Source organism: Caretta caretta, chromosome 2, assembly GCF_965140235.1.
Source record: "Caretta caretta isolate rCarCar2 chromosome 2, rCarCar1.hap1, whole genome shotgun sequence".
In the NCBI taxonomy this organism is placed as follows: Eukaryota; Metazoa; Chordata; order Testudines; family Cheloniidae; genus Caretta; species Caretta caretta.
This window is the reverse complement of record NC_134207.1, coordinates 22,964,483-23,028,439: the sequence shown is the minus strand read 5'-3', so window position 1 is coordinate 23,028,439 and position 63,957 is coordinate 22,964,483. Positions and strand designations below refer to the sequence as shown.

The 63,957-nt window shown below is 41.5% G+C and overlaps 3 protein-coding genes and 1 non-coding gene across 7 annotated transcripts; 2 read left to right on the top strand and 2 right to left on the bottom strand.

The window, feature by feature from the left end:
• Positions 1-4,828: 4,828 nt before the first annotated feature.
• On the top strand, positions 4,829-39,977 carry TBC1D31 (TBC1 domain family member 31). Of its 3 annotated transcripts, XM_048841583.2 has the most exons (22): positions 4,829-5,015; positions 8,704-8,850; positions 9,165-9,280; positions 10,286-10,464; positions 14,488-14,639; positions 15,758-15,917; positions 16,138-16,338; positions 17,590-17,766; positions 20,999-21,078; positions 21,189-21,335; positions 22,229-22,362; positions 23,589-23,722; positions 24,463-24,642; positions 25,653-25,885; positions 27,641-27,793; positions 28,744-28,879; positions 29,291-29,383; positions 33,561-33,701; positions 34,706-34,900; positions 35,335-35,485; positions 38,391-38,522; positions 39,590-39,977. In XM_048841583.2, the coding sequence occupies exons 1-22, from the start codon at positions 4,939-4,941 to the stop codon at positions 39,733-39,735; spliced, it is 3,264 nt and encodes a 1,087-aa protein (XP_048697540.1). In that variant the 5' UTR covers positions 4,829-4,938; the 3' UTR covers positions 39,736-39,977. The 3 variants fall into 3 exon arrangements, with proteins under 3 accessions (XP_048697540.1, XP_074981053.1, XP_048697542.1); XM_075124952.1 differs by lacking the exons at positions 4,829-5,015; positions 8,704-8,850; positions 9,165-9,280; positions 10,286-10,464 and adding exons at positions 12,290-12,371; positions 15,599-15,679; XM_048841585.2 differs by lacking the exons at positions 4,829-5,015; positions 8,704-8,850; positions 9,165-9,280; positions 10,286-10,464; positions 14,488-14,639 and adding an exon at positions 14,656-15,679.
• Positions 39,978-40,058: 81 nt separating this feature from the next.
• On the bottom strand, positions 40,059-49,130 carry LOC125632808 (uncharacterized). Its single transcript, XM_075124649.1, has 7 exons — positions 49,122-49,130; positions 48,484-48,557; positions 47,610-48,194; positions 45,734-45,828; positions 45,555-45,608; positions 44,993-45,075; positions 40,059-40,618 (listed from the first exon to the last, which is right to left on the bottom strand). Exons 1-7 carry the CDS (start codon positions 49,128-49,130, stop codon positions 40,565-40,567), a joined length of 954 nt encoding a protein of 317 aa, XP_074980750.1. The 3' UTR covers positions 40,059-40,564.
• TRNAM-CAU (transfer RNA methionine (anticodon CAU)) lies at positions 47,551-47,623 on the bottom strand. Its single transcript has one exon. It is a non-coding gene; the product is annotated as a tRNA-Met (tRNA).
• On the top strand, positions 47,934-63,448 carry FAM83A (family with sequence similarity 83 member A). 2 transcript variants are annotated; one of them, XM_048841587.2, is made up of 5 exons: positions 47,934-48,388; positions 49,969-51,107; positions 54,444-54,611; positions 56,883-57,007; positions 62,511-63,448. In XM_048841587.2, exons 2-5 carry the CDS (start codon positions 50,631-50,633, stop codon positions 63,058-63,060), a joined length of 1,320 nt encoding a protein of 439 aa, XP_048697544.1. In that variant the 5' UTR covers positions 47,934-48,388; positions 49,969-50,630; the 3' UTR covers positions 63,061-63,448. The 2 variants fall into 2 exon arrangements, with proteins under 2 accessions (XP_048697544.1, XP_048697543.1); XM_048841586.2 differs by having other exon boundaries at positions 47,934-48,430.
• Positions 63,449-63,957: the final 509 nt, after the last annotated feature.

Below are 63,957 nucleotides of genomic sequence, written 5' to 3'. Positions count from 1 at the left end.
AGCCTAAATTAATAGTATCCAATTTGCAAATGAATTCCAATTCAGAAGTTTCTCGCTGGAGTCTGGATTTGAAGTTTTTTTGTTTTAAGATAGCGACCTTCATGTCTGTGATTGCGTGACCAGAGAGATTGAAGTGTTCTCCGACTGGTTTATGAATGTTATAATTCTTGACATCTGATTTGTGTCCATTTATTCTTTTACGTAGAGACTGTCCAGTTTGACCAATGTACATGGCAGAGGGGCATTGCTGGCACATGATGGCATATATCACATTGGTGGATGTGCAGGTGAACGAGCCTCTGATAGTGTGGCTGATGTGATTAGGCCCTGTGATGGTGTCCCCTGAATAGATATGTGGGCACAATTGGCAACGGGCTTTGTTGCAAGGATAAGTTCCTGGGTTAGTGGTTCTGTTGTGTGGTATGTGGTTGTTGGTGAGTATTTGCTTCAGGTTGCGGGGCTGTCTGTAGGCAAGGACTGGCCTGTCTCCCAAGACTTGTGAGAGTGTTGGGTCATCCTTTAGGATAGGTTGTAGATCCTTAATAATGCGTTGGAGGGGTTTTAGTTGGGGGCTAAAGGTGACCGCTAGTGGCGTTCTGTTATTTTCTTTGTTAGGCCTGTCCTGTAGTAGGTAACTTCTGGGAACTCTTCTGGCTCTATCAATCTGTTTCTTTACTTCTGCAGGTGGGTATTGTAGTTGTAAGAAAGCTTGACAGAGATCTTGTAGGTGTTTGTCTCTGTCTGAGGGGTTGGAGCAAATGCGGTTGTATCGCAGAGCTTGGCTGTAGACGATGGATCATGTGGTGTGGTCAGGGTGAAAGCTGGAGGCATGCAGGTAGGAATAGCGGTCAGTAGGTTTCCGGTATAGGGTGGTGTTTATGTGGCCATTGTTTATTAGCACTGTAGTGTCCAGGAAGTGGATCTCTTGTGTGGACTGGACCAGGCTGAGGTTGGTGGTGGGATGGAAATTGTTGAAATCATGGTGGAATTCCTCAAGGGCTTCTTTTCCATGGGTCCAGATGATGAAGATGTCATCAATATAGCGCAAGTAGAGTAGGGGCTTTAGGGGACGAGAGCTGAGGAAGCGTTGTTCTAAATCAGCCATAAAAATGTTGGCATACTGTGGGGCCATGCGGGTACCCATAGCAGTGCCGCTGATCTGAAGGTATACATTGTCCCCAAATGTGAAATAGTTATGGGTAAGGACAAAGTCACAAAGTTCAGCCACCAGGTTAGCCGTGACATTATCGGGGATAGTGTTCTTGACGGCTTGTAGTCCATCTTTGTGTGGAATGTTGGTGTAGAGGGCTTCTTCATCCATAGTAGCCAGGATGGTGTTATCAGGAAGATCACCGATGGATTGAAGTTTCCTCAGGAAGTCAGTGGTGTCTCGAAGGTAGCTGGGAGTGCTGGTAGCGTAGGGCCTGAGGAGGGAGTCTACATAGCCAGACAATCCTGCTGTCAGGGTGCCAATGCCTGAGATGATGGGGCGCCCAGGATTTCCAGGTTTATGGATCTTGGGTAGTACAGTAATGGTTCCCTCAACCCACCTAGCAATATTGTTAACCTATCCAACTATACTCTCAGCCCAGCAGAAGCAGCTGTTCTATCTCGAGGCCTCTCCTTCTGCCCCTCCACCCCCATGAACATGATACAGTTCTGTGGTGACCTAGAATCCTATTTTTGACGTCTCCGACTCAAGGAATATTTCCAAAATACCTCTGAACAACATACTAATCCACAGAGGTCTCCCTACCAACACTACAGAAAGAGGGATTCTAGATGGACTCCTCCTGAAGGTCAAAACAGCAGACTGGACTTCTACATAGAGTGCTTCCGCCGACATGCACGGGCTGAAATTGTGGAAAAGCAGCATCACTTGCCCCATAACCTCAGCCATGCGGAACGCAATGCCATCCACAGCCTCAGAAACAACTCTGACATCATAATCAAAAAGGCTGACAAAGGAGGTGCTGTTGTCATCATGAATAGGTCGGAATATGAACAAGAGGCTGCTCGGCAGCTCTCCAACACGAGTTTCTACAAGCCATTACCCTATGATCCCACTGAGAGTTACCAAAAGCAACTACAGCATTTGCTCAAGAAACTTCCTGAAAAAGCACAAGATCAAATCCGCACAGACACACCCCTGGAACCCCGACCTGGGATATTCTATCTACTACCCAAGATCCATAAACCTGGAAATCCTGGGCGCCCCATCATCTCAGGCATTGGCACCCTGACAGCAGGATTGTCTGGCTATGTAGACTCCCTCCTCAGGCCCTACGCTACCAGCACTCCCAGCTACCTTCGAGACACCACTGACTTCCTGAGGAAACTTCAATCCATCGGTGATCTTCCTGATAACACCATCCTGGCTACTATGGATGTAGAAGCCCTCTACACCAACATTCCACACAAAGATGGACTACAAGCCGTCAAGAACACTATCCCCGATAATGTCACGGCTAACCTGGTGGCTGAACTTTGTGACTTTGTCCTTACCCATAACTATTTCACATTTGGGGACAATGTATACCTTCAGATCAGCGGCACTGCTATGGGTACCCGCATGGCCCCACAGTATGCCAACATTTTTATGGCTGATTTAGAACAACGCTTCCTCAGCTCTCGTCCCCTAAAGCCCCTACTCTACTTGCGCTATATTGATGACATCTTCATCATCTGGACCCATGGAAAAGAAGCCCTTGAGGAATTCCACCATGATTTCAACAATTTCCATCCCACCACCAACCTCAGCCTGGTCCAGTCCACACAAGAGATCCACTTCCTGGACACTACCGTGCTAATAAACAATGGCCACATAAACACCACCCTATACCGGAAACCTACTGACCGCTATTCCTACCTGCATGCCTCCAGCTTTCACCCTGACCACACCACACGATCCATCGTCTACAGCCAAGCTCTGCGATACAACCGCATTTGCTCCAAACCCTCAAACAGAGACAAACACCTACAAGATCTCTGTCAAGCTTTCTTACAACTACAATACCCACCTGCAGAAGTAAAGAAACAGATTGATAGAGCCAGAAGAGTTCCCAGAAGTTACCTACTACAGGACAGGCCTAACAAAGAAAATAACAGAACGCCACTAGCGGTCACCTTCAGCCCCCAACTAAAACCCCTCCAACGCATTATTAAGGATCTACAACCTATCCTAAAGGATGACCCAACACTCTCACAAGTCTTGGGAGACAGGCCAGTCCTTGCCTACAGACAGCCCCGCAACCTGAAGCAAATACTCACCAACAACCACATACCACACAACAGAACCACTAACCCAGGAACTTATCCTTGCAACAAAGCCCGTTGCCAATTGTGCCCACATATCTATTCAGGGGACACCATCACAGGGCCTAATCACATCAGCCACACTATCAGAGGCTCGTTCACCTGCACATCCACCAATGTGATATATGCCATCATGTGCCAGCAATGCCCCTCTGCCATGTACATTGGTCAAACTGGACAGTCTCTACGTAAAAGAATAAATGGACACAAATCAGATGTCAAGAATTATAACATTCATAAACCAGTCGGAGAACACTTCAATCTCTCTGGTCACGCAATCACAGACATGAAGGTCGCTATCTTAAAACAAAAAAACTTCAAATCCAGACTCCAGCGAGAAACTGCTGAATTGGAATTCATTTGCAAATTGGATACTATTAATTTAGGCTTAAATAGAGACTGGGAGTGGGTAAGTCATTATGCAAGGTAGCCTGTTTCCTCTTGTTTTTTCCTACCCCCCCCCCCAGATGTTCTGGTTTAACTTGGATTTAAACTTGGAGAGTGGTCAGTTTAGATGAGCTATTACCAGCAGGAGAGTGAGTTTGTGTGTGTATGGGGGTGGGGGGGATGTGAGAAAACCTGGATTTATGCAGGAAATAGCCCGACTTGATTATGTAAAGAGTTGTCACTTTGGATGGGCTAGCACCAGCAGGAGAGTGAATTTGTGTGGGGGGGTGGAGGGTGAGAAAACCTGGATTTGTGCTGGAAATGGCCCACCTGATGATCACTTTAGATAAGCTATTACCAGCAGGACAGTGGGGTGGGAGGAGGTATTGTTTCATGATCTCTGTGTGTATATAAAGTCTGCTGCAGTTTCCACGGTATACATCTGATGAAGTGAGCTGTAGCTCACGAAAGCTCATGCTCAAATAAATTGGTTAGTCTCTAAGGTGCTACAAGTACTCCTTTTCTTTTTTTAAAAAAGAGAGCATCCAGGCCCCAATCTCATTGGCCTCAGCCAATCCCTTGAGTCCAACTTCACTGAAAAATGGGAGAGATAATAGGCAAGTGGTGGAAGATGAGATTTGGGCTTTGCAGGCCACTACTGTTTTATTATTCAGCAGGCTTGGAGTCCTGTATGCATCCGATGAAGTGAGCTGCAGCTCACGAAAGCTCATGCTCAAATAAATTGGTTAGTCTCCAAGGTGCCACAAGTACTCCTTTTATTTTTGTGTATTCAAAGAGTTATTTTTTGGAGGAAGTAAAGAAAACACAGGGACGGAGTCTCCCCTGGGGGAAGCTATTCCCTTGGGTGCCTTCCTGACCTGCTCACGCTCCCCTCTTGCCCCGCCCACTCAGCTCAGACCGGAGCCGCTGGCCCTTTTGTCTGTCAAACACGCACAGCCTCCCCAACCCACAAAGGGAACTACAGTTCCCGGCAGGCGCCAGTGCTTCCGGGATGCGTGGCCTGTTCCATTACCCCTGGGGTGGGGGCGGGGGCTAACTCCCCCGTCACCGCGCTGCATTCATCAGGTCCAACGGACTGTACCATGGTTCGGACACCCCCTATTCTCCTTTTCCCGCGCCGCGGCCGGCGGGAGAAGTGGCGGTTGGTGCGGAGCCGCCTCGGGGTCCGTGCAGCTGTGAAGCAGGGAAGCGCCTCCCGCCCCTCGCTGCGTGAGGATGCAGAGCTCCGACCTGGGCAACAGGGCGCAGGGCAAGATCTGGCACCGCAAGCCGGCCCCGGCCGCGCCGCAGGGGTAACGGGGCTGGTGGCGGGGGAGGACTCGGAGGGAGGGGGCAGGTGGGAAGAGGAGGCCGCCGGAGGGCGGTCATACTTGTATTACTCATTTTAGGCTGGCACTTAGTGGCCTGGCTCACGGATCCGCTTGTGTAAGGCGCTGTACAAACCGAACGCAGCCAGGCTCGGCCCCGGGGAGTTTCTAGTCTAAGCGTAAAACCAAAGACCTCAGACGGGCACCGACAGAGGGGAGAGGACGGAGAAACAATGAGGCCGTAGGGGTCAGCGTGATAGGCCTTGGTCTCAGCCCACCCCCTATCCTAACTCAGGGGTTTTCAAACTGGAGGTCAGGACCCCTCAGGGGGTCGCAAGGTTATTACATGGGGGCTTGCGAGCGGTCAGCCTTCACCCCAAACTCCCTTTGCCTCCAGCATTTATAATGGTGTTAAATATATTAAAAAGCGTTTTTCATCTATGGGGGAGGGGTCACACTCAGAGGCTTGGTATGTGAAAGGGGTCACCAGTACAAAAGTTTGAGAACCACTGTCTAACTGTTACGAAGTATTTTGTAGGCTTCATGGCCAAGAAGAGTTATAAAGCGGGATTTGAAGGTAGATAATGAGCTAGACTTGCAGATGTTTACAAGGACACCACCTCCTGCCTTGTGGGGCAGCATGGGAGAAAGTACAGAGGTGCTTTTCTGGAAATTTAACATACTCAGTGGAGGCTGGTGCTTTGGGCTGATCAGAGGTGAGCTGAGAGAGTGCTTGAGAGATGTTAGCGAGGGTGGAGACTGAAAACAAGCATCTTATGTTTGATGCAACAGAGAGGAAGGAGACAGTGGAAGGACTCAGAGAGGGGTGACATGGTCGAAGTTATGGGCTAGGAAAATAATATTAGCGGTAGCATTCTGAGTGGCTGTGAGTGGGACAAGATTGCATTTAATGTCAGGTCTAGAGAGAAGGATGTTGTGGTAATCAAGATGAGAGATGAGAGCCTGGACCAGATTTTTAACTGTTGATGGCTAGGAAATGCCATATTTTAGAGATCTTATGCAGAAAGAGAGAGTTCTCAGTTGAACGGTTTCAGAGTAACAGCCGTGTTAGTCTGTATTCGCAAAAAGAAAAGGAGTGAGTGAAGTGAGCTGTAGCTCACGAAAGATTATGCTCAAATAAATTGGTTAGTCTCTAAGGTGCCACAAGTACTCCTTTTCTTTTCTCAGTTGAAGATGAGACACAGGTTACGGTCCAGGTGACACGCAGGATGATGGTATTGTTCATAGTGATCAAGAAAGGAGATGGTGGAGAGATTTTGGGGGAGGAAAGTTAGAAGCTCTGTTTCAATCATGTTCAGCTTAAGATGGACATCAGCAAGGAGACGTCAGAAGGACAGTAGCATTCGCTTATAATTTCCAAGCAAACATATTTTCAACACCCCAGCCTACAAGGATGTTTGTTACTAATCAAAGCAATATCGCCTACAAAGAATAAAAAACAATATCGAACATAGCTGCTGAATTATGTTCTCTCTGTGGAATTGTTACTGCAGCCCTTATCCTTGCTCCTTCCTACATCTCTCCTGCTGACTGCTATCCCATTGTCCAGTGTTATCTCTTATTGTGCTGTATGTAAACTTAGGATGAGGTCCTGCAAGTACTTTTAGGTGGGCAGCACTGAATCTGTGCAGAGCCATTTCCAAGATCTAGCCCCTAGTCTGTAATCTCTTTCAGCAGAGAATTATCAAGCACAGTACTGTATAAATAATACATGTCCTCCACAATTAGAGATTTTTCAAAATCAGGTACTACTTTAGGATACTATTTGTTTATCCCTCATGCACATCACACCATGCCCTGAGCAGTCAGGAGTTTGAACAACATAAGCCATTCTGTGATCTTGCAGACTGTGGAGTAAAGATTATGAAGAAAAGCACAAGACCCTGTGAAATGGGAATGATTAGAAAAAAAAGAGAAGGAGACCCATTGGCAGGCTAAGTAAGAAAAGACCCTGAATCCTCAAGATTGGAGCTGTTTAAGGCTATGGCTTGGAGAGAAATCCCCTCCTATGGGCCTTCTGATCTGCCACCAAGGAGAGATAGGGCCTGTGTGTTTATATCCCCACAGGACATCTCTTAAACAGGGATTTGCTTTCAACAGGATGACACAGGATTGGTGTTTAAAAATGACAAACTTCCTGAAGAAAATTAAACAATTCTAATAGTATTGCAGTAAATTTATGTGTGAATTATTTTGAGGCATCATCAGTGTGAATAGCAAAAATATGCATAATCTCATTTTTAAAAATTGCATTAGACAAAATTGCTTGAAAGTTCCCAAGAAAGTTTATTAGAAATATAGGCATGTGATGGTAGAGAACAAGTGCAAAAGATGAACTGGTATAACTAGCATGTATATTGTATTCAAAAGTTGAGAAACTTTTTGTGTAATAGTTAGGTAGAGAGGTTCTGATTGTGACTCCATAAATTGAGTTTATTATCAGTTTTCTTTTTATTCCATTTAGAATGTAGCTGGGTTACTTTATTTTTAGAAAAGAGTTTGGGTGGAGAGGTGAGTTAAAGAATTAATCTTCTGTAAATATTGCAGACTGACACAACCACTCCTGTGAAAAGTTGGCTTTTAATTTTTGATGTTGGGGTAATTTTCCCATTGTGCTTTTTTAATGGTGTTCCTGATATTCTCCCATGATGAAAATATTACCAGTTACCATTATAATAAGAAACCTAAAATAAATAAGCTTAAAGTCCATCTGGACTCATTCTTATTGACCCTCACTTCTTTTCTAAAAATAATAATATAAATAATAAATTTAGCAGGCAGTTTACAGTAAAGCCAGCCCTCGCCTCCTCCTGCCAGCTGGCCCATTTCTTTTGCCCTCTTGAAGACCACCTTATCTGGAGAAGAGAGGAGCCTGGGCCTGGGCCTCTCCTTTCCCCTTCTATTGATTCCACTTCAAGCTGTAGTGGGTGAATCCCTTTTGAGAGATGCCCTGTGGGGTATAATCACACAAGAGGCTCTGTCTCCCCTTTCCACTTGGTGGTCAATCAGAGGGCCCCTCAAAAGGGATTTTCTTCCAGGCAATTGCCCCGATTCTTGAAGGGAGGGTCAGACCCATGTGCTCTTCGCTCTCCTACCCCAATCTTTTGGTGCTAGCTACTGCTTTTTAGACTACCAGTATCTCCTTGGCTGCTGCTACTACTCCCATCCCCTGCTAATATACAAACCCAAAGGATAGATACCCGTGAAAGACAGAAATGGAAGAGAGCCAGTTTGGGCTCATAACATCTTAAGTTATTAGTGTGACATGATAGAGATTGGGCTGACCTTAATTTTTAAGAACACAGATAAAAGCTGTCTTCAGTGATTTCCCTCCACCCCCCAGCATATAGTTCCTCACTCCACCTAATTTAAATGAATTTTTCTCATGAATCATAGCTACTTTTCAGTTTTTCATTAGATTTCTTTACAGAAGGTCTGTTTACTGCTTGTCAAGACAGCAGATAATCTCTTGTGTAATATGCTTTTAAAAACTTTTACAAGTGTATGTTCTTCCTCAAAAGTCAATGTCTAATCAGAATTGCAAGTACATAACCTACGAATATTTTTATATTGGATATATTTTAATGATTGTAGAGAAAAGTATGCTAAAGATGGTGTAATAAACAAAGTGATTTGTTTGCTTTCCTCATAGAATCATAGTAAACATTATTCACAGTGCCACAGGATATCATTCAAAGACGATACGTTTTCTGAATGTGGCCTTTGACAGTTCTGGAGATTCTTTACTTGCTGGAGACCACCAAGGGAATATCTATGTTTTTGACTTGACTGGAAACAGGTAAACATTTCTCTTGCTGTGTGGCTCTCAGTTACTCTTTTTGTTAATCTATATTGTTGTCTTAGGTTTCTTGACATACGTAACAGTCAGTTTTTTGCAACAGTCCTCCCCCTTAAGACACCCATTTCTGTTCGTTAAACGGGGTTTGTTTGGACTGGGACTGGTTGGGAGGGGAAGGGAAGACTGCATGAAATTTTCTTTCACAAGGTAAATTATGTTCAAACTGATTAGCATATTTAGTTCATTGGACACTGAGTTGAAGTGTTTCTGACATTATTGAGCTTTTGTTGGTTTTTGTTTTTCTTTTTAAATAGATTCCGTCTTGTTCAGCGAACGATGCAGGCTTGCACTGCTTTGGCGTTTAATCTTCGCAGGAGGACTGAATACCTTGTGGCTTTGGCAGATTATTCCATTAAATGCTTTGATACAGGTAAGACATATTTAAAAATCTGACTAGAAAAATAAGAATAGCTATATTTTCATAGCAAATCCATATCAGAATTAATCAAGCACAATAATTAGTTATTTCTGATCTGACTAGCAGTTGAATGGCTAACAATATTGGCAATTCGTTGTTCAGAAGTTAATCTTCAGAGATGATGTTACTTCCCTTCCCCACCCCCCATTTAGGAAGTGCATTCTTACTGCTACTGTTTCAGACAATCTGGATTTAGACTCTTTTAATTAAGTAGTGGAAACCAACCAGATATAGTTCTGTACTCTGGTATTCTTCCACCAGTATAATTGCTGAGAATTGTAACCAACGATAGAATTAAATAGCTACTAATCAGGTTATAAAGAAGTATATTCATCAAAAAACTAGCTTGCAAAATGGTGAAATAGAAATATGAAAATGTGTTAAACTCCCAGGCCTAAAAAATTAATTAGGATGTTGCATCTGAATATAGAGGTTCCTGTGATTGTAGCCTGCTATTCATTAAACCAACCTTCCTTGTATGTATAAATAGGAACTTCAGTACTCACTCATTTCACCCACAAGTTAAAACAGGTGTATAATCCTGACTTAAGCCTGCAAACTATGTTGTTTTTTGAAGGAGGGCGGGTAGTTTAATATTGATGTTCCCACTGGCAAAGTCTGCCTAGGAGACATATCCAGCTTGTTTGGTGGGCCCCGTTCACAACTTTTAAGACTGATCGCTGAAGACAGATTAAACAAGTCTATGCAAGATAGCTGTAGAAAATAACTTACGAAATCCATTACTTCCCACTGATCAGCAGGATGGTTTTTTCCATAATGTATAGGATTACATGAAGGAGAACTCACTTGTTCCTCATTTGTTGGATAGTGATGATAAATAAAGGTACATTAGGCATTCTCAAGAGACCACACCCTTCATATTGTTTGTACTGAAAAATACTAGCACTTGTTGCTTCACTTTGCTTAACTTTTTAATCAATTTCATATACACCATAGACACCAAGGAGCTGGTTAGTTGGATGAGGGGACATGATTCTTCAGTATCTTCAATCTCCATCCATGGTTCAGGCAGATATGCCATTACTACATCCACTGACACAGCACAACTCTGGGATCTCGATACCTTCCAAAGAAAAAGAAAGTTGAACGTCCGCCAATCTGTGGGTATTCAAAAGGTCAGTAAAGAGTCATTGTTAAACAAATGGTATATAAACATACCAGAGAATACAACTACATACTAAAATCAGGAGTACTTTAAAAATATTCTTTAAAAAAAAATAGATCAATCTTTTCTTTGTCCTCTAACCATCTCACCTTTGCCATCAGATCTCACAAGATAAGGTTATGGGATAGTAGTTGTGGAGATCTGCAGGGAACACCTAAGCACTGCATAAAGTAGTAATGTTTCGTCAATATTGAAGCAACGTTAGAGGGCACTATGCTGCAGGAGATTCATTTGAAAGACTGTGCCTTAAGACGGAGGTCTTCACCACTTGTGGCCACTGAAAATCCATTACACTTTTTCTAAGAGTAGAGCTATTAACTCCGGTTTCTTTACTGGATTCTAGCTAGTGCTATTATATTCAGGAAGTCACCCTGTAGCTTCAATTAGAGATACATCTTTCACTTCCTGTCCTAAAATTGTTGTGTAGTGAGCACTGTTCAAATAATTGTCATGTTTATCCCTGAGGTGTCTGCACTTCATTAGGGGATGAATTTGATATATCCCTTATCAATCAGCAAGTGATTGTAGTGTATTCCACATTTAGCATATGTGAGTGGGTAAAGTTTTCTGCCAATAGCCTTTGGAATGTGGTAGAATCCATGAGTTATACTGGCATTAGATAAGATTCAGAGAAGGGCAACTAAAATGATTAGGGGTTTGGAACGGGTCCCATATGAGGAGAGATTAAATAGGCTAGGCCTTTTCAGCTTGGAAAAGAGGTGACTAAGGGGGGATATGATAGAGGTTTATAAAATCATGAGTGGGGTGGAGAAAGTGAATAAGGAAAAGTTATTTACTTGTTCCAATAATATAAGAACTGGGGCCACCAAATGAAATTAATGGACACCAGGTTTAAAACAAATAAAAGGAAGTTCTTCTTCACACAGTGCACAGTCAACGTGTGGAGCTCCTTGCCTGAGGAGGTTGTGAAGGCTAGGACTATAACAGGGTTTAAAAGAGAACTGGATAAATTCATGGAGGCTAAATCCATTAATGGCTATTAGCCAGGATGGGTAAGGTATGGTGTCCATAGCCCCTGTTTGTCAGAGGGTGGAGATGGATGGCAGGAGAGAGATCACTGATCTTTACCTGTTAGGTTCACTCCCTCTGGGGCACCTGGCATTGGCCACTGTCGGTAGACAGGATACTGGGCTGGATGGTCCTTTGGTCTGACCCAGTATGGCCTTTCTTATGTTCTTATGAGTTTGTTTCCATGTTGAAATAAACCATTAAACCAACAAAATAAAAAATAATTATGTAAACTTTGAATGAAAATTTACCATGTTGGATGCTGATATATAATAAAATAATGTAACGATGCAGTACAAAGATAATAGGGCTAAGCCGAAAGCCCTTGAAGTCAATGGATACCTTCCCGTTGATTTCAGTAGGACTTGAATCGGACTCAGCATAAGGAAATTCTCTGAAGAATAGGTCTTAGGTCTCTTGTGGGTTATGCTATCACTTCAGTAGAATTATTTCCCTGTATTTGATTATCTGTTATTGTTGTATTACAAATTGTCAACCATGTAGTATTAGGTATATACAAATTTTGAGAATGCTGAATGAAGCTTCTATTTTAAAATGCCAGCTCAGCCGAAGTTCAGGAATTTGTCTTTGTAGTCTGTGTATGTATTGTGGAAACTTTAGATGACTATTATTTTTACCTACGTAGTGGCCATTGTAATATGAGTGTATTACAGAAATTAACATGAATTGTTTCATTGAAATGGCACAGATCAGACCCACCTCACCATCTGCCATTCCTTTCCATGAATGAGATAATTGCCTTCAGTCTGTGGTCCAAATTAAGGAAAAGCCAGGGTGATTAATGTTGCACTGCATCCTCAACATAAGGTAAACTTGGACTTCAGCTGGCTGAACCTGGTCACTGACAGAACGAATACTATGTGTGCTGAGAGGATTTTACTAAAATCCCAAACTAGTGCCTCTCCTTTCTAAAGGTGATAAATTCATACAGCCCCTAATGTAAAGAATCTTCTCATCAGGAAGCTGTGTGATTCAGTGGATAGGGCACTGAATTGGGAGTCAGGAGATCTTGGTTCTGTTCTTGGCTCTGCCATTCATTTGCTGTGTGTCCTTAGGTTAAGTGATTTGTCTATCTGAGCTTCAGTTTCCCATCTTTAAAGTAGGGATAATGATTCTTACCCACATTTAGTGCGTTAAGAGGTATGGCTAAGAAGTGCTAATATTATTATTAGAGTATGACTGGGGACACTGACTGTAAAGTTACATTCCGTTTACTTCCTGAACCATCTTGATGGTTTTGCACCAGCCCCAGCAGTGCACAGCTGGGATCCTATCAGTTAAACACAACTAGTAAGATCTATACCACCTATGCTCAAAAAGTGCAGGAGCAAAAGCTAACGAATGAAACAAAAAGCCCCTCGTGAGGTTGGTAGGTGAAGAGAGGCAGTTTTGATTGGGAGGGGAAGAAAAGAGATGAAAAAGGGACATTTTGTTCTGTCCCTTCTCCCAGAGTGCCAAACTGCCATTTCAACATCACTTTCTGGCCCTTTTTAACACACTTTTTAGAGTAAAACAAAAACCAGGAAACGAACAGAATACCCCAATTTATTAAAATAAAAGAACAGCAACTTTCAACTTGCTTTAGGGCAGAAACTGCTGCTGGAAGGGTAGCTGGGTTTCTGAGGAGCAAGGAGTAGGGAAGGGCCCAAAATCATATATTTTAAAGGCCAGAAAGGATCATTACGATCATCAAGGTCTGACCTACATGGCACAGGCCAAAAATTTCATCCAATAATTATTGTATCTAGGCCAATAACTTGTGGATGAACAGAAGTATAACTTTAAGAAAGACATCCAATCATGGTTTTACAATGCAGGTGATTTTATACAAAAGACTTCATGTAAACAATAAATATATTCAAAAGAGTTGAGAAAAGGTGTTTATTACATTTTTCCTATTTTTCATTTATCATAATAGGAACTACTTTGACAGTGGAACAATAGTTTTCATAACTTCTGACAGCTGTGTTTATACTTTTTTTTTTTTTTTAAATAATGATACATGAAATTAATGAGCTATACACTAAAAATAATAAACCACTTCAGGGACTGAAGGCAATTGGTACACTTCTCAAGCTCTTTGCAAGTCTTCAGGAAGACTTCTGATATGTGCACTGATAGTACACTAATGTGCACACTACCATGTCTTATTGCTAGGGCCTATCAAATTCATGGTCTGTTTTGGTCAATTTCACAGTCATAGGATTTGAAAAATTGTAAATTTCATGATTTCAAATATTTAAATCTGAATGTCATGTTGTTGTAACTGTAAGGGTCCTGACCCAAAAGGGGGATGTGGTAGGGTTGCAAGTTTATTGTAGGGGGGGTTTTGGTATTGCCACCCTACTTCTGCACTACTGCTGGAGATGGTGCTGCCTTCAGAGCTAGATGACCAGAGAGCTGCGTCCGCTGGCCAGGAGCCCAGCTCTGAAGGCAGTGCCGCCACCAGCATCAGTGCAGAAGTAAGGATGGCCTGGTATGGTATTGGCACCCTTACTTCTGTGCTGCTGCCTTCAGAGCTGGGCCCTGGGCCAGCAGCCACCACTCTCCGGCCACCCAGCTCTGAAGGCACCGCAGAAGTAGGGGTGGCAGTACTATAACCCCCTTACAATAACCTTGTGACCCCCCACCCCCGCAGCCCTCTTTTGGGTCAGGACTCCAGTTTGAGAAACGCTGGTCTCCCCCATGAAATCTGGTCTTTTGTGTACTTTTATTCTATACTACATAGATTTCATGGAGGAGACCAGATTTCACGGTCTGTGACGTGATTTTCATAGCCGTGAATTTGGTAGGTCCCTATTTATTGCTATATTATTCTGACGTTTCTGAAGTTCAAATGTAATCTTTCTTTTTTTATAGTATGTAAGGCAACTAGCCTGAAAATTATTCAATTTTTTTTCCTTTTCCATATGAACTCTTTCAGGTTTTCTTTCTTCCACTAAGCAACACCATCCTCAGCTGTTTCAAAGATAATTCTATCTTTGCATGGGAATGTGATACTCTTCAGTGTAAATACCAGTTGCCAACTCCAATAGAAGGCTCTACGTTGCATTATAAAGTCTTTGCCATTACCAGGTAAATTGCTACTTTAAATACTCGGAAAGAAAATATTACAAAATTCTTAGCAGACAATACAAATTTTTCTCTCCTTTTTCTAAAATATTTTGCACAAGTGTTGAGCTGTAGGTTTTCACCTCTAAACTAGATACCAAAGTTATTTTTAACAGAAGTCAAAATGTTAGTGTGAGATGTTTTTTTTTCCCCCCTCAAAAAAGTATTTAGGTTTTCATACAGAAAAGAAAAGCAGACTAATCACTCTCTCCAGCAATCTCTATGCAGGGCTGCACAGTCCAATAAAGGTGAGGAGTTAACAGAAAACACTTTTGGTACCAGCTCTAAGTGTATTCAATACAAAGAAGAAAAATGAACTCAGAATTGTGTGAGTCAATCATGTCCGCTTTAGGCCATCTCAATTTGCATGCCAGCAAAGAAAATATAATTGCTGCCAAAATTACTTATGAAGATAAGCAATTACAGCAATATTGCTATTGCTGAGAATAGTGACGTAGCTGGACAGCGATCCAAACTTACTACTATCAATAGGAAGTCTTTTATTTTAGAAAGGTGCACAACAGTAGTAGTCCATCGATAACGCTTGTTTGTTTTTAGTTTTTACTAAATGAGTTAATGTTTCCCCATACTTATCCAGCAACTTACTTAAGCTATTTTATAAACTCATAAAGGATATCCCTCTCTACCACTTGAACATATTATTTTGTCTGAACAATCTAAAGATTTTTAACTGAAGATGAATCAAAGCCCACAACTTTGGAATCTCAACTTAAAGTTCTGTGGTGATCAGTGGTAGCATTTTGAACCCATCTATAGATTGCACCATTCCTTGCTGAGAACAGCAGCACCACTGTGTACTGCAAATCCATGACCACTGGGGGAAAAAGACCTCTTTTTTAATTTACACTGAAAATGAAGTTTATAAATGTCCACTACAAAACCTGCTTTTTATTTCATTTGAGAGCTGTTTCCACATTATATGCTTGCAACACAATACAACAGAAATGATGATCTTCAGCAGTGATGATTTGTGAGCATGGAAGGTAATATATGTCCCTACAATTGTAACTAGCAGTAGATTAGATTGGTCTAATTCAAACTTAGTCCTGTTTCTGATGCAGAGATGGCCGGGTGCTTGTAACAGGAGGAAAATCGAATCATCTTCATTTGTGGTGTCTGGAATCAAAACAGCTGTTAAGAATAATCCAGATGCCTACAAAAGTACGAGCTGTTCGCCATCTGGAATTCCTTCCTGATAGTTTTGATGGTGGTTCTAATCAGGTCAGTTGTATAGGAAGTTTAAGAACGAAATCACTTGGTTTCTTAACTGAAATCACACACTTTCTGAGATTTACTTTCCTTATTCTATACTATATGCAGGAAAGTTACTACATTAAATATTTGCTCTGTTGCTGCTTCAATTTTTTTATTTCAGAATTTTGAATTCATTCTTTTCTATTTTGCATTAGGACTAATTTATAGAAGTCTCCTTTATTTCTAGGTTCTTGGAGTGCTAAGTCAAGATAATATTATGAGATTTATCAATATACAGACGTGCAAACATCTGTTTGACATTGGGAATCATGAGGAGGGAATCAACACAGCAGCTATTAGCCCAAATGGACGGTATATTGCATCAGTAATGCAAAATGGTAGCCTCAACATATACAGTGTCCAGGCTTTAACGCAGGAAGTAAATAAGGTAGAATTATAAGTAAAGTAAATCACAAAAACAGCATTAAGATACCAATAAAAGTCAGTCTCCCGCACCCAAAAATTCAGTACTGAAAATACAATTTGTCATTGACATATACGTTGTAGCTATGTAATATAGGATGCAAAATAAACAACATAGGGATTATAGACCTCACTTTGTGGTTACTCCAGTCTGTTAGGCAAATTTTGTTTTAAAAATATTTAATCATGTTCTATCTTCCAGTTTTTCTGTTCTTCTCACAACAATTTAGTCTGTGCACACCTTTTTCTCAGCTTGGTTTGGATCATACAGCTTTTTGTCCATTTCCTTCTTGGAAATACCATGAAACAGATCTTGCCTTATCTGCAGACACAAATGAGTTTTGTGATGCTGTGTTTGTCAAGAAGTATTCCCAGTTTATTCATCAGGCCTTGGAAGCCATGATTATAAAACAATCATATAGCTAGTCCCTTATGTAAATAATACATATTATAAAGACTAGCTTTTATTTTACTAAGAAAATAACTTCTGTAGGTAGACATAGGGGGGGAGACACTCTTCTAAATCCAGAATTCCGTATATCGTAAATCATCACACACTAAAAGTAAGCATATAAGGCTTACTGTGTAATAAGGGAGTTGAGCACAGGCCTTCAAGTCATGTGACCTGATTTCCATTCCCAGCTTTAATGCTGAGTTTGAGTAGGGCTTTTGGGCAATTTACTTAACTACTTTATTACTCACTTTTCCTCATATTTAACATGGAATATTACACATTCTACATGGGTCTTGTGAGAATTTGCTAATGTTTGTATAGCACTCTGAAGTGCAAAGTAGTATAGTAACATTCAAGCACACACTGAAGTAATTTATTTTAAACACAGAACAATACTTATATGTTGGTCAAACTACATACTAGTGTGCATCCTTGTACATCTGATACAGAAGATACATTGTTTCTGGTTGAGTCAACATTTGAAAATCATGATTAAGATAGAACCTACGTAAATTTGCTTGTAACATACCTCGTTAAGTGTGTTTGACTTTCATTCACTTATCACATCTGTTTGGGTTTTGATTTACACTGTGTGTCTCATCAAGTCATGTTTTATAACACAAACATCTTTCAACATTGGTCATCAAGTTAAAGAACACTGTATGTAAACTAAAGTGTGCTCATTATAAAGGTGGGCATTGTAAAATGTTCTTTCCTACAGTGTCATAAGATGTTAACTGTATCATTCTTATTTGATGCTAGCCACCACCACCCTTGGTTAAAGTAGTTGAAGATTTGTCAAAAGGCAAGTTGGGAGCAAGTAAACTTACAATGAGAGTAATATCAGGAAGGTCAGAGAGGCCTTGGAAATCGAGAGGAAGTAAAACTCAGACCAGAGTGCTAAAACCACAAGTGAACACATCACTTGAAAATAAAGAGGTAAGAGCAAATTGTAAATACTTTCTCTTCTCTAATCTGTAGCATTTGATTTTCATTGCCAGAACAACTCTCCATTGACTGTTTCCCCAACAACTTACTTTTCTACATCCAAGTGTTTGCTAAATCTTTAATCTGACCAATGCACTGTTTGCACCTTTTACCTTCCTTACATATCTCTGCTGTAGAGCATTACTTCTAAACTGTTTCCCAAGGCTTTCACTTGGTCTATTGTTATCTATATATTTCAGTATTGTTACTCTCTGATACCACGGTTTATTTTCTTCTTCAACTACCTTGCTAATTCTCCTCAATTCTTATCTTAAATCACATGTGTATCCTCCTTACAATAATATGCCTGACTAATCTAATCGCCTTTTATGATGAGATTACTGGTTCTGTGGATGAAGGGAAAGCAGTGGATGTATTGTTTCTTGACTTTAGCAAAGCTTTTGACACGGTCTCCCACAGTATTCTTGTCAGCAAGCTAAGGAAGTATGGGCTGGATGAATGCACTACAAGGTGGGTAGAAAGCTGGCTAGATTGTCGGGCTCAACGGGTAGTGATCAATGGCTCCATATCTAGTTGGCAGCCGGTATCAAGTGGAGTACCCCAAGGGTCGGTCCTGGGGCCGGTTTTGTTCAATATCTTCATAAATGATCTGGAGGATGGTGTGGATTGCACTCTCAGCAAATTTGCGGATGATACTAAACTGGGAGGAGTGGTAGATACGCTGGAGGGGAGGGATAGGATACAGAAAGACCTAGACAAATTGGAGGATTGGGCCAAAAGAAATCTGATGAGGTTCAATAAGGATAAGTGCAGGGTCCTGCACTTAGGACGGAAGAACCCAATGCACAGCTACAGACTAGGGACCGAATGGCTAGGCAGCAGTTCTGCGGAAAAGGACCTGGGGTGACAGTGGACGAGAAGCTGGATATGAGTCAGCAGTGTGCCCTTGTTGCCAAGAAGGCCAATGGCATTTTGGGATGTATAAGTAGGGGCATAGCGAGCAGATCGAGGGACGTGATCGTTCCCCTCTATTCGACATTGGTGAGGCCTCATCTGGAGTACTGTGTCCAGTTTTGGGCCCCACACTTCAAGAAGGATGTGGATAAATTGGAGAGAGTCCAGCGAAGGGCAACAAAAATGATTAGGGGACTGGAACACATGAGTTATGAGGAGAGGCTGAGGGAGCTGGGATTGTTTAGCCTGCAGAAGAGAAGAATGAGGGGGGATTTGATAGCTGCTTTCAACTACCTGAAAGGGGGTTCCAAAGAGGATGGCTCTAGACTGTTCTCAATGGTAGCAGATGACAGAACGAGGAGTAATGGTCTCAAGTTGCAGTGGGGGAGGTTTAGATTGGATATTAGGAAAAACTTTTTCACTAAGAGGGTGGTGAAACACTGGAATGCGTTACCTAGGGAGGTGGTAGAATCTCCTTCCTTAGAGGTTTTTAAGGTCAGGCTTGACAAAGCCCTGGCTGGGATGATTTAACTGGGAATTGGTCCTGCTTTGAGCAGGGGGTTGGACTAGATGACCTTCTGGGGTCCCTTCCAACCCTGATATTCTATGATTCTATATTAATTACAGCAAAAGGCATTCATTTCTGATTTTTTAATTTATGTGTAAACTTAAAACTTATGGTTATATCCTGACTTTACTGGTAAATTAATCATATATATATTTAGTCATTTAGGGCAGTGGCTCTCAATCTTTCGAGACTACTAGACCCCTTTCAGGAGTCTGATTTGTCTAGCGTACCCCCAAATTTCACCTCACTGAAAAACTATTTGCTTACAAAATCAGACATAAAAATACAAAAGTGTCACAGCACATGATTACTGACAAATTGCTTACATTCTCATTTTTACCATATAATTATAAAATAAATAAATTGGAATATAAATATTGTACTTACGTTTTAGTATATAGAGCAGTATACACAAGTCATTATCTGTAGGAAATTTTAGTTTGAACTGACTTTGCTAGTGGTTTTTATGTAACCTGTTGTAAAACTTGGCAAATTTCTAGATGAGTTGATGGACCCCTGGTTGAGAACCACTGATTTAGGGTCTGATCCAACTCTCACTGAAATGAGTGGGAGTCTTTCCATTGAGTTCTGTAGGTATTGAATCAAGCATTTAATTTGTATTTTGTTGCAAAATGCCTAGAATACTGTGGCAGGTACTACTATAAATAAAATGTTTGCTATAGTAGGTGTTGCTAGTGGATGTACTTAAGGTTGAATTCCGGTTTCTATTAGGGAACTGGACTAGATGACCTCTCAAGGTCCCTTCCAGTTCTATGATTATAGCCTCCCTCTTTCATTTTTTTATAGTTTTCTCAAAACATCATTTTGTACTAAAATTTTCTATGCTTTTTCTCAACCCAAAGTGATACTTTTTTAAAGTCTGAGCAGAGTAGGTTATACCATTTTAAAAATGAACTTGATTATAAGTATCAGAAGGGTAGCTGTGTTAGTCTGGATCTGTAAAAGCAGCAAAGAGTCCAGTGGCACCTTATAGACTAGCACCTTATAGACTGTTTGTTAGTCTATAAGGTGCCACAAGACTCTTTGCCGCTTGATTTATAAGTACTTCCCCATATGGTCTGACTAGAGATTTTACACTCGGTTATACAAACGGTTGAAGCTAGAAACCTGTATTTGGGTTTAGCCCTAGGGAAACTTAAATCAACACGCACACAAAAAAGTCAAGATTAACGGAAATTGATTCAGTATTTTTTAAAGTAATTAATGCTTTTAAGTAATAGTACTTCACGTTTCCTGGCACCTTTGATCTGAAGATCTCAAACCACTTAAACAGCTAAGCTTCACAGCCCCCTGTTTCCCTGGGTAGGTCACTGTTCACCAGATGGGTTTACTGATATACAAAGAGGTCAGACTTACGCATGAAGGATCATTAAGTATGTTGTGAATTTTTGTTTATATTAATTTTATCACAGTGCCTAAAGATTGGTATAGGGCAGTTACTCAACAAATCTAAATAAATACATTACTTGCCAAAAGCCACATGGTGAATCAGTGGCAGAACTGGGATTAGAAGTCAGGGTCCTGAGACTCAGTCCTGGGTTCTGACCATTATAAATACACATTTAAAAACCAAAACCACATGCCCCCGACCAACCATGTCAACCACCTCTATGAATAATAAATAGAGATTATTGGGACAAAACCACTATTTAAAATTACTGTTTGTTTCCTGTTTTGTAGAATGAGTTGCCAGATGGATTAAACAAGAAACGTCTACAAGCCTTACTGAAAGGATTTGGAGAATATCCAGCAAAATACAGGTGAATGTGGGTGTGCCCCGGTGTGCACATGCAAGCAAATTTAAAATCTCTTTTGCTGTACTGATTTAACAAAGGGAATTCTCTTTGCTAAATCTATGTTTTACTTGCAGGATGTTTGTTTGGCGTGCCTTACTACAAGTTCCTGAAAACCACTTAGCATTTAGTAGCCTAATAGATAAAGGTATCCATTCTGCATTTGTGCACCTAAAGGACGAATACCCCATGAAAAGTAAGAAACTGTTGAGAGTCTTACAAAGGTAAATTTATGTGAACGTTCATTTATGTGACTGGGACCATCTCTGGGGAAGATTGGTTTATTTTGCAAAAATTAAGCCCAACATAAAGTAGTACCTTCTTATTGCACCAAAGTCGTTCTTAATTAGCAGTTTTCTGGTTGGTATGTTTTATGACTATAGATGCTTTCAACTTATAAAATATTTCCTGTAACAGCTACAAGAGAGTTAATTGTCCCCTATTCTTCCGCCTAGTTGTTCATAGAAAACCACAGTGTTTCTTGCTATACTTCAGTGCTATTTAACATAATAAACTTCAGATGCCTTATTGCATTTTTGTGCTATGATAACCAAGCAGGCAGAACTGTCATATTCCAGGTGGAGTCAAGGTTTATTTGGTTAGTGGGATCAGTCAGAAGATGCCTTCTGCTTGTGTGTAACATTACAGCTATAAATATACATATAAATATCACCGAAAGTGTTCTGTGCAAGTTTGGCTGTTAATTCTGTACAAAAAAAATGCATGAAGTTAACATAGGGTATCTATTAAACTTACGTGAGCAAAAAAGTAAAATTAAGGATCTTCCTATGCTAAATTCAACCTGTTTTGTGCCAGGGTTTAACAAGATCTGTGATAATAGTGTGTAATATTGCTTATGTGTGCTAAAATTTCTAGGAAATGTAGAGTCTGTCCAGGACAATGACAAGCTAAGCTTGCAATTCCCTACTAATGCAAGTCTACTCTAAACCAAAGTTACTTTAATGCAGCTTTTTAAAATAAAATTAAAAAAAAAAAAAGGTTTGACACCAGTATCTTTCTGTTTTATAATTACTGTTTATATGTTATGGCAAGTTACACATGATTCTCTTCCTCCGTACAGATATTTTTCTAAGTACTTGTTTGTCTTCGTATACAGGACCTTATCTGCTTTAGCTCACTGGTCTGCTATCTTTGGTGAGACACCATACATTCCTCTGCTAGCATTCCCATTTGTAAAATTATTCCAGAACAACCAGCTAATCTGCTTCGAAGTTGTTGCTACTGTAATAGGTAAGCAAGGATTTTTACTACACACTTAACTTATTTAGTTCCCCCAAATTTGCCTTGCTTGAAACAAAGTGGTGTGCGTGGATTCTCTTATAGGTCACTGAGGAGTTCATGTACTGTTTTAAAATGTATAAAAGGCATCCACCAGGAAGTATGATAAAATGCAGCTGTTGCAAAAAAAATCATAGCTAACAAACACAATTTAAACAGGCATATTTATTTTATCAGTATCTTTTAAGTCTAATCAGTAAAAGAACACTCGTCCAATACAATTTTGTTGTCGTGTTAATCCTTTAAATTCTGGCTTGAGACCTGGCGTGACAGTAGTCAAAAGAAATAACTGTCTCAGTTTAAAAGATTTATTGTACTAGCTGGAGTTATCAATTGATTAGGACAGCTAGCATTTAGTAACTTGGCTTCTGAAGAAAAATAGTAAATTTAAAGTATCTTTCACTGAAATTAGTCATTGCAGCTGCTGCAAAGTGCACACATAGCATATAGTTACCTTGCATAAAAACCCATTTCGCAAAATACATAGTTTGGTTGCAAAATAAGTATCCAGATTTGGTCCTAACAGGTTAAAAATATTTTGATGCTCAGTGTCCAAGCCATAAGAGCCCATTACAATGGGATTAAAAAGAGCATCTTTGAATTAAGAATATAACAATGGCCGTACTGGGTCAGACCAATGGTCCCAGTATCCTTTATTCTGACAGTAGCTAGTGCCAGATGCTGCAGAGGGAATGAACAGAACAGGCAATTTTGAGTGATCCATCCCCCGTCATCCAGGCCCAACTTCTGGCAGTTGGAGTTTTAGGGACACCTGGGGCATGAGGTTGTATCCCTGACCATCTCGGCTAATAGCCATTGATTGACCTGTCCTCCATGAACTTACCTAATTCTTTTTGGAACCATGTTATACTTTTGGCCTTCACAACATTCCATGGCAGCGAGTTCCATAAGTTGACCATGCGTTGTGTGAAGAAGTAAATATATACATTGAATAACAGATATATGTGTAATAGAAGTATTAACAGATATTATAAAACTAAACCTCTGTTTAGTGGGTCTGCAGATTATAGAACGTTGAATTTGTAAGTACTGTAATGTAAGTGTATGAATCAAAGTGGAGGGAACGTCATTTGAAAAGTAAGATGATTTCAATAGTGTGCCATCCCTCAGTGTCAGAGGGATTAAGCTACAAACGGTTTGTTTTATTCCTTTTGTAGTTAATTGGTGTCAACACTGGTTTGAGTATTTTCCTAATCCTCCAGTCAATGTCCTTAGTGTGGTGGAAAATATCTTGGCACATCATGACAAGGAATTGCTTCAACACTTAATAAATTGCAATGTGACTTCACAGGTAAAACTCCAACCTAGCTTCATAGTTTATATAAAACTGTTCATAAATGGGAGTGTTCAAATGCCTCATTTTAGTTTAAACCTTTATATGCTCATTAAATGAATTCAGAGTAAAATGTGTACTTTTAGGAGTATAAAGAACATATGATCATTTGCCTGCAGCTTATCCTGTTGCATTACATCGTATGTCTCCTTATACATGCTTTAGTACGACTTAAAGTTGCCCTTTCTTGCAATCATATAGATTCAGAAATCTAACAGGGAAAATTATAAATCCATTTTTTATATAATTTTATCTTGGTTTTTAAAATACACACAACTGTGGTGACTGAACTTAGTAAACAGACATAGTAACATAAAACAAATATTCAATTAAGCTAAAATATACAGTTAATTTATATATTAATAATTATCTAGTTACTAAGAATAATTCTAATTTGAAACATCATTCATCAGGGGTCTTTGAGTAAATGAAAGAAAAAAGGTAAGAATGAGAGAGGTAAGAAATATATTTATATAAACCACATCTAGTTCATCAGCTGCATATGGTAGGGACCTTCTCTTTGTATCTTTTGGTATAGTTCCAATGTGCTGTGTATTTACAAATAGATTAAAATCTCAACATCAGATAAGAAAGGTCCCCCTATATATTCAGATTTGTCTTCCTTTGTAATATTTCTATGATGGGAACTGAGAAGCTCTACTAATGGATTATTTTATTAATTTTCCCAATTAATTTAGCTATATGCCTGGCCTCTTCTAGAAACGTTGTTCTCTGAGGTTCTGACAAGAGAAGAATGGCTGAAAGTGTTTGATAATATCTTTTCCAACCATCCTTCATACTTTCTCATGATGGTTGCTGCCTATATCATATGTTCCAGAGCTCCTTTGCTTCACTGTAATCAAACAGAGGACTTTGAGGTAAACATCTTACTATGTAAGTCAGAGCCTTGCTACCTATATTAGGTAGGTTCAGAAAAGTATAGTGTATAATATTTATTTTTAGAGAGCTTAAAAAGAAAAGTTACAATTGAATGTTAGTTATACTGTGCCTGTTTGAGCAATGTCCTCTAGTATCTAATATATTCACTGTGGAATTAATAAAATATTACTCAATTTATTGCACTTGATTGTATGGACAGAGAGGAGTATAAAGAAACTTAAGAGCTTTCAGAAATTCTTTTGTTGCCAAGGAAAACGTTTTTGAAATTTAATGCCAAGGAAAATGTTTTTTAATATGGAAAATTCATTACCCATTAAACTATTCTTTGTTTTCTGGTTCTCTTTCTGGACATAGGATTGACATCTGTATGTTAGGACAATATAAAGTGGTTCTGGCATTTTGATGCTTCATTAATTTGCCTTCTAAAATGCAAGTACAGTGAGGCAGTCTTGGTTGACTGCCTCTCAACTAAAATGAAAATATTTTATTGTACTTCTGAAGTTATCGGGAGGATTGGGGGAAGAAAAGCATTCTTTATATGGAAAAATCTCCATTTGCAAATATTAGGGCCTAATTTTGCAGACGCACATGTGAGTAATCAATTACTCATATGAGTAAAATTATTCTTGTGTGTTCCAGAATGGATGCCATAACTCATGAGCAGAGTTGAAAGCACTTCTTATTCTTCTCTCACTAAGTATGGCAAAAAGATATATACATATGGGAGAGAGGGCAGACTAACATTCCTAGCATTTGGAGTAAAGAGAGTGGAGCAGAGGAAGTTCTTTCAGGGTTAAGTGGTTTGGGTTAAGTCAATTGAGCCATTATTTATTTATGTATTATATTAACTAGTGGTGCCAGGATGATAACAATTCTGTATGCTAAAAGCGGATTAAAAAAATAACTAATATATTTACATATCTATTGGGAAAGTGTAGTGACTTGTTTAACTTTTTGTAGGATTTAAAATGAAAAATTTTTCTTACAGTATTTCTTCCATCATCGGAACAATCTGGATATTAATGTTGTGATTAAAGAAGGCTATCATCTTATGGAAGCTACTCCAGCAGACATCCATCCACAACGTATGCTTGATGACTTCATACCACTCACAAAGGGCCAGTACCCAGTATTTAATAAATACCCCAGGTTTATTGTGGATTATCAGACTCAGGAGCGAGAGAGGATCAGACAGGATGAAATAGAATACTTACGAGAAAGGTATTCATGGGAAAATAGAAGGAAACCTTAAAATTGGGAGAGGGGGTAGATATCTGTTGGATTTACTGGAAACTGGAGTGATGCTAGGGGTGCCAACTTTTGAATCGCACAAAACCGAACACCCTTACCCTACCCCAAGACCCCACTCCTTCTCTGAGGCCCCCACTGACTCCATTCACCTTCCCTCCGTTGCTTGCTCTCTCCCACCCTCACTCACTCATTTTCACGGGGCTGGGGCAGAGGGTTGGGATGCGGGACGGGGTACAGGCTCTGGGGTGGGGCCAGAAATGATGGGTTGTGTGGGGGGTGAAGGTTCTGGCTGGGTGGGGGGGGCGAGCTCTGGGGTTGGGCTGGGGTGAGGGGTTTTGTGGTTTAGGAAGGGGTTCCAGGCTGGGGATGAGGGGTTTGGCGTGCAGGAGGGGGCTCAGGGCTGAGGCAGGAGGTTGGGCTGTGGGAGGGGGTGCAGGCTGTGGGCTCCAGGAGGGAGTTTGGGTGTGGGATAGGGCTCAGACTGGGGTAGGGGGTTGAGGTGCACTCCAGGTGGCGCTTACCTCAGGCAGCTCCCAGGAAGCAGCTGGCATGTCCCTCTGACTCCCTGGTGGAGGTGTGTCCAGGCGACTCTGCATGCTGCCCCCGCACGCAGGCGCTGCCTCCGGAGCTCCCATTGGCACGGTTCCTGGAGCAGGGGCAATGCGCGGAGGCCCCGTGGCCACCTAGGAGCTGGAGAGACATGCGGGCCGGTTCCCGGGAGCCATGCAGAGCTGGCCATGGAGCCTGCCAGCCCCATGCCAACTGAACTTTGAATGGCCCATTCAGCGGTGCTGACCAGAGCTGCCAGGCTTCCTTTTTGACTGGGTGTTCCAGTAGAAAACTGGACACCTGGCAACCCTAATGAAGACTAGAAAAAGGGAAATGTATGTGCTTGGAAAAGGATAGGATGGTTAGAGGAATAGAAAAAAATGGATTTACACCTTACCTTTTGATGTCTCTGTTTGGCTTGTTGGATTTTTTAGTTAGATGGATTAGCCGGCATTAATTGCTGCAAGTAACGTTAAACTTAAAATCAACGTGTTTGTTTAATTCTCTGAAAACACCTAGGTCAAAATTTTCAAACTTGAGTGCTAAAGTGAGGTAGCTAAATCCACTTAAGATGGCAAAGTAGAAGTGATCTGGCTTCCAGAGATGCGGAGAATTCTCTGCTCTACATTGAAATCAGCAGGAAATGTGGATTTTCAGCACCTCTGAAAATTAGGTCAGTTTCACTTAACCATCTGAATAAGACCTTTAGTGCCTGACTTCAGTCACCCAGGTTTGAAAATTTTGATTTTAGCGATAAGCCATTTTATAGTTAAACTAATCTGAAATTCTCTTCCCAATAGAAGGCAGCTGCAAAATGTTGTTTGAGTAGCTAAATGTCTTCAACAGCCTGAGAAGTGCTAGTGTCGATTATGGCACTTGAAGGGTACGATTGCTTTTACCATCTGTGAAGCTGGAAGCTATGTAAGCCAATCAGCTTCATCCTCTTGCCATAATTCTCATTTTCTATTGTAGATCTCTCTCTTGCGCTATAGCCAATTTACTTTAGAAGACATGGTTCAAACTACTTCATCACTGGGCAATTTGAGCATAGACATAGCTTTTATAATGATCTTAATTAATATTTTTCCAATATATGACCAGCAGTTTTTACTACCTGAATAATTTCTTGAAATCTATTTTGGTTTCTATGGTAATATATAAAAAAAATTTATTCAGACAGTTAGTTCATGAAATAGAAGCTAAAGCAGTACAGCGAAAAGTAGAAGATGAGGCCTGGTACCGGAAGCAAGAGCTGCTTCGTGAGGCTGAAGAACAGAGGAGAAAAATTCTGCTGCAAGAAGAGGAAAAATTGGCAGATCAAAGACAGAGGTAGTAGTAGTAGTATGAAGCATGGCTATAACACCGTGCTATTAAATCTTTTATCACAAGTAGGGACAGAGATGGCCACTATTTTGTTCAAATTGAAATGTGTGGAAGCAGTGAGGTCTAGTGGGTAGGGCATTGGACTGGGAATCTGGCAATCAGGATTCTGTTCCTGGCTCTGCCACTGACCTGCTGTGTGACCTTCGGCAAGTCACGTAATCTCCAGTCCCACTTTTTCTCTTCCCAAACAGCTTATATACCTGCCTCTTTAGACTATCTTTCACTATGTGTTTGTGCATTGGAGCTTCAAGTTCAGTTGTTGCCTTTAGCTGCTACTGTGACAGAAGTTATTTATATTAATGAGGGTGCATATTCTCAAATTTCTATTGGAGTTAAGAATTTTTCTTTTAATTACCTACCAAGTCCTAATTTATAATGTAGAAAGAGTCTATAAACTTTGAGATTATAAACTGTGAGAGAAATTCAAGATCCCCATGAGGATTCTTTTTGTAAAGGGGGATTTTTTTTTTAGACCCATAAAATTTACACACTTTTTTTTTTTTTTAATTGAGAGCTGCGGATTAAAGGAGTTAAGTGACTTTCCTTATCTGCTAATGAATGAGGAGTACAATTCTGGTCAAGAGGTGGTGTAATATTGTGAAATTCTCTCAACAAACTAAAGTGCCCTTTTTGTTTTTTCAGTTAACACCAATAGTTATAGAGTTGATGGGACTTCTGTGGGAAATGGGGAGAGAGTGCCACTCTTTGGATTTAAGTTTGTCTTATAACAATGCAGTTTTTATTTCCAAAACAAAACTATGATGTCAAAAGTGTTAGCAGTTAAAGAGAGTAGTTTGTGACAGGTAATGGTTAGCTATTATGGAACATCACACTCATCCGTGTCAGCTTTCCACCAGTAGTAGTTTATTTGTTCCTATTTCATTTTTGCCTTGAAGACTAGCAGCTGTGAAAAGAGAGTTGAAAGTAAAGGAACTGCAGCTATTGGATGCTGCAAGAAGCCGTTTCCTGAAGCATCAGCAGGATCAGCGTCAAATGGAGCTAAAACGTCTGGATGATGAAATTGCAAGAAAGGTTTGTTTTCCTCATCTAATCAATATTTCCTCCAATGTTTATTAAGAGAAGTAAACAAGAAAAAATTCATAACTTATGATAGGTAATGAAAACAGTTGTAGCATGTTTTGTGAAACAAGATGTATTTAGAAGTTGGGTGGGTGTCTGATTCATTCATATTTATATAGTTTAATTTGGCACCTGTTGCTGTCCACATGGTTTACTTAAATTAGCAAAATTTCCTGAGAAAAGCCAGATTGATCCAAATGTTGGCATTGCTGAAAAATGAAGTGAGCTGCCTAAGGTTCTAAACCTACTGGCTGGAGTATTTTTAAATGTGTGTGTATGCAGTAAAAGGAAAGGAAAGATGGTGGTATAGGAAAAACAACTTTTCCATTTTGGGGTTTTTATGTGTATATTTCTTTCCTCCAGGTGTCCATGAGAGAGCGAGAAACAGCTGCTACTGTTCAAGATGTAGAAGTGCGGCAAATAGAACTTGAATCCCAAAGACAGCTTTTTGAACAGGTATATGGCAGTGAACTACATACAGTCTCTTGGGCTTTTTTCTATTTATTTTTTGTTAAACTTTTTTAAAATATGTATACAGAAAAAACAAATTATACATAAACTTCTCAAATATATTAACCATTTGCTACCGAACCTTAGCTATACTTGCAATACTGAATTATAGATAATATGAATGCTTAAAATATAAATGAATTATTTGTATTGCGTAACTTACAAACAAACATTTGTTTATAAAAATCCAACTAGTTAAAGTATTGAAATAAGATAAAGAATAGAAGCAAAGTTCAGAGGAGGGGGGATAGAGACTGGGAGGGAAGGAAGTAGAGAGGAAGGAGAGGCAAGTGGTGGGACCCGTGCATTTAGCTGGATCATTCAGATACTTCCAGGAAAGCATCCCATGTTTCTGAGAATTTTTCTTGGGTATTTGTTACCATATACAATTCTTTCCTTGGTGGCCAAGTTTACAGTGTCTATGCTCCAGTCTTCAAATGCTGGTCGTTTTTTGGATTTCTGTTGTTGTAGTACGAATCTTAAGTAATTGTAAGTGCTCTGCTGAGCCAATGTTTTTTTCAGATGTATTCAGCTTCCAATCAACGTACATTAGGTTTTAGTTTTAATACAGTTTTATTTGATAGGAAAAAATTCACTGAAATTAAGTTCTTCCCAAAACACACAGGTATAGGAGCATTCTTAGAGCATGTGGGCTAAGTGTGCACCTGCTGAATCACAGTGCAACTTTTTTTTGACTTAGCGCTACCTGTTTTGAATAGTTGGAGTGGGGTCAAGTGCATCCTCCATGTGATTTTTCTGCTGGATTAATCTTAAATGGAGGTCCAAGGAACAGTTCAGAGCACTGACTAAAATTTGTTTTCATTGGTTAGCAGAGAATAATTGGCCTAGTTCCTTCTCCCATTTCTTTTTCAGGGAATCTGTGTTTAATTTAAATTTGCAGGCCAAGTGTGCATATGATGTTGCCATAGTTGTTGGCAATCCGGGTAATATCTGGAGAAATGACAGCAGTTCAGGTGGGTCATGGGTGGCGCAGGCATTGGGGCCAAACAGATCAGAGATGGCATGTTTAAGTTGGATATATTGCCACTCTTTCTTAGTCTCTAGGCTGAACCTCCCTTTTGATATTGTAAAAGGGAGGAAGGTATCATTTGTATTAAATTGACTGATGGTCAGAATCCCTTTCCTAATCCAGTCTGGCCAAATGATGGGGTTGCATGCTATACAGAGTTTCGCATTACCCCAGATAGAGGCCCTGGTATGTAGAAGGGGGTGCCTGTTAAATTTAGTAGACATAATATGCCAATTATTTTTGACTGACACAATAGTTTGGTAATTGCTCTTTAGGGAATCGGTAGTAATCTGAGTGCAGTGCATTGGAAAGGGGTAAAGGAGCAATGAATTCTGCTTCTAGCTGGAGACAACCTAAGGTTCTACACCATGAGGGAATGAGCCACTATGCTGCTTGACTAAGAATTATTGTCTGGTAAAGTTCAAAGCTGGGAAATCTAAAACCACGTGTTTTGACAGGGAACTGTAATCTGTGTAGGAGATTCTGGGTTTGTTACCAACACCCCACAAGAAGGACCTGAACATGGTGTTGGTTTTGGTAAAATAAAAGGGAAGAATATGGAATTCAGAATAAAAAGGATCTTGGGAAGAGCATTCATTTTGATTGTTTATTTTTTCCCAAAGTGAGAGAGAGAGAGTGCCTGCCATCTATTTAAACTGTTGGTTAACTGCATGATTAATGGGGCTAGATTAACCTTGACTATGCTTTTAATTTCCTTAAGGAACAGGTACCAAGATATCTGAAGTTTGTCTGTTGCCATCTAAGGCTTTATGTACACTGGACTTTCGTCAGTAAAACTTTTGTCGATCAGGGGAGTGAAAAAAGCACACAGACACCTGAACGACAAAAGTTTTACCAACAAAAAGTGCCGATGTGAACAGCGCTTTGTCAGCGAAAGAGCTGTCCTGCTGACAAAGCTGACGCTGCTCATTGGGGGTGGAAGTTTTTTGTCTGCAGGAGAGCTCATTCCTGCCAACAAACAGTGGCTACACCGCGCACCTTTTAGCGGCATGGTTGAAGCAGCACAGTTGTGTCGCTAAAAGGCGCGTAGTGTAGACATAGCCTCAATGTCCCTATAGGAGAGCCACTTCCAACTAGATCCAGTGAGCTCTTCATTGCTTCTGACTTATCCCAATTTATCTTCTAGCCAGAGAGTTTACCAAAGTTATCTATTGTTTGTGGGATATTTAGAATAAACTTGTTTTGAATGGTTGTTCCTTTGCAGTTCCCAAATTCCATATTATTGCTTTGGCCAGATTGGGGGGAGGGAGGCGAGAGAGAGAGAGAGAGGGGCCTCTTTCTTTAATTTTTTTAATTTGATTCTTTAATTAATTTAATCAGTGGCACCTCAGGACTGCTTCTTTGTGCCATTTTTTTCTTCATGTACATACAAATATAACTTGGTTGTTACAAGTTGCATCTGCACACTTGGTTGAGGAGGATTACTGAGGAAAAAGTTACCATCAGTAGAAATGAGTCTAAAAGTAATGCTGTTCCTCTTTGCAACTCCTGTGTTAGTCTATAGTATCCTGATGTTTACTGAAGCAATCCGTGTAATGCAGTGATACTCAGACGTCAGTGGTTCAGGAGCTAAATTAGTGATCAATATTACGCAAAAGAGCCACAGTAGTGTGAATTCATTGTTGCATTTACTATAGTACTATATATTCATATTTAAACAGTATGACCGGGGAAATATTTAGTTTTTATATATATAATTCTCACAGCAAAATGACTGACCAAGTATTATTATTTTATCAATTACAATTGGTTAATACCATAGTAAAAGCATCCTGATTGGTTAATAACTTAGATCACTTAATAATTAAATTACAGAGTCCTTTTCATACCATGTGCGGCAAAAAGCCACAGGAGACACATTAAAGAGCCACTTGCGGCTCTCAAGCCTCAGTCTGAGTATCAAATTGTCAAATAGCATTATTTTTTTTAAAAAAGGGATGGGGAAATGTTTATGGAAAAGGAGTGTTTTTCTTCATTAGTACTGTTCATAAAGCAGTTTCTGTTCTGTAATCCTGCTATAAAAATCAGAAAAGAACTCTACTGGGTTTTAGAATATTTCCTGCTTAAAGATAGAAAGTCAGTTTCGCATGACGAATGGCTTCCCGCCTGTTGAGAAGTGCTGCTGCCAGCGGGTAGCTTTAGAAATGCCAACTTTAGTTACAAAGATTGAGCCAGGTTTTCAAAATCCACCTGTGCCCATCTCGAACACCTGCAAAGCCCAACTTGCATGCACACAAGTGGACTTCTGAAAAATCTGACCAGTTATTTTCAAATGCACCTTCACATCACTTGTATGTGATTAAAAAATGCTTCTTGCCATATGATATTTCAAAATCTGTGCTGAGCACAATGGGGTTAACTGTCTTTAAGGGTTCGCTTATTAAATATACAGTCAGCTGCAGTGTGGGTATTGTGGCTACGCAACACAAACCAGTCTAAACCTATTTATACTCAGTAACTGTAAAGTCAGCAGCTGAAGGAATTAGTCTTATAATGATCAGGACCTTTAGGATAAGGGGGTAGTGCTTATTTAGCTAATTGATCCATTTTAGAAAAGGGTACGGAGAGTCAGGATTTCTAGCTGTGCTACTGACTTGTATGGCCTTTAGCAAATAATTTAATTTCTCTGTGCCCTAGTTTACCATCGAGATAGTGGATATGATGATATCTCTGTATCTCGTATTGGTGCTGTGAAACTTAATTAAAATTTGAATTATTTTGAGATCCTTGGATAAAAGGTGCTGTAGATGTACAACGTATTTACAATGGGCCTGGTTCATCATGATAGTATTCCAGCTTTACATTGGGGTAATTCTACTAAAGTCCATTGAATGGAGTTATGTCAGTATAAACTTCCAGGTGTAGCGTATATGTTAATATAGAGTGGATAAAGCAATGTGAGGGAGGGAGATACTTATGGTTGGTTATGAAATACGTTAGGGTGGGGTGTATCTGATATCCTTGGACATGTTCGTTTCTGCACTGAAGTTTTCAATATGAAAAAGCCGTAATTATCTTTAATGTATAGCATTAGCTTAATTATTGTATTTTTATGCACAACTGTTTTTACAGCAACTTGTCAAAGATCAAGAGACAGTGACACAGGAAGTAAAAGGAGAGATAGATGCCAGTCGAAGAAGGGCTGATCTTGAAGAACATCTAGTTCAGAGGTTGATAGAAGTTAATCAGGATGAGGACCGTAAAGCTCAGATGGTAAGAAAATGGATTTAACTTGTATATTTGGAAGGAATGCCTCTTCCTGCAAACAAGCATTAAAATCTTTCAAAGAAAAAGAATCCTCATTTTTCCTGACAACTATACTTACTACATTTTGACCTTATGCAAAGAATCCCACTTTAAGTGCTGTTCAGACAGTTGGAGTATATTGAAGTCCTGCTAGGCATGGCTTGCGTGAAAGCCCTCCTTTGTTTTCCCAGAGACTGGAAGACATATGAGAATTAGCATGATCCTTCTAGTAGATATTGCTGGTTCCCAGGTTATCTTTCTGTCAAGAATATTGGATCTCATGGCCACAAACATCTGGGTTTTGGTTCTTTGTGGTCACTAGTGATGCTTCCTAAAGACTTAGATGGAATCAGCAGGCAATTTAACTATAGACATTGACTTCCAAATTACAATACTCAACAGATGCATCCAGCTTGGCATTATGAGCTTGTTTGGGTTTCCAAGCTCAGAACTCTTAGCAGCACAATTGAAAGACAGTTGAAGCTTACCCACTGTCCCAGTGCTTAGCTTGTCTCTGTAGTTTGTCCAGAAATAATCATATATGTCTTAATTTTTTTTAATCTGCCTTCAATTTTGTGGGTGCAGTTGACTGTGGGTAGAAATGGTAGTATTTAGGTGTCTGATTTAATTGTACTTGCAGATCAGGTAAATATTTAAATGTTAGCAAAATGGCACCCCTAAAATATTTGAGGTTCAGTTAAGTCTTCTTTAAAATATGCCCATGTATAAATAAGAAGATAGCAGAGGTGAGAGATAAGCAAAGGGAGAGACTTGTAAAGAAACAATTTGCTGTAGTGCATAAACGGGAGTTCTACTGCAGCGATAATTCTCTGGAACCTATTGCTGGTAGAGATCTTTAACAATGGCTGTGAAATAAATTTAAGTTTGAATGGAGAACGTTGTTCTTGATCTGTAATCGGATAGTGTGCTAAAGTTAAAGTAAGTGCGTTTGGCTGATCACTTTTTCTTAGCTGGCTGAAGAAAGTTTAGCAAAAGCTGATCAGAAGTGCATCGACACAGACTGGAGAATCCAAGCCTTGTATAAACAAAGATGTGATGATCTAGACCGTGAGGCACATTACGAAGAGATAGCTAAACTTCTTCATGACAACAGAGTAAAAGAAGCAGAGTTGCTAAAAGCAATGAAGGAAGAGCAGGATAAAAGGGTAAGCGTGTCTTTGCATTTCTGGGGAGATGACGTGCAAAAGAGAAAAAGTATGTGGCTGCGGCATGGTGCAGAATGAAAAGTCAAAAGGGTTTTACCAAAAAAGTGTCCCCCCAACATTTGTTTTTCCCCTAATGTCTTTTCCCTGATTTTGCTGGTCAACTAACAGTGTATAGCTAGACTCAACGTTTTTCCTAGTCTAGACCCAGAATAATATCTTCTACCTCCCTTTACCTGCTTCAAGAGGACCCTGGTGGGCATCAGCAAAAGCTCTTCTCAAAAGTAGAAAACATTAACTCAGTGTCTTACAGCACTTTTTTGTGTTAAATGAATGATGGTATGTAATTGTAAATCATTCAAATGGCTTTCTGTGAAGCTTGCTTTTTGCATGTTGCACTTCTATTGAAAATGTACTGAAATGTGTCTGTTGTATAGTGGGAAGAAGTTACAGAGAAAAGAGCTCAACTGGAAGCAGAGCAGCTAGCTGTCGCTGCTTTGGACGCAAGGAGGAAGCAGTTCTTAGAAGATGAAATGAACGATGCAATAGACCTCGCTGAAAAGCTACAATGTGAAGATGGCTATTTTGGTGAGCATACAGTAGTACTTCCATCTACAGTGTACATGATGTGGATATTACACTAACTCATCTATGTAAATATATTTACCAATATCATAAAAATGTAGGACTGGAAGGGACCTCGATAGGTCCTCTAGTCCAGTCCCCTTCACTGAGGCAGGACTAAGTATTATCTAGACCAAACTATTGTACTGGTGATCCCTTTCACACAGCAAGTCTCTGAGTGCAACCCCCTTATAAATTAAAAACACTTGTTTATATATTTAACACCATTATAAATACTGGAGGCAAAGCAGGGTTTGGAGTGGAGGCTGACCGCTCGCGACCCCCCATGTAATAACCTCCAGACCCCCTGAGGGGTCCTGACCCCCAGTTTGAGAACCCCTGATCTAGACCATTCGTGACAGGGGGTTGTTTAACCTGTTCTTAAAAACCTCTAATGATGGAGATTCCACAACCTCCCTTAGATAATTTGTTCCAGTGCATAACTACCCTTACAGTTAGGAAGTTTCTCCTAATGTCCAACATAAACCTCCATTGCTGGAATTTAAGCCCATTACTACTTGTCTTGTCTTCTGTGATGAGCAGAACAATTTATCATCCTCCTCTATATAACAACCTTTTATGTACTTGAAGACTGTTATCATATCCCCCCTCAGTCTTCTCCAGACTAAACGAACCCAATTGTTTCAAGTTTTCCTTGTAGGTCACGTTTTCTAGACCTTTAATCATTTTTGCTACTCTCCTCTGGCCTTTCTCCAGTTTGTCCACATCTTTCCGAAAGTGTGGTGCCCATAACTGGACACAGCACTCCAGTTGAGGCCTTATCCGTACTGAGGAGATTGGAGGAATTTCTTCTCATGTCTTGCTTACAACACTCCTAATATATCCCAGAATGATATCCAGTTTTTATGCAACAGTATTACATTGTTGACTCACATTTAGCTTGTGATCAACTGTAACTCCCAGATCCTTTTCTCCAGTACTCCTTCCTAGGGAAAAACAACGAGGAGTCCTTGTGGCACCTTAGAGACTAACAAATTTATTTGGGCAGTCATTTTCCATTTTGTATTTGTGCAGTTGATTATTCCTTGCTAAGTGTAGTGCTGTGCATTTGTCCTTATTGAATTTCATCCTGTTTGTTTCAGACCATTTCACCAGTTTGTCGAGATCATTTTGAATTCTAGTACATGCCAGATATCCGTCCATAAGACTGACAAATAGGGCCAAACTTTTAAAAGAACCTCTATTTGTTCTCTTCCATCAATTCCAAACACAAATAACATTTAGAAGCTAACTTACTTCTGTATGTAGTTAAGAATCTAAATTCTGCAACTGGCACCCACAGTTGATTTCCACCCATAAAACTGAAGACCATTTTTAAAAAAAATCAACCCCTACTTTATATTGTTTTAAAATCTTTGTTGGGTGTGTGAATAAACTGAAGGAGAGGGGGTAGTGTGCTTTAAATTTTCATTGAACCAGAAACTTTCAATTAACTACTAGTCATCTACTGTCGTGAGAGATGGTGACAGTGGTGGTTTCCCATTATATAAAATATTTTACATAAATATACAAGAAGTTTCTCTGCAGGTTTTACTTCTTCCATCCCAGCATCAGATTGTTTTCAGACAGAAGAACCAGCAATGTTCCCTTCTCACACCATTAATACAGTTTCAGTTTAATTCTTGACTTTGCCGTCTCCTCTTACTGCCCATTGCGAGTGGACGGGGACAGACTTTAGGCATATAGAGTGCAGACTCCATAGCATAGTCTATATATAGTTAGAGGATACAAAACATAATACCAAATTGCTCATTTTGCCTTTGTTCCTTTCACAACTGTGGTGTATGTGTACAAATATGTCTTTCCTTTGCCACTGGGATTTTGTAAATTCCTAGAAATTGGAGTTGGAAAATATCCGTTAAATCATCTAATCCTAAATCAAAGCAGGATTGTTCCCTATGGTGGATTTACCCATCCAACTCTTTGCTCAGCATGATGACGTTGAAAAGCTTAAAAAAAAAAAAAAGGTACTGTACTTTAGAGGCACTCTAAAATTAAGTGGTATAATAGAGCACTGTTTAATATCTCCAGAAATTTTTGTAAAAAGTTTGTTCTTCCTTCACTGTTTAAAAAACTCTTGAGAGAGAAACACCAACAAAATGATCAGGCCCCACCCCTTATTATCTTCTACACAGATACACTCGCACAAAGTTTGTCCAAGTGAGGTCACAACGGTAGCTTGCGGAAGTGCCTAATTCACATCATGTGAACTAAACTGCAGTTGTCTTAGTCTTCTTACTCAAGGTGCCATCCACTAAGACGACAAGTGCCAGTATGCAATATTCTACCTTAGTGGCCCATTTGTCATCAGCTTAGTCGTATTTTAAAAAATATTGCATTGTGGGACCTATAGTTTCTGAAATTTAGTAAAAATGTGTGGTCTTGGCCCCACAGACTGACAGTTTGTGTTATGCATTTTCCAATCCCTACTTAATTGGAGCTGCCTGCACACTAAATCTAAGGCCAGGTCTTCTAGATGGCAAGCCAGGTGCAAATCTACAGCATGCCACCTTGCCATGCAGCAATATCCCATGTGAATACTGCTATGCCCGGTGAAAGTCCCAGAGTGCAGTTTAGCCTACCATGCTTTATAGTAGTATGCTATGCTGCACTCCAGGACTCTGGCTGCACTGTTGCAGTGTTCACGTGGGACATTACTTTGTGGCAAGGTGGCACTCATTAGATTTGCACCCTGACTTGCCATGTAGTAACTCACTGTGAAGACATGGTCGTAGATTTAGTGTGCAGGCAGCTCCAATTAAGTAGGGATTGAAAAATGTGGCTTTTAATAAACATTAGCTATTAAATTCTTACAGTTTACAAAGAAACTTCTCTCCATTTCCCACAGAGAGATTGCGTGATTTGAAGACTGGGTGTGTACAGCAAGATTTAAAATTCCAGCAGGTGCCGAGGGAAGCTCAACCCAAGTCAGGATATGTCTGTCTAAATGACTTATCTACAGCAGAATCCTCAGCACACTGTAAGTTGCTAAACTTCAGAATAATCTTTCTCTCACTTCTAATTTTGGAAGCATTACCCAGGCACCAAGGTGGGTGAATCAGTCTTTCATAAATGTACAAATTTATTTTTAATTGATTTCACACCTGGAAAAATCCCTTTAAAAACAGTATTGTGAAGGCAGTAGGCAACTCAACTCTGCCAGATTATGAGAGATGCCTCTTGTGTTAGACCCAGCTATATCTCCACCCCATAGTTGTGTGGGATTTGCATTTGTATCTAGAGCTTAAACACCGTTACATAGCTCTCTGTGGCTTTTGGGAGTGGAGAAAATGTAGAATTACCTATCATTCAAATCATCTTGGGAGGACTCATTTGTTCTGGTCAATAACTAGTCTCTAATTATCTATTCTGGGCTATCTCTGCTTCTACAGCCAATGAAAATGCTTGTTAAAAGCTATTCTTTAGTTTCAGAGGAACAGCCGTGTTAGTCTGTATTCGCAAAAAGAAAAGGAGTACTTGTGGCACCTTAGAGACTAACCAATTTATTTGAGCATGAGCTTTCGTGAGCTACAGCTCACTTCATCAGATGATGAAGTGAGCTGTAGCTCACGAAAGCTCATGCTCAAATAAATTGGTTATTCTTTAGTTGTACATCTTATTGGTGAAATCCTCCTGACACTACAGGAAACCTTAATACCTTTGAAACTTTAATAGTGCTTTAGCTTCTCCATTTGCCACAAAGTACAGTATAGTAATGATACACTTTGCAAAGGACCTAAAAGAACCCCATGGAAGTCGGAGTTGCTCTCCACTTGCAGTATTTAGAGCTGTCTCCTTGATAATCAAGGGACTGAATGAAGGAATAGAAGTGCAGTAATTGTCTTGTTATATATTAAAGACAAAGCCCTGCAGTATTATTCTCCAACAAGAAATAACTTTGTACCAGTTTAGTCATGAAAAAACTGAATCCCATACAGGAGGTCAGACTAGATGATCATGATGGTCCTTTCTGAACTTAAAGTCTATGAGTCTGAATCTTTTTAATGGTTAGTTGCAATATTAATTCTGAGCCTCTTTCATTTCTAGTTTCTTTAGATAGAAGACGAGAAGAACTGGAATGCAGAGAACGGGAACTGATGGCAGAAGTCAGAGGGCTCAGGCAAAAACTTACTTCACAGGCCCGAGCTACATATCCGCTACCTCATTTTCCAGACACAAAGTGGACCACTTAAGAAAGCACACTTTATACTTTAGCAGTAACTTATTAATCACTGGAATTCTAAATAGTTATGTTGTGATCAAAGAAACTGATTTTTAGATTATTTATTATAAATGCTTTTGGAAATACTTTTGTATATAAAAATAAAATACTAACTAGAAATGTTATAGTTGCACACTTCTGATTGTTCTGTCCATAATGACACTTCATTCTTGATTTTTTTAAAAAATAAACGTACTTTTTTTTATTGCTGAACCACTGAATAGTCAATATTTGAGTACAAGGCATATTCTGATTACACCAATTCCCTGAAAAATCAAAGCACTGTTAAAATGATTTATTTGTCAATAGTGTTTAATGGGAGCCTCTTTTGTAATCATTTTAATGTTTTCCATCTGTCTGTTATCTGGTACAGTCAACCCGTGGAACTGCTTGCCAAGGAGAAGTCGTGAAGGCCAAAAGTATAACTGTGTTCAAAAAAGAATTAGATAAATTCATGGAGAATCGGTCCATCAGTGGCTATTAGCCAAGAAAGTCAGGGATGCAACCCCATTCTCTGGGTGTCCCTAAACCTCTGACTGCCAGAAGTTAGGACTGGATGACGGCTCACTCGATAAATTGCCCTGTTCTGTTCATTCCCTCTGAAGCATCTGGCATCAGCCACTGTTGGAAGACAGGATACTGAGGTAGATGGACTATAGGTCTAATCCAGTATAGCCGTTCTTACGGTGCATTCCAAATGAGGTAAAGGTGATCTAAAAGTAAAACTAGATATAGTGACCAGATCCTTAGCTCCTGTAAATCATCTGATGCTCCACTGATTTTGATGGTGCTAAAATGATTTAATCCCAGATGTGGATTTTGCCCAGTATAGGAGTTGGAACATCATGTAGAAGCTGTAATATGAGGAATAAGAAATGAAAGTAAAATGTCAGATGTTTTTGAAAATTCTAAAGCTGGAATCTGCCATGCCAATGTATAGTGATTTAGAATCAATTTCTTAAACAAAATTAGTATCCATAGCTTAGCTAGTCAAAATAAATATGTGGGCCTGGAAACTGAGTTGCTCATTCTCTGTGCTGAGGACTGAAGTTTCCTGTATCCATCTACTCTATCTCAGCTAGCCACTTGTTTCTGCCGAAAATATTTCTCTTCATGTTTGAGAGCAAAGAGTAAACAGTCTTAAAGTCCTCAAAGCAGCAATTTCCCAAAGGCTGAGTAACACAATTTAAATTTCAAAATGGAAAAAATGCTGTAGCTCAAGTGCTGTTTCTCTTATATATATATTCCACTTTTAGTGTGCGTGCACTCGAGGTTGGAATCTTTTGGCCAGTAATGTCTGTTAGGGCCACAACTGCATCATGAGTGCTTTCATATCTCCCACCCAATGGCATAAAGGGCAGAGTGGGGCCAGCCAACCCTCAGTTCCTTCTTGCCTGTGGGTGTGGGGCAGAACTGAGAGCAGTGGCTGTGTCTCTTACATATTTGCAATAAAACTGATATTTTCATACATACTTACAATTTAGTGTAGGTTTATATTGGAATTCGAAAAGGTTCAGAAAAGGGCAACAAAAATTATTAGGGGTATAGAACGGCTTCCGTATGAGGAGAGATTAATAAGACTGGGACTTTTCAGCTTGGAAAAGAGGAGACAAGGGGGGGATATGATAGAGGTCTATAAAATCATGAGTAGTATAGAGAAAGTAAATAAGGAAGTGTTATTTACTCCTCATAATACAAGAACAAGGGGTCACCAAATGAAATTAATAGGTAGCAGGTTTAAAACAAACACAATATTTTTTCACACAGCGCACTGTCAACCTCTGGAACTCCTTGCCAGAGGGTGTTATGAAGGCCAATACTATAACGGGGTTCAAAAGGGAGCTAGATAGATTCATGGAAGGTAGGTCCATCAATGGCTATTAGGGTGGGCAGGAATGGTGTCCCTAGCCTCTGTTTGCCAGAAGTTGGAATTAGGTGACAGGGCATGGATCACTTGATGATAACCTGTCTGTTCATTCCCTTTGGGGCACCTGCCATTGGCCACTGTCAGAGGACAGGATACTGGGCTTGATGGACCTTTGGTCTGATCCAGTATGGCCGTTCTTATGTTCTTATGTTAATAGTTCGATAGTCAGCTTAGGACAGTTTTTGTTAGGTGTCCATTCCAGGTAGGGTTTTTTTTAATGGTTTTAGCATTTATGGCTGAGCAAAAATCACCAGCATTCAAATACTGTCCTTCATACTAGGTGAATGCTCCTCAGTGATGACAATATATGTGCCTGTTTAGTTTGAATGAGGGGCATATCACTGACAAATGCTCCATTTATCAATTATTTTCTAAAAATCCAAAAAGGGAGGGAAACTGGCTTAAAGCTTTATCCGCTGGGCAAATTGGAGACCAGCTTCTGACCTAGGTAAATAAGATCTACCCACATCTCCAGCAGAAGTGCTCCAGTGACTGCATGCTATAACTTCCTCTAATGCTTCCGTTCTTGAAAAGCACTCCTATGCTCCTAACACTTCTGAGCCCACTTCATCAGCAGAAGGAGTTAGGATGCAGCACTGCTCTTCTGAAGTGCCGGAGAACAGGTCTTCGTGTTAAGAAAAGGCTTAGATCACCTCATGTCTCCTCTGAAGCTCAAGGGTAGAATAATGCCGGACTTAGGCCTTTCTGGCACCTGAAAATACTGGTACTAGCTAAGGAGCACCCACAAGCAGCCTCTATACTGCCTCTACGGCACCGCCTGCTGAGCTCTTGGTGCCAGAGCTTCTCTCTTTAGTACTCATAACCTTGGTACCAATCTTGTCAGCACAGTTTATTCTGATACCACGTCCTCAGAATGGCTGCTCATGCTACAGTCTCAACACCAAGATTCATATCTCTGGAAGATCTAGCAATGTCCTTCTCCCTTGAGTCACTACTACTACTGTTGGTAGTAAACATTCCTCCAATGATACCCAGTGCCAAAGAAGTATCCATGGTCAGTATGTCTGCAGTACCAATGAAAAAGAGTTTTGCAGTTCCTGGGTTTCCATCTGTCACCGCCAGTAGAGGTGCCACATTATTCCTTTTTTTTTCATTGGCATCAGATAATAGGGAAGTTCATCTACCTACTCTCTAAGATCCCTCTCATATGGCCCCTATTCATCTAACAGGGAATGTAGAGTTCATGATCACTATAGTCAAAATATGAGCTATAGACAAATATTTCTCCTGGTACAAAAGCCCTCCTCCCCAACTTACTTTTCTTACAGCCCTCATTCCTGGCTGTATTGAGCACCATGGTGCTTCCACCAGGCTAGGAAATCATCCTTCCTGGCCCCCACAAGACCTAAAGCTCCCTCCCCAGTAGGGTCTATCAGAGTCCAACAACAATAGCCACCCCCAAATGGCAATTGCTGATCCTCAGCTATTAATTATTTGTATTACCATAGCATCTAATTGCTTGTCTCTAATGAAGAAATAAATCCGCCACCTGAACTGCTCCCACTGCCATCTTGTCATCTTCACCTTATGAAGCTGTGGGTCCTGAATGCTCCATCACACCCTGACAACTACAACGTCTTTCAAGACCACCTTTGTTGAATGGCAGAAACCTTAGGATTCCAGTTGAGGTAGTGCAGGAGAAGTCCCAAGAACTATTGGACACCTTGCCCAACTCTATGCCAGACAGACTGGCTATGCCAGTAAATGAGGAACTATTAGAACCTGTACAGTTCTGGCAGAAAACTGCATCTATTCCTCCAACATCTATAAAGACAAACGAAGTAGAAGGTGCCATCTTTGGGGTTTGAGTGCCTTTAAACTCATCCCACACTTAGATCTCTTGTTCACTGTTCAGAAGAGAACAAAACAACAAAGCTCTAAGCAACATGTACAGAAAAGGAGCCCAAATGTCTAGATATTTTTGGATGGAAGAGTTACTCTCTCTGCCAGCCTCCAGTTTAGGATTGCCAATTACCGGGGACTCCTTGCCAAGTATGATTACATAAATTGGAACTAGGATTCGGACTTTACAGACAAATCTCCGCAAGAGTCAAGAGAAAGAATTAAGATCCTTAATTGCAGAGGGTCAGTTAACCTCAGACCTCCTTACAGGCAATGATTGATATGTCGGGTCCTGCAAAGAGATCACGGACAACAGCAGTGACAATGATATGGGCATCGTGGTTGCAATCCTCGGGGATCCCCAAAGACATATGAAGTACAGACAATCTCCCTTTTGAGGATTGTAATCTCTTCATCAGCAAGGCAGCTGCTGCATTACACTTTTTAAAGGACTCCTGAGCTGATGTCCCTGGGTGTATACACACCACAAAGAAACAGGTTAAGCAAACCTATGCCAGGCTGACTTTCAGCCGTTTTCTATCTTCCATGCTACAGTTCATTGGAATCTCCTAGGAAGAAAAAGACATGGCATAGAACAACACCTTCTGCTTCTGCTTCATCCGAAAAGGTGCGGCAGATTTCTCCCTTAGAGGTAGCCAGTTTGACAATTTAGATGAAAGCTGCTTAAAACATACCCAAAGGACTTGTACCCCTTCCCTACCCAAATGGGAAACACTTATTTTATCGCCAAGCTACTTAGGCAATGTCCCCTCAGATTGTTGGGGCCTGGAAATCATCCAGGGTGGATATTCAGTCCAGTTTCAGGCTCCCCCTACTTCCCATTTACTCTCACTATTCCTTTTCAGGGATCCCTCTCACAAGAGATGATTATACCAGGAGATAGATGTGACATTACCGAGGGTACAATCTGGACTGTTGAACAGCTGTGTCCCCTCAATTCTCTAATGTGGGGTGCCTTTTATACTGCTTTGCTGTGAGAGCAACCACTCCTGATCTGCTCTCACACAGCCTCCCACATGTAAACGGCTGCCAGCTCTACTGTCTGAGTGCTATGGCCAGCCACTCTTGAATTACACTGCAGAGCAGCACCAGCAAATTCCCAGTCCCAGACTTTCCCCCAGAAATGTCTGTCTCATAGTGCTGGAAAACACAAGCTCATATAAAGTCTGTCATTTTATTCATAGAAAATGATATGCACAAATCCTGTTATCTCAAATGGACTTTCCCAAACACTTCAATCCAAGCACACTGGTTTAAATAAAACAACAAAAAAAAACTTTAACTACAGAAATATAGATGTTAAGTGATTACAAGTAACGAGGCATAAAAGTCAGAATTTGTGTTTTATGTTTTATTTCTTTGCAACCAATACCTAACTGAACAAGGTAAGTGAGTTCAAAGCAAAAGTGTCTCTCACCCCATGCTTCAGCAGTCTTACTGGCTGAATTCCTTTCAGACAAGATCCAAAGCTGTTTCTTTGTTCCTCAGGTGTTGTGTCTGCTGTGGGTAAAGAGAAAGGGAGGAATAACTTGGGGCATCTGTTTCCCATTCTTATAGCTTTTTCTCTTCCTTGAGAATCATTTCCAACTGGGATTTAGGAGACAAAAATCTGGGAGGATGGGAGCCTGCATCTGTTTCTTTGCCAATATGTAAATTTCTCACACCCTTTCTCCTGTCAAAGAATGGCTGCTTAAACAGATGGTAGTCCATTTGGTTTTGTTGACATCTGGCTGAGGAGTTGGCTAACTATCGAGCTAGAATCCTAAAAATAAACTAGTCGCATCAACCCCAGGAGTGGGAGGGGCTGGCTGACCAGAATACGTACCCATCCAAGACATTGGCATGTTCACAGGGCAACTAGCCGCCCTCACCACCCTGGATGCACTCTATTTTTTAGCACACGAGTTCAATCAGAGCTATCATGGGTGACTCTCGTGCTGACAATCGCATCCCCAGCTCAAAGTATAGGCATACGCTACCTTTCATCCAAGGCACAAGAGTGAGGCTGCCAACAGACAACACATGGTGATGTTCTAAGTGAATAGACAAGGAGAAAAACTGTCAACCCATCAGGCAGCAATCTGCTTGTGGTGTTGGTGCATCTGTTACCAGCCAGACAGCTGTGCACCTACCAGACTACAGAACACTAACAAATCACCTGAGCAGGAAGTTTCGAGAAGCTCACACATGGACTGTAAAAGCCTACCATTCAGACAGTTTTTCAAAGTGGTCATCTTCATGTGGTCTTGTTTGCTATAGAAATAAACAAAAATTGTCCCACCTTATGCTCCAGGGGAGACCCAAGTCCAGGATCTCTCTGACACATTCATCGCTCCTCGACCTCCCCCCGAAGGTTTGATGTAAGCAAAACCAACCAGGAATTTGGTAGGAAGAGCCAAACAGCTATTTTTTTCAGCATCAAATGCCTTTATTAATGCTGGGACCAGCTTTTTATTCTGTGTTGGTGGGCCTAGCACAGTGGGATCCTGGTTCATGTGATGCTATGGCAATACAAATAATAAATATAGCATTATAGTTGTGTATAGCACTTTACAGGCAAAACACCCCACAAGACACCAGGTGAAATCCTAACCCCAGAGACAGTGAAAGCAAACCTAACCATAATTTAAATGAAGCCAGGATTTCAACAATTGTCAATACCCCAAATGGCCTACCAATGTAACGGCTTTTACTCTCCCATCCCCAGGCTCCAACTCCCCTGCTCGGTCATCTGTTCCTTTGATTCCTGCAGCTACCATCTAGCTCAGGGATGGGCAAACTCTGGCCCAGGGGCTGCATCCGGCCCTCCAGATGTTTTTATCCAGCCCTCAAGCTCCCGCTGGGGGAGCGGGTTCCGGGGCTTGCCCCATGCCGTGCAGCTCCCAGAAGCAGCGACATGTTCTCCCTCTGGCTTCTACGCGTAGGGGCAGCCAGATTACTCTGCACACTGCCCTCCCCCCCAAGCGCCGGCCCCGCAGCTCCCATTGGCTGGGAACTGTGGCCAATGGGAGCTGCAGGGGCGGCGCCTACGGACAGGGCAGTGTGCAGAGGTGCCTGGCTATGCCTCTGCTTAGGAGCTGTAGGGGGGGACATGCCGCTGCTTTTGGGAGCTGCTTGAGGCAAGCGCTGCCTGGAGCCTGAACCCCTGACCCCCTCCCACGCTCTGAATCCCTTAGTCTCAGCCCAAAACACCCTCCTGCACCCCCAACCCCTAATTCCCAGCCCCACCTCAGAGCCCCTCACCCCCCCACACACACTCCAACCCCCTGCCCCAGCCCAGAGTCCCCTCCCACACCCTGAACTCCTCATTTCTGGCCCCATCCCAGAGCCTGCACCCTCAGCCGGAGCCCTCACCCCAACCCGCAGTTTGGTAAGCATTCATGGCCTGCCCTACAATTTCCGTATCCAGATGTGGCCCTCGGGCCAAAAAGTTTGCCCACCCCTGATCTAGCTGCTGCTCCCCTCAGCCCAGTCAGTATACAGTATCCCCCACCACCCCTGCCTCTCTGCCCATTCCTGTCACTCACTTCACCCCATGCACTACTCTCCTCCCCGCCCCGCCACACCTCCCGCAGGAAGGGCAAACGTCTCCTTGGCGTGTGGGGGCCTGGCCGGCCAATGGCAGGATGTGGGGGCTGGGACGGATACAGCCGGAGGGGAGGCGTGGACCAGCACGGTGGGGGGCTCACTTCAGCGTGTTGGGTGACTGAGGGCTGCAGGGTGGGGCTGCAGCAGGGTGCACCCTCCCCCCCCCCAGGTCACAACCCAACCTGGGCCCCTTCCACGTGCAGGGCTTTAGAAGCACGATTTTGTAGCGCAACACTGGGGGGTTGGAGGGGGGGGCTCAGCTAAGTGCTTCGGCCTTGTAGCCCCCTCCTCGCAATAACCCTGCAGCCCCGGGCCTCAGGGGGCTTCTGAAACCCAGCGACCGAGCTCAGACCAGCGTTGGGAGGGCGTGGGGAAAAAAGCAACCGCTGCCCCGTGTGAGGATCGAACTCACGACCTTCAGATTATGAGACTGACGCGCTACCTACTGCGCTAACGAGGCGGCTGAAAGCGAGGGCCGCGCACCGCCCCTCCAGCCGGGCCCGCTCGCCTTGCAGCGTTCGGCGCCCAGGGGGCCGCGGCGAAAACGGAGCCCCCCAGGGAAGCCGGGGCGGCGAGCTGCGGGGCTCTGGCCCCACCGGCTGCCCCCCAGCAACACCGGGAGACGACTGCGCCCGCCCCGTTGCCCGCCCCCCAGTGAGAGGGGCACCCCGCCGGCTGGGGCGCTGCCAGGGTGGGGCGGGTGCGCCTCAGGGAATGGGAGGGAGGCCGCTCGAAGGGCGGGGTTGGGGGGCCCAGCCACACCCCCCCAGCCGCCCCCCCCACGCAGCGGCCGCGCTCGCCGCAGCTCCCGAGGGAGGCGGGGACGTCGCTTCCAGTTACTGTTCGGGAGCCCCCGGGGTGTGTGCGCGGCTCCCCGCCCCGCCAAGGGGCCTCCGGGACCCGGCAGACTTCGCCGCCCCTGTCCCCGGTCCGGGGGCAGCGACGTGGGTGCTCGGTGCCCCCAGCGCAGGCAGTTCTGAGAGGGGGCTGTCTGTGCCGTCGCCCCGCTGAATCCGACACCAGAAACTCTTCTGAGCCCCGCAAAATCCCTTTGCGTTTATAACGGAGGCATTCAGCTGGCGCGGAAAGGAACAATGGTTTAAGCGTCCTGGAACTGGTCGTGTGTGCTGCTTTAATGAGCCTTCTCCATTTTCTCTGCCATAACGAGCAACAGGAAGACGAATAGATTTTTTTTTTAAAGCCACGACAAGCGACTTTAATGACTGTATGTGTTCAGGTGTTAACTGGATTGATTTATGTTGACAAGGTGCTATTTTACATGACTAATTAATTATGCCAAATAATTTTCCATCCACATACTTGCACTTAGCAGGTCCCTGAATAATTACTTTTTGGCATTGCTGATGCAGCTGCACGCCAATGCTGAGGGCAAACTACAGTTTATTAAAGTCAAATAGTCAACTGTTTCTTAGAGACCAGCACGTAGTAAACTCGTTTAATAGAGCAGGCAGGAAAGACTCCAAACACAATTCTCCTTCGGAACTTTAGGGTTGGCATTTTCCACCCATTTATTTCAATTTAAAAATATTAATGATTTTATAAGAGTGTGACATTTATTAATAACATAAGCATACTTTCTTCCTTTTTTATTATGAATTACATTAATTCATAAAAAGAAAAGGAGTACTTGTGGCACCTTAGAGACTAACCAATTTATTTGAGCATGAGCTTTCGTGAGCTACAGCTAAGTGAGCTGTAGCTCACGAAAGCTCATGCTCAAATAAATTGGTTAGTCTCTAAGGTGCCACAAGTACTCCTTTTCTTTTTGCGAATACAGACTAGCACGGCTGTTCCTCTGAAACCGGTCATTAATTCATAAAGTAGCCACCACTGTAGGATCTGGGCTACATTTACATTGAAAATATTAGGACCTATAATGTTTAAATGACACTGTGGTGAAAACATTTGTGCTCTGAACTGCATTGGTGGTGAATTACTGGTCTCATTTTCGCTAGCCTAGCCCAGACCCCAGAGCCCTCAACACCTTCTTTGAAAGCTCTGTATGTCTAGAAGTTAGGTCCTATCTTGTAAGTTGCTCCACGTGATCCCAGAATCAGGGGCCGAGATAGTAAGTAATGCATAGGTGTGGGAACTAAAGGTGAGTGGGGGGATGCTGCAGTGTGGGGCTCTGCTGCCAGTCCCACTTCTCAAGTCCCAGCTGCCACAGGCACAGTGAAATAAAGAGTGATATTCACAAAGGTATTTAGGTGCCTAACTCCCACCAATGTCAATGGCACTTACCTAAGAGACTTCACAGCAGGTGAATGGCAGCACCAGAGTCAAACACAGGTATTGTGCCTGCAATATTCGCAACCCCACACATTCAAAAATCAAGAGTCGGGGCCCAAAATCATGAGATTCTTAAAAAAGCAATAAATTTTGGGCTCTTTATGTTGTCCTTTTGGTTTCTCAGCCTTTCAGGTGCACTTGCACCATGTTTTTTAGATTTTCTCCACCACTAGGATGTTTTTTAAATAAAAGGTGCGATTCTTGTGCAATCACTTGGCACCAGGAGCTGGGGGTTTAAGGAAAAAGATCACAAGATGTGATCAAATTATGAGAATCTGAAACACTGTGAGACTTTGATCCCTGCATGAGCCATCTGACAACATTCCCTCCCAGTAATAAGCTTGTTTTATTTTCACTCAATGGTGAGTAGTTTTAAAAGAAATAAATTACTGAAATCCCTAAAGTAATGGTCAGGTATTATGCATGGGGCACAACTGTCACATTTAGTCCATTTTAAAACTTGTTTTCTTTTCTTCTTTTTGTTTAAACAAACAGTCATGGTGGCACCAGATGCAGCCAGTGGCCAGGGCCCCTTTAAACTGTTTTGAAATTATGGAACGGCTGATGTCTTCATTCAGATTAACATCTGAGTTGGTTTGGCTCCACAATAAATGCTATAGGGACCCCTAGAAGCCTCGAGCTGTTTTGGAGATTGTGCAACAGTGCTTGGAAAGGTATCTCCTTTTGCCTCAATGCTTCACACCCTTCAGAGAGTACTGCAAGGAGGGGATTAAAGAAGTGTGATTAAATCAGACAGCACTGGGTAATGTGAGGTTGAACTCTTCATGTGCCCTCCAGGCAAGGTGTGTGTCTATCAGATAAGCAAACTAATCAGCTTTAAACCTATGTTCCATCTGGGGCAGAATCCTTGCTTAAGCACGACATCTGCAAACCAGCCTCTTCAGTTTTTGGATACACTTGTACCAACAAAATCAGCGAGAGCTTGTGGCGCCAATTTGCCTTCAGTAGTAACATTTATTTGTTTTTACTAACAAATGATTCCTTCAACAAAAGGGAATTTACAACAGAGTGGAGTGCAAGTGGGAAGCTCATTTGTTCTTTGTTTACATGCAAGGTGAGCTGTGTTGGTCTCTTATGTATAGTCTATATGCACAGTGCTTGCCATACGCATCAGTCAACTGCTGATCCAAAGAATAATGAGCCGATCAAGACATGTGGGCAAGATAAGGAAACGGCTGGAGGAGATCAAGAATCAGTCAGTCAGGCCAATAAAAGCAGATTTCAGCCACCATGAAAGTGTAAGACTAGCTACTGATGCCCTTTTGGATGGTGGGACTGAATCCTATCTCCAAGCCTTAAATGAAGAAGGAGAGGTGGCTTTTCTGTCATCCGTGGAAGTTCAGTATATCAAGAAAAATGCCAGAGAGCCTTACTATGCTAATGAATCTCATGCAGAGAAGGAGACTGGACCAAGGCAGAATGATGCTGGCTCTCTTCAGTCAGGAACATACTTCCCTATATCTGAAGGTAGTGAACCAGCCCTGCTTCACACCTGGAGCACAGCAGAGAAGCCCTATCTAAAGGAGAAATCCAGTGCCACTGTGTATTTCCAAACAGAGAAGAACAGCAACATCAGAGACATTATACGCCGCTGCATCAGCAAGACCAGTCAGGTAAAGAGAAACTCCATGTTTCCTTTGGGTTTGTTTTTCTCCCTCCTTATAAATACTGTTGAATGTGGTGCTTGGTTAGAACAGGCCCTGGTATGTGCCTTACCAGTGCAACTCTGTCTAAGCAGGGGTGATACAGGTCATTCTATGCTTGCCCTCTCTCCTTTGCAGACAGTGAAAGACACCTCTCACATAGTCTTGTGAAAAACTGGAGCTGGTTTTGTTATGTGAAGGCCTTAAGGTAACAACTGTGCCGTTTGGGTTTGGCATTAAGGGAAACCAGAGTAAGACCAAGCAAGCAGCTAACAATTTCGCTAATATCCCAGACTGAGCTAAATTCAAACCCAGACCTCCAGTGATTAGAAGCTAGTACATTAATTCTCTGGCACACCTAAATTCTCTTGTTCTTCTTATTTAAAATACATTTATTTTATTTGGGTACATTTATCTTAGTTGCGCAGCCATTTTGTATTTGGGACACCAGCACACAGCCTGTCTGAACCAGATAGCTGCATAGTCACCGTAAAAACCTTAGCATGTAGTTTTGCTTTGAAAAGTGACTGTAAGAATGGCACTTACTCACCAGATTGCTCGCTGTGTGTATTCAGAGCAATGTCTTCTTACTTCAGTGACTAAAATAAGTGTTCACTGCTCTTTTTGTCTCCCCTTATCCCTTCAGAGCCAACAAAGCTAAGGAAGTAGGAGCTAGGTTTTCTTTTTGTGCACTGCAAACAGGTTTGTTTAGTAAGTTCTAACCAAGTACATCTGTGCAACCCATGAGTTTGGACAGGTGTCACTGAGGTCATAATTTGAAGACAATAGATAGAATAGGTGTCAGTGAGGGTCTAATCTGGCCTGTGGAACCTTTGTTACTGGTGATGGTGCAGGAGAAGGAAAGAATCGGTTTAGAAGCTCAGACTCCAAGTTGGGTTTGAAGGGTTGGCAGTTAGAAAATACATCATTGTATTTGTAAACTGAACAATGTTTTATCTGGAGATGTTTGCAAGACAATAGTACCCATAGTCTGTGTAATTTCTGAGTTTATAAACAACCCACAACTAGTGCTGCAAGTTACTCTCTCTAAAGGGATGGGACACGTGGCACTTCTGTCAGCCTGCAGCTACTTTGGCTTATCTAAACAGGTTGTCCTTCAACCAGGAGGCACCTATTCCTCCAGAATGTTGCTGAGTCATGTGAATAGAATGAAGTTGTGAGTGAGACTTTGGAGGAGACTATTAAAAAGGCTTTTACAGTGAAAGTTGCAAGAGCTCTTATGCTGTAATCAGATAAATTTCATTTTTTGTTGATGACTCCAGGAGACGCAGCACAGAATGTGCAGCTCAAGGAATATAGGGGGCAAAGGTGGCTTTATACCTCCATCTTGAATCCTAGCTGTTGTGGGGCCAGTTTAACCCACTTGTGTAAATTAGAGCAGCCAGAAGATTTGTTTCCTTTGGTTTCTAGTCAGTTTCACTTTGAGACTCTCATGCACTAGCTCAGTTTGGGTGTAATCAGTGCAGGGGTGGGGGGGGAAATGTTTAATCCCAAATAAAATTACATTAAAAATAATTGAAAAATTTTCTATTAATATTAGTGTAATCCTTCTGCCCATCAGAGTTGGCAGCAACAAGGGCCGGGTTCAATATCTAGGGGTTCCATTCCAATAACACAATGCAAAACCGGCTCGAGCCCCCACCCAGTGACCTGGGACAAATATATACCACCCCCGCTGGGCGCCTCCAAGAGGCAAGACTTCCCCTCTCGCAAGCACATAGTCAGAGTGTAGCAAAAAGCCTTTTAACAACAGAGAGAAACAATGCAGCATTATGTTGGGGAAACACCACCAACAGGATTCATAACATAACCCAAGCAAATTGGAGCGTGTCCATTCCCTTTGGTTCTTGAGTCCAGCAACCCAAAATCACCCAAAGGTCTCTGTCCCTGGTCAGGGCAGCCCCAGAGTTCAAAAGTTTATCTGCAAATGTTTACCTCCCAACCTGGGTGGAGATGGGGTGGGGTGGGGGGATTTAAGGGGCACCTTACATGGTCCAAAACTGATTGCCCCACCTCTCTATGGGGCTCTGCTTTGCCAGCCATCCCCATGAGCTGCTCAGGCTCCCCCACTACTTACTACAAGCTGAAATCAGTGAGTGTTTTGTTAGGGGAGCCTCAGTGCTGGTGCACCATTAGCCCAAAGTGAATTCAGCTCAGCAGCCTGTAACAAAACTCCTAATAGAATCAAAATTAGCTCTGTTTCAGAGTAACAGCCATGTTAGTCTGTATTTGCAAAAAAAAAAAAAAGTACTTATGGCACCTTAGAGACTAACCAATTTATTTGAGCATAAGCTTTTGTGAGCTACAGCTCACTTCATCAGATGCAACTTAACTCTGATATTCTACAGTGGCGAGAGGAGGAAGTGCAATTAGCATGTAAGGCCCTCACCAAAGAGCCCATGCCACCAAGTACCAGTACCTGTCTCCAACCTCTCTCTATTACTGGGTGTTGGAACCCATGACCCTTGCCTATCGAGGGCTGCTTAGTTGATGGTGAGTCCCTCCATCATAACAAAAGGCCGAGTACAGTTCCACTGTCCTTGATTCACATAATCAGGATAATAACAGTTTATTCCTGCCCCAATAACAGAGAAACTGGGACTCCTACAGCAGCCAAAGTGACCACCTAGGCAGGGTGGGTGTGCCTATGCAAATGAGATCAGGCCCTGAAGTTCTTTTCCATGACTCGCCACCAGATGTCAGGGTAGAGCTCATCCTGACTGCTTACATTAGGTTTTATGAAACTCATTCTGAAAATGAACTCTAAATGTTGGTTCTAACCTGAGTCCACCCACATACAGAAAGTTGTACAATTGAGGATTGCTCCAGGCTTGAGGGGTAACATGGAAGAAGCTTCTTTCTATGAATTCATACTGCATACATTTGATCTGTGGGAGAAATTCACCTACTTGCTAAGCCCGGTGTGTATCTTGTATGAAATAATCCTGTTTTAGCTATTTTCCTATTGTTTTCTGGTTACTGTTTAATTATTTTCACCAGTACTGAACCCGGGGCTACAAATTCCTAGGCCATTCTATAGGTCCTTTTACTAAGAAACCTTAAAGAAAAAATATTTTAGGCTGGTTTTATATGAGCAATAAAGCAATAGCAAGATATTCCTTTGAACTGGGTGCTCATCTATATACAAGGAAAGGGATCTATATAAAATTTTCCCTTCTCCAACACAACATTTCAACTTATATTTGTAAAATAAGCATTATATTTTCTTGGTATCCCAAAATCATATATCTTTGCTCTGTTTACACCAATGTCTTTTCTCCCTAGGTTCTGGCCATTATGATGGATGTTTTCACTGATACTGAGATATTCTGTGATGTGTTAGAGGCAGCTAACAAACGAGGTGTTTTCGTCTATCTGTTGCTTGATCAAAGCAATATAAAGCTCTTCAGTGAGATGTGTGATAAGGTGCAGATTGGAGAGGATCATGTCAAGGTATTGCTGATTACACAAAACTCTTAAAGCCTTAGAGCTTTCGTTCCTAATGTCGAACTTGTTTTGACTCATACTCCTCTGTTGTAACTCAGTATCATGGGTATTAATTTGAATTGTGATATAACAAGTATCTGGCTGCTAGCCTAATTTGTCTTCAACTATGTGAAAGAAAACTGAATAAAGAAATAAACTTTCTTCTATAAATGGCCCCCAAGTTTCTAATAAATTGAGGCTAATTAAAAATTTTCATGATGGTGTTTGAACCATTGTTAAATCCCAAAGCCGGGGAAGCACAAGAACTAACGGGTTGGTTTGTTTATTGAAAATATGCCTTCATGAAACACAGGGTTTAAAAACTTATGAGCCAAAGTGTGCTCCCCTTTATTCATCCAACGAACACGACTGATCTGTTAGTACTCTGATCCTACAAAGACTTAAGCACATGTGCTTAACTTTATACCTGGCAAGTAGTGCTGTGGAAATCAGTGGAACTAGAGCCAAGCACAGTGGCATCCTGGTCTATGCTAGGGCATTATGGGCTAGATTCACAAAAGGATTTAGGTGACTAACTGCCACTTTAGATGCCTAAATCCCAGAATTGGGCCTCACTGGGATTCATAAAGTCCCTGCTCTGCTGTCACCAAACCCTAAACTCACTCAGTGCCTACAGTCTCACAGTAAAAGCTCCCGAGGCACCTATGTGTCTGCCTCTGAGTGTGTGCACTGCAGCCCCATGCCAGTTGTCCGGATGCCTGAGCCCGAAAGCATTGCGTGAATATTGAGAAGTCAGGCTTTCTGCCACCTAACTCACCTACAGGGCCCGATCCAGCAAGCACGCTGAGAACTCACGTAGCAGATTGGGCCCGTATAGGTGAGCTTCTACAAAGCAGCTGGGAGTAAGGGGAGGAAAGTTTCACTGTGAAGAAATCATTTTAAAAAGTCTTTGGAGCAGAGGGACTGGATCCTGGCTGTCCAATGTGAGTGCTTTAACCACCAGGCTACAGAGTCATTCTTGGGCTTGCTTGCTTGCTTGATGTCTGTCTCTGGCCCAATGACTCTTTCATTAGTTAATCCACAGTGGAGCAGCATCAACAGCTGTGAGATCAGAGGAGGGCTATGTCAGAATATCCCAGAGGCCAGCGATTAGGGCAGTCAGCTGAGGACAGACTTGGATGGGGGGGGGGGTGTCTCTCCCAAAGCCCAGGTGAGTACCCTAACCATTGGGCTAAAAGCTGTGAGGGAGCACCTCCCCCTCTACTCCCAGCTTCTTGCCAAAATGGTGCTGGCACCTTTCTGCAAGAGAGGGAATGCCGCTGAGAATCCCAGGCAGAGAGAAGAACCTTCCTGTGGTCCAGACTTAGGCCTCTATCTCTGAGACACGAGAGGGGCTTTCACACACCCTTCCTCTTGGCTCCTCCCATTGGCTAGCTTAGGTGGGCCAAGGAACCACTTAACATGATGACATTTGGGAACCCCATTCTAGGGCACCTTTCCTTCCCCATTCATTGTCTAGGGAGCCGAGGCACCTAACCCAGGCTTTGTGATTCCCAGTGATTTTCTAGATGCCTAAGTGAAGTGTAGCAATGCGTAAGTTTCTTTGTGACACTAGCCCTATGGTACTACAAATAATAATAATACTCACAGGGTGTAAAGTGCAGCATATGTGTAAGTCTTTGTAGGCTCAGGGCCTCATTAGTAAGAGGAGTGGGTTTTAGCCCGAGATGTTTTATACTAGAGACAACGTAAAACACTAAGAACTAGATCCTCATCTGGTGCAAACAGACATAGTTCCCTGGAAGCTAGTGGAGTTGCACTGATTTACACTAGCTGAGGATCTGACTCTAGGGATCTAATTCTAGTCACAGCTATGGACATACCCCTGCCGTTCATTTCAAAAGGTGTTGCGTCACAGTCATAGAGCTGGGCGGGGCCCAGCTATGTCCAAAAATTTACAATACTGTACACCATAGCTCCCTTTTGTATAGGTTTCCATACAAAGGCCAAATATATAGCCCAGTTTGTGCACCCATTGAAATCAATGGCATTGCATCACATGACAAAGTCTGACAAAGATTTAGTCTAAATTCTATGCAACTGCACTTTACAGTATTAAAATATACAGTTGGGGAATTAAATAAGAAATCCTAGCAGAGGGAGGGGGAAATTAAGCAATACAGGCTAGCGGAGAAGAAAGATTACCAGCTAAATTTTGCAATAGGATGATGAATTTTAATGTGTTTACTGGTTGTTGTTGTTTTTGGTCTTCTCTAGAATATTTCAGTCCGAAGTGTTACTGGAGAGGTTTACTGTGCCAAGTCAGGCAGGAAATTCTCAGGGCAAATCCAGGAAAAATTCATCATCTCTGATTGGAGATACGTTCTCTCTGGATCATACAGGTGAGACCAGTCATCACATGTTCTACCTGAGGTTAATTCTATTATTATTTGAATTGAAGTTGTACTTAGGGGGGCCCTACTCAGGGATCAGAGCCCCATTGCGTTAGGTGCTGTACACATGAAGGCTGGGTTACAGATAAAAGTATTTCAGAAAGTAAAGGTTTACTCTGGATTATGATTCATAGGCCCTAACCACACTGAGGATCAAGAGTGGTTCCCCTTAAAGTGTTTTGAGGTGTGTTTTTTTTTTTTTTTTTTCCTTCTGAGAACCATTTTATAACCGTGCAATGGTCAAACTGTGTTACAGAGACTATTTACCCTGCATAGCAAAGTTTGGCTATCCTCATTCTCAGAAAAAAAGATCCCTGTCTCCAGTGGTCATGGATAGCATGTCGCAAGTCATTCATGGTTATACATGGTAGTTACTGTGCAGTCTGGAACTGTGGCAAGTTCATACTAAAGCTCTACTGCTGAGAGGAAGGCTGGCGATGTGGTTAGGGTGTTGAACTGGGACTCAGGAAATCTGGGTCCAATTCTTAGCCCCCCCCCCCCCCCCCCAGACTTCCTGTGTGAGGTTTGCCATTGACTTCTGTGGTGCTAAGCTTTCACCCTTAATCTTTCTGTAGTTTGGTTACGCAACTATAAAAAATGTGGTGATAAGCCTTATTTTCCCACACCCTTTGTCTGTCTTGACTGTAAATTATTCAGGGTATAATGCCTAGTACAGAGGACTCTGATCTCAATTGGGACATCTAGGCACTACTCTAATACAAATAATAAATAACATTTATACACATAACACCACTTTTGTGGTTTTAAGACACAGGGTGTACAAAGGGCAATAGGCTGCGAAGTTTGAAGTTCCTTGGATCTAAATATTAATTGGTTCAGTCTCTACCAGAGAAAATTGGAGCTAATTGGAACTGGTCAACATTTTTCCTTTTTTCATGAAACATTTTGAAAATATAATTGTTTCTGTTTTGAATATTGCAAGGAAATATCTTTTGTGGTTTCTGAAAACTTTCCAAACCAAAGCGGTTCTTGTATGAGACACAGCTGGAGTGAATATCTCATGTATTTATGTGTATATCCATCCAATCAAAGAGTCAGGAAAACATCAAGTGACAGCATGCCACAACCTGTACCCAATCACAATTTACACAATAGCAAACCAAAAATAAATCAGTAATTTTTAAAAAAATTGCTATTTTCCCCCTCACAAATAAATAAAACATTTAAAAAAAAATTGAAAATTTGTAGCTGGAAGTTTTCAAATAACTGAAACATTTTGCTGGAACCAAAACATTCTCATAAAAGCTATAATTTTCAAATATATGCTGCTTAAAAAAAAAAAAGTTCAAAAAATGTTGACCAGCTCTAGAGCTGATGGCCTATCCTAGTAGAGACTAGGATTTACCTTAACTGTTCATGGCTGACTCAAAAGAGATTGTGGAGCAGAACTAGAAAGCTGCCCATAATACTTACCACATTTTTCATGTTATCAGCAAATCATTACCAAGAGACATGTACATTTCCATCACCTTACGGAGCTCTTAATGTGGCATAGGTCAGCCTCTGTTTGGAGATTCACTCTCTATTTTCCTTTCAACTAGCTAACTTGTCATATAGAAACGCTAGATTCCTGCCATCCACCTTAGCAGATATGATGCGTCTAGCCTTTATTTTCTGTTAATTACGCCTGTAATATCTGGCCTGCAATGTTTTCATACCGGTATAACTATTCTAGTTAGAGGTGTGGTTTTATTGTTTTTAACCGAACAGCCCACTTTAATTTCCCTTCCAACATGTAGTGTTGCTAATTCTTGCAATTTTATTAAGTCTCACAACATTTGGAGTATTAATTAAAGCCCCAGATGCTAAGGTTAGGAGATTGCATGAGCATCTGAGCGTTCATGTTTAAAAAACTACATTTCTAATCTTCATGGTTACAGAGAAAATCTTGAAAACTTGACTCACGTGAATCCTACCGGCTCAGAAACCAGAAGGTGAAGAAAAAGATCCAAATTGTATTATTTTTTTTAAATGTCATGCTCTTGGGGAGGTCTGACCAGTATAAGAACTTTTATACCAGTATAAATGTGTCCACACTATGTGTAGAGGGAGTGGGGGATACAGATAAAGTGGTACAACCTGTGTGCATAGACAAGATCTCTGCTGGCCATAGAGACAGCCATTTTGTGTTCAGTTCTCATCAGACCGTGAGACACACCTACATTGGGTGCTTTTTCAAGGACAGTTTATTTTTGTTCTTTCTACTTTTGTGTTCTTTTAATCTTCTGACTGAAGATGCTTGAATGCTATTAGTATACGTAAAAAACATACCAGCAAATCCATGTTGTATTGAATGTGTATGTAAGGAAAGCAAATGTGAGGGAATGGAGCAAGCAGACTTTTTCTCTAGCAAAGATTTTCTCTTTGCTGTAAAATGGCTAGCACACCCACCCACCATTCATATTCAGAGTCGTGCCTTGCATTTATCATTGCTGTTGCAAGCTGCTCTAACCTCAAAAGCTTTGTCAAACTGCATAACCTTATACTCAGGCCAGCAGAGGGTGTGGTGAATACCAAATCTTTTATACATAGTTTAACTCCATCAAGCCCTGCCGTGTTTACCATAGGCTCACACACCATGTGTTGTTTTTGGCTTGCTAGCTTTTACTTTGTTCACTCTTGTTGTTTTCCTCATTCCCCTATCCCAACCCCAGTTAACCCTCAGTCTTAGCCAGCAGCTTATACTCCTGGGGAAGATCAATGCAAACGAGCCTTTTTGATGAGTGATGATAATAGAGACACTTTTGCAACCGATGTTCCTTAAGAGTCTCATTTGTGTAGGCCTTAAAGGTAACGCAAAATCACGTCAGCTTAGCTTTTTGTCGTGGATCATTAGAAGGGTTTGAATCTGGTTTAGGGGGTAGTTTCCATACAGTTTTATCACCTGTACCTCTGGCTTTGGGCTGTTGGAACATTGTATGCATTATAAACCCTACTTTTTCTAATTCTCTCACGTATATAATCAAATCAGTCTTTAGCAATGTTAGGTCAAGTATTTATTTGTGTGCGCACTCTCAGTGCTCATAAAAGAGGCCCAATTAAAAGCCCTGGAGAGTGAACCCCTTGCCTAGGGTGACCATATTTCCCTTAGCTGAAAACGGGACACAGGTAAGAGATGGTCCCTGCTCAGGGAAGGTTACTTTATACATCTCTGAGGCACAATCCTTTAAGTAAACTCCTCACTATCCTGTGATGCAAGCTGTCCCAGGTTGACCCAGACCACCTGTAGTGTCCAGCCAGAGAGCGGGGGCTGCTGCCCAGGGGACAGGTTTGAAAGCATCCCTGCCTGCCAGCAGCAGCAAATCTCTCCAGTCATGCTGGTGGTGGGCAGCACTAACTTCAGAACTGACCCCCTGTCAGCAGCCGCCGCTCTCCCCGGGTCTGCCAACACCACAAATGCCATCTTGCTGATTACCCAGATCTCATGATTCCAAATCTGAGCCCATTAAAGGCAAAAAAGAGCAAACACGAACAAATATGAAACACATCATAAGGTTTTCAGCTGATTTTACTCATCAGATCAATTAGTATGACTTTTTCATGGAATCTCAAGAAATAATTTCTGCTGTAGTGTCTTCAAAATGCAAAAAGACAAAGCATTTAAAATAGTGCCTGTTCTATACAACTGAGCACAAGGTATACTGAAGCTAGTAGTCGATCTAACTGCCCTTCTTATAACATGCAGTGTTATATTCTCTTCAGTACAAAGAGACTTAACTCGGATGGGATTTTCAGAAATACTCACAACTCTGCTCCCATTAAAGTCAATGGTAAAAACATCAGTGGGAGAAGAGCTGGAGCAAAACTGAGCTCCCATCCACAAGGTATGTTCAGATTTAAATCTGATCTCTGAAGCACCTCTCATGCACACCTATGGTGTTGTAAATGTGAGCTATAAAGGAAAAGTAAAGAATTTCAGGGTCAGGAGCTGCCAGTGAAGTCTACAACATTGCACTGACAGTTTCCAAATGAACTTGCTGAGAGAGTGAGAGGATACAGTCAAAAACAGGACTCCAATGTATTAAGAATAAACTCGGAACAGGCTGTTCTACATGGTTAGGGAGGCAAAATACTAGAATTACTCCACAGAAAGATCTACTAAGGAGTGAATTAATAAAACAGCATTAGTCTCAGGCTGGAAGGATCCTTTTCACACCCAGTATTTCTTACCTAACGTGATTCATCTTAAAATTGTACATTAGGCAGTGTTTTCAGATCTTCGCATAAACTGCACAGTCTATTGTGTTTTGAATTATGCTTTTTGGATGAGTTTATACTAATAGTAAAAATTACTGCCTCCCCTGAGCCTTCCCCTCAGAAGCGGGAACGCTGTACATAGAAAATATGCTAATGACCCAACGTGGAGATAAAAGTTTCCACTGAAAGAGTTGGATAGTTCCTGAAAGAAGATGCAGCTATGGATACAACTGCAGGAAACAGGTTAATATAGGTTTATTATTCTCAGAACTATTACACATAAGGTATGTGGCTCTTCCTTTAAAATCAGCCAGCTCCTGCTTGCCTTATTAATTTAGTGCCTGCTCCGTTTCTCATTAGTCAATGGAGAGTCTCTTTAACTTAGTATGAGTTGGATCTGGCTCTTTCTGCTTATTAGATACTCAAATACTACAGTGTTGCTTGCAGGATAGACAGACAGGCATCGTGTGTCCTTTGGCTCAGTATCCACATAGTCTTTTGCATTAGTTAACTAAAATAGATTCAAGATCGCTCCTTTGGCTAAAGTGATGCAACTTTGAATGTGGACAGTTCTCTCTTTGTGTGCGTGTATGACGTACAACCAGAGTAATACAACACTAAAGCCCAATTAAAGGTACAGATTTTGAAATATTCAAACATACTTGCTGTTTAACACCATATTAGTGATACTAGTTAATGCAACAAGGTACACATGTCAGCTGCAGGGCTTCCACTGCACACATTTCAGAATTCTTGTTTGTTTTGGTTTTTGCTGGAAGGCACTTTATTAAAGTGGGATATTATAGTAAAAAGACCCATTCCCTCACTCTGACAAGGTGAAAGAGATGTGTGAATAAGTAAGGGATTTTGGATAAGATTCAAGTGGTAGATTTGACTCATTGTGATCTATACAAATACCCAAACTATCACTGCGCTTGTTGGAATTAACTTTTATATAACAGACTTGGCTCACACCACTCCCTTTAGAGGGTTAGTCAACTTGACAAGGTTCTTGAAGGCTTCAGAGGCAGTTGTAATAACACTGTTTATCATATCAAAGACAGGGGATTGACATTAAGTTACTTGCATCTCACCTGGAAAACCAATCTTGTTAATACGTTTGGACCATAGGTTTCAACAATATAATACACAAGCCATTGGCATAATCTTTGCATTGTTCTCCAATTTCTCATGGACAAGGTTAACACGGACTTTATGTTCTCTTTTCTTCCAGCTTCACATGGTTGTGTGGCCAGGTTCACCGGAACTTCCTTTCCAAGTTCACTGGCCAAGTTGTAGAGCTCTTTGATGAAGAGTTTCGACATCTCTATGCTTTGTCCAAGCCAGTGATGGGACTGAGATCTCCCACACACACAGTGCCCTTCTTGCTAAACAAGAGTACCACCACCCAAGGCAGCCTCACTAGCAGCAGCAACCAGGGAAGTGCCAATACTCCTTCAGATCCATTCAGTAGCTTGTCGGCTAATAGCACATATCAAACCAAACAACCCTCCAGAACTCACATGTACAGCAGCAACCCAACATCACAGTCACCACTTCATAGAGGTAACTCCTTCCATGGCTACACCTCATTCATGTCAACCCAACCATGGAAGGCCACCCAAACCAACTATCATCAGTGGCAGTTTGGTACTGATACCCCAGCAGTCCTTTATAATAATGTTAACATCTACAAACCTATGCAACTTAGACAAGACAATGTAAACAGGTCAAGGTTAAACCCAGTGTGGAGATGCCTTCATAAAGCTAACCTGATTACATAACCACCTTGTTTTGTATTGCAAATGTATTGAAGATTCATTTTAGCAATAGCCTGTTTAATAATGAATACTCAGCATAGAAATTATGTAGAATACAAAAGGGGGAGACTTGCAAGACTGTGTTCTCTCTTTATTTTGTTTCAAGCCTTAGGGATGATTGTATGTTTCAGTCACAAAGGACAACCACCACCAAATGTTTCTCAAATTAATAAAACCTAAGTCTGCTAGCACTGAAACCTTGCATTTATGATACCACCATTTAGGAACAGAAGTAGTAGCATTGTTTAAAATGTCGGGTACATCGATCTGCCCTTACATAATGTATTTGTGGTCAGGTGGTTAGCATTGCCAAATGAAAGTGCATAAAATAACAGTTTGATGATGATTTTTATGTGCTTGTGAAGTTTTCTGTTTATTCACTAAAGATACTGGCGGCAGTCGTGCAAGTTCTCTCATTCGCTGCCACCATGCCTCAATCCTGACTTGGAAGGATCACTTGAAGAGTTGAGAGAAGCACAGCCTCCATCTCCATTCAGTCATCTCTGCTGAGACTGGTAACAAGGGTGCCAGTTGTGGTCGTGCTTTCTGTGAATAGACCTGTTGTGACAATCCCCTGGTGTTATCTGGACTGGTGATCGGCTAGGTCACTCCAATCCTTGACTCTGGGAAACAGCCTTACCCTGCTCTGCTGTGAGAACCCCCACTCCTGGGCTGGTCCTGCACAGACTCTGGCATGGAAGCTGCTCCCAGCTACATGAGCACTTTCTGCCAGCTGCTGCTCGGATTGTGCAACCGAATGACACTAGTCAATATCTCCGGTCCCAGACACAACCCTAGGAACATCCACCTTGCAGTGTCCAGTTATGCCGCTGGATGCTGCAAGCTTACATGAGTTCATCA

What these genes read in the sequence shown, in the direction of transcription:
- TBC1D31 (XM_048841583.2), top strand. Translation starts at nt 4,939, where the DNA reads ATGCAGAGCTCCGACCTGGGCAACAGGGCGCAGGGCAAGATCTGGCAC. An exon ending in GAATATCCAGCAAAATACAG is followed by an intron (nt 21,079 to 21,188) that starts GTGAATGTGGGT and finishes TTTTACTTGCAG; the next exon opens with GATGTTTGTTTGGCGTGCCT. An exon ending in AGGACCGTAAAGCTCAGATG is followed by an intron (nt 33,702 to 34,705) that starts GTAAGAAAATGG and finishes ACTTTTTCTTAG; the next exon opens with CTGGCTGAAGAAAGTTTAGC.
- FAM83A (XM_048841587.2), top strand. Translation starts at nt 50,631, where the DNA reads ATGAGCCGATCAAGACATGTGGGCAAGATAAGGAAACGGCTGGAGGAG. An exon ending in GCATCAGCAAGACCAGTCAG is followed by an intron (nt 51,108 to 54,443) that starts GTAAAGAGAAAC and finishes TTTTCTCCCTAG; the next exon opens with GTTCTGGCCATTATGATGGA. An exon ending in TTGGAGAGGATCATGTCAAG is followed by an intron (nt 54,612 to 56,882) that starts GTATTGCTGATT and finishes GGTCTTCTCTAG; the next exon opens with AATATTTCAGTCCGAAGTGT.
- LOC125632808 (XM_075124649.1), bottom strand. An exon ending in TCTCGAAACTTCCTGCTCAG is followed by an intron (nt 45,609 to 45,733) that starts GTGATTTGTTAG and finishes CTATTCACTTAG; the next exon opens with AACATCACCATGTGTTGTCT. An exon ending in TAAGACTGCTGAAGCATGGG is followed by an intron (nt 40,619 to 44,992) that starts GTGAGAGACACT and finishes CTCATATTACAG; the next exon opens with CTTCTACATGATGTTCCAAC.